At 52.6% G+C, this 64,131-nt stretch overlaps 3 protein-coding genes across 10 annotated transcripts; all 3 read left to right on the top strand.

Moving 5' to 3' along the window:
• Positions 1 to 13,162: 13,162 nt before the first annotated feature.
• Positions 13,163 to 33,365, top strand: FBXL19 (F-box and leucine rich repeat protein 19). 6 transcript variants are annotated; one of them, XM_057748049.1, is made up of 11 exons: positions 13,163 to 14,077; positions 15,352 to 15,552; positions 16,942 to 17,085; positions 17,208 to 17,294; positions 17,388 to 17,606; positions 18,098 to 18,130; positions 19,392 to 19,903; positions 27,300 to 27,463; positions 27,553 to 27,714; positions 32,480 to 32,698; positions 32,807 to 33,364. In XM_057748049.1, exons 2-11 carry the CDS (start codon positions 15,376 to 15,378, stop codon positions 32,983 to 32,985), a joined length of 1,896 nt encoding a protein of 631 aa, XP_057604032.1. In that variant the 5' UTR covers positions 13,163 to 14,077; positions 15,352 to 15,375; the 3' UTR covers positions 32,986 to 33,364. The 6 variants fall into 6 exon arrangements, with proteins under 6 accessions (XP_057604032.1, XP_057604031.1, XP_057604033.1 ...); XM_057748048.1 differs by having other exon boundaries at positions 18,098 to 18,259; XM_057748050.1 differs by lacking the exon at positions 16,942 to 17,085 and having other exon boundaries at positions 18,098 to 18,259; positions 32,807 to 33,365.
• A 1,071-nt stretch (positions 33,366 to 34,436) lies between these two features.
• ORAI3 (ORAI calcium release-activated calcium modulator 3) lies at positions 34,437 to 39,853 on the top strand. The gene is made up of 2 exons (XM_057748056.1): positions 34,437 to 35,493; positions 38,373 to 39,853. Exons 1-2 carry the CDS (start codon positions 34,750 to 34,752, stop codon positions 39,030 to 39,032), a joined length of 1,404 nt encoding a protein of 467 aa, XP_057604039.1. The 5' UTR covers positions 34,437 to 34,749; the 3' UTR covers positions 39,033 to 39,853.
• A 1,828-nt stretch (positions 39,854 to 41,681) lies between these two features.
• On the top strand, positions 41,682 to 63,360 carry SETD1A (SET domain containing 1A, histone lysine methyltransferase). Of its 3 annotated transcripts, none has more exons than XM_057748043.1 (19): positions 41,682 to 42,358; positions 43,104 to 43,268; positions 43,487 to 43,582; positions 45,339 to 45,609; positions 46,609 to 46,730; positions 46,960 to 47,189; positions 47,474 to 48,317; positions 48,481 to 49,266; positions 49,789 to 49,965; positions 50,100 to 50,187; positions 50,920 to 51,077; positions 51,211 to 51,298; positions 53,099 to 53,428; positions 59,263 to 60,303; positions 60,720 to 60,892; positions 60,985 to 61,095; positions 61,273 to 61,392; positions 62,958 to 63,095; positions 63,179 to 63,360. In XM_057748043.1, the coding sequence occupies exons 2-19, from the start codon at positions 43,119 to 43,121 to the stop codon at positions 63,350 to 63,352; spliced, it is 5,097 nt and encodes a 1,698-aa protein (XP_057604026.1). In that variant the 5' UTR covers positions 41,682 to 42,358; positions 43,104 to 43,118; the 3' UTR covers positions 63,353 to 63,360. The 3 variants fall into 3 exon arrangements, with proteins under 3 accessions (XP_057604026.1, XP_057604024.1, XP_057604025.1); XM_057748041.1 differs by lacking the exon at positions 41,682 to 42,358 and adding an exon at positions 42,369 to 42,524; XM_057748042.1 differs by lacking the exon at positions 41,682 to 42,358 and adding an exon at positions 42,566 to 42,687.
• The last annotated feature ends 771 nt before the right edge of the window (positions 63,361 to 64,131 follow it).

Below are 64,131 nucleotides of genomic sequence, written 5' to 3'. Positions count from 1 at the left end.
AAATTAGATCCTGTAGCAGCTGGTGTCCCACCCAGATCCCCTTTACTGGCAGTGCACCCATCCCGCAGCTGGTGTGAGTGTTGGCTGCTAGTGCCTCAAGCTGCCTCCTTCTCCCTCGGATGGAGGCACCCACTTGACACCAATGAAAGTGTGGTGGTGGACACACTACCATTCAGAAGCTGATGGCCTCAGGACGATGGAACCATTCCTGGAAAGCACAGCTGAGATGCCAGCATGGAGAGGATATAGCACCACATTTCAGGATGAGGTGTACGCTGTGACCCAGAACATAGGTACATGAACCTGCAAATCCAGGAGTAGAGGCAAGAGTGGCCCCACTTAGCATCACTCCCAGTCATCTCCTTGGGGACTTTGTGCTTGCAACCCCCCAACTTTAGGCCCTGTGAGTCTAGAGAGCCTAATTCCCAGACCGGGGAGGGACATTTCTACCAGGGGACATGGAAAGAGTCCCGTTAAATTTTTTTTAAATTTATTTATTTTCGGCTGTGTTGGGTCTTCGTTGCTGTGCGTGGGCTTTCTCTAGTTGTGGTAAGCAGGCGCTACTCTTTGTTGCGGTGTGTGGGCTTTTCACTGTGGTGGCTTTTCTTGTTGCGGAGCATGGGCTCTAGGTGCGTGGGCTCAGTAGTTGCAGCTTGCGGGCTCTGGAGCACAGGCTCAGTAGTTGTAGTACAGGGGCTTAGTTGCTCCGTGGCATGTGGGATCTCCCCAGAGCAGGGATTGAACCTGTGTCCTCTGCACTGGCGGGTGGATTCTTAACCAGTGCACCACCAGGGAAGTCCCGAGTCCCATGAAATTTTGAGCTACACCCAACCCCTTGTCACTCTGGTCTCCTCCTGCCAATAGACCAGCAGGCAAAGAAAGCATGTGCCATGCAGGCAGGGGGTAAGAGACCATGGTCATCACCAAGAGGCAGGACCACTGCTGTGTGATGCGGGCAGTGGGAATATGTTTAACATTCAGGTGATCCCCTGGGACATCTCCAGATACCCCTGTGGAGTTTTATTTGTAAGTGGGCAAGTACCATCACCATGGGCTGATAGGGCGTACCAGCTAGAGACTCAGACCCTTCAGGGACGAGGGCCAGGGTGAACCCACCAGACAAACTGTAGAGACCAGCAGAAATACTAGCTGAAGCCAGGAGCAGAAGGCAAGGGGAAGGCTAGAATGAGTGGAGGACAGAGGAAAGAGGTGATAAATATCAGTTAAGTCTCTAGACCGAATCTGCCTTTTCTAAGTTTACCCAGAAATTACGATCAATCAGAATCCTGGGGAAGCTATACCTGGATGGAGAGAACCGAACGGGAGAAGCAAGGAGATCTGAACAGTGCCAAGGTGAACTGTAGCGCACACTGCTGGTGCCCCACCCAGATTCCTTTACCAACTGTACACGCACCCCCACCTGCCCCACCGCTGGAGAGCTGCCCAGCACCCCTCCTCCTGGAAGAGCTTGGCCAGTGACAGACTAGCACCAGACTGATAAAAAGGTAGATCCCTTGCCTCCAGGTGAGACTCGCTTAGTGATACAATTTTGGCTCCAGAACTTTCCCTGACCAAAGCTAGTCACCAGCTGAGACCAGATTATTGCTCAGCTTTTTGTAACTGCCCTGATGACCTCATTCTCCTTCTAAGAACACTTCCCCAGTCACTTGGTCAAGAATTTCCATCTTGGACTACATGAAACTCAAAAGCTTCTGCACAGCAAAAGAAACAATTAACAAAATGAAAAGATAACCTATAGAATTGGAGAAAAATTTTGCAAACCATATATCAATAAGAGGTTAATATCCAAATAGATAAAGAAATGTCAACTTAATAACAAACAAACTAAAAGACAAGAAACAAACAAACAACAATGAAAAGAAAGAAAAAAAAGGAAAAAATAACAAAAAAACAGACAATCTGATTAAAAAGTGGGCAGAAGAATTAGACAGACTTTATTCCAGAGAGGCCATCAGGACATCAAAATGGCTAACAGACACATGAAAAGATGCTTAACGTCACTAATTATCAGGGAAATGCAAGTCAAAACCACAGAAATCTATCATCTCACACCTGTTAGAAGTGTATCATGAAGAAGACAAGAGACAACAGGTTCTGGCAAGAATATGCTGAAAAGTAAACCCTCATACATTGTTGGTGGGAGTGTAAATAAGTCCAACTACTATGGAAAACAGTACGGAGTTCCTCAAAAAATTAAAAATAGATCTACCTTACCATCCAGCAATTCCACTTCTGGGTATATACCCAAAGGAAATACATATAGAATTTCAACGAGCTCTATGTACTTTGGTGTTTATCACAGTATTATTTACAATAGTCAAGATATGGAAACAGCCCAAGTGCCCATCAATAGATGAATGGATACAATAGATGTAATACATATACAGAATGAAATATTATTCAGTTGTGGGAAAGGAGGACATGGATGGACCTTGAGCACATTATGCTGAGATAAGTCAGACAGAGAAAGACAAGTACTGTATGCTATCTCTTATATGTGTAACCTAAGAAAGTTAAACCTGTAAAAAAACCAGAGAATAAAATGGTGGTTACCAGAGGGTGGGGTGACCATTGTTTAAAGGTACAAACTTGTAATGAGTAAATAAGTCATAGAGATCTAATGCACAGTGTAATGAATATAGACAATAATATTGTACTATAATTATATAATACACATTGCTTCATTGACAAGCATATTACAATACACAAATGTATCAAAGTAACTGTACCTTAAACTTATGCAATGATACACATCAAATTTATTGAGCTAAAAAAACAAAAAGATTCTCTATCTTGGGCTCTGTTTCTCGGGAACCTGACCCAAGGTAGATCCCTTTCTAACAACATTAAAAAAAATAGATTATAATTGTATAGCACAGGGAACTGTATTCAATATCTTATAACACCTATAATGGAAATGATATACCATCACTTTTACTGATTCTGTTCATTATAGAAGCAAGTCACTAAGGTCCAGCCTACACCAAGGGGAGGGGACTACAAGGAGGAGGGATTATTTGGAGCCATGTCAGAAGCTCCCTGCTTCAACAACCAAATGCACTGTGTGGGCCTGGTTTGGGTTGTTTGTTTTTTTTTAATAAATTTATTTTTTATTGGCTGTGTTGGGTCTTCGTTGCTGTGCGCAGGCTTTCCCTAGTTGTGGTGAGCAGGGGCTACTCTCTTCATTGCAGTTCACAGGCTTCTCATTGCGGTGGCTTCTCTTGTTTCAGAGCATGGGCTCCGGCTTCAGAAGTTGCAGCACGAAGTCTCAGTAGTTGTGGCTCGTGGCCTCAGTAGTTGTGGCTCATGGGCTTAGTTGTACTGCCGCATGTGGGATCTTCCCGAACCAGGACTCAAACCTGTGTCCCCTGCATTGGCAGCATTGGCAGGCGGATTCTTTTTTGTTTTCTTTAGATACGTTTATTTATTCATTCATTCATTCATTCATTTATTGGCTGCTTTGGGTCTTCATTGCTGCACACAGGCTTTCTCTAGTTGACGCAAGCAGGGGCTACTCTCCATTGTGGTGCGCGGACTCTTCATTGCCATGGCTTCTCTTGTTGCAGAGCACGGGCTCTAGGTGCGCGGGCTTCAGTAGTTGTGACATGAGGGCTCAATAGTTGTGGCTCACGGGCTCTAGAACACAGGCTCAGTCATTGTGGCGCACGGGCTTAGTTGCTCCCAGGCATGTGGGATCTTCCTGGCCTAGGGATCAAACTGGTGTCCCCTGCATTGGCAGGTAGTTTCTTAACCACTGCGCCACCTGCTGGTGTTGGAGGGTTGCCTGCAGAGGCACGGGTCGGGGGGCCAGGTTCTGTGCGGCAGGGGAATTCTTAACTACTGCACCCCCAGGGAAGTCCCCTGGTTTGGGTCCCGATTTCAATAAACCAACTGTACAGACATTTATGAGATAATCCAGGAAATTTGAACATGGACTATGTATTAGATGATACTAAGGAATTATCATTAATTATTTAGATGTGACAAATATCTGTGGTTATGTTTTAAAAAAGATTCCATATATGTTAGATACATCTTAAAGAATATTATAAATGACCAAAATGATTTTTTTTCAAAATGATGTTTTCCTAAGTTACCTGTATTCCTTGTACAAAACAAAATATATAGAAAACAAAAAACAAACAAAAAAAGAATATTATAAATGAAATGTTGTGATGTCTGGGATTTGTTTTAAAATAATATAACAAGGTCCTACTGTATAGCACAAAGAACTATATCCAATGTCCTGGGATAAACTATCATGGAAAAGAATAGTAAAAAAAAAAGAATGGGGGACTTCCCTGGTGGCGCAGTGGTTAAGAATCCGCCTGCCAATGCAGGGGAAACAGGTTCAATCCCTGGTCCCAGAAGAGCCCACAAGCTGAGGAGCAGCCAAGCCCATGTGCCACAACTACTGAAGCCTACGAGCCTAGAGCCCAGGCTCCGCAACAAGAGAAGCCACCACAATGAGAAGCCCGTGCACCACAAGAAAAGTAGTCCCCACTCGCTGCAACTAGAGAAAACCCGTGTGCACCAAAAAAAAAAAAAAAGTCTATATGTGTATAACTGAGTCACTTTGCTGTATAGCAGAGATTGGCACGAGTATAAACCAACCATACTTTAATTGAAGTATATAGTTGGTTTATGATTGTAAACCAACTATACTTCAATTAAAGAAAGAAAAGTATACAATGGGGGGAGGGGAAGATGGGAGGAATGGAGGTATAGGTGAAACTGAATTTGTCACATGACAAATATTGAAGTGGGTTATGTTCACAAGGATATGAGGGCTCAGTATACTTTTCTACTTTTATGTGTTTGAAATTTTCCATAATAGGTAAAAAAGTGAATTGAAGCTAAAAACTCATACATTGAAAGTTGAAAGAATATACAAATTCTAAGGCTATTGCATATTGATGGTCTGTTTTTTTTTAATTAATTAATTTACTTTATTGGCTGTGTTGGGTCTTTTTTGCTGTGAGTGGGCTTTCTTTTTAGTTGCGATGAGTGGGGGCTACTCTTTGTTGTGGTGCACAGGCTCCTCATTGCCATGGCTTCTCTTGTTGCGGAGCATGGGCTCTAGGCGCGTGGGCTTCAGTATTTGCAGCACATGGGCTCAATAGTTGTGGCTCATGGACTTTAAAGCGCAGGCTCAATAGTTGTGGTGCACGGGCTTAGTTGCTCCGCAGCATGTGGGATCTTCCTAGATCAGGGATTGAACCTGTGTCCCCTGCATTGGCAGGTGGATTCTTAACCACTGCACCACCTAGGAAGCCGTTGACGATATTTTAATTGTTGGAAAAGACAATAACGAGAGAAAAAAAAATTTCAGATGGGGAAAGAGCACCATAAATATGAAGAAGAAAGACAAGGAAGGAAGGAGGGAGGGAAGGAGGGAAGGAGGGAGGGAGGTAGGATAGAATCAAACATGGGAGGCAGCTGATCTCTGACTCTTGCTTAACCAAAGCAAGTGGAATTCAGGTCATTCTAGTGGAAGAGAGAGCTTTGGGCAGCAGAAATCTAAGCCCTCATGGGTTCCTAATATCTGTGTAGGACTGGTTGGAGTTCAGGGACTGCCCTGGGCCTAGAAGAGTGGTGAAGCTGGGCCCATTTCAGAAAGCGAATGAAGGCAGGAGGCCTAGTAGCAGCTGGTGGAAGCATTACGTGAGGATTCAGGGCTCTCCATGGAGCTTTGGAAGGATGCAGTATTGTGCAGGAGGCCAGTCTTACAGATCCTAGATTATGGGAGACTAAATCTCAAACCCTCATCTCTAAATGGACAAAGGCCTGAGGCTCCCTCCTCGTTTCGGATTAGGTCAGGAATTTTGCCTCATAGCTGCCTAGCATGGGGCTTGGAACAGAAGAGGTGCTTAATGCCCATTTATTCCATCTAGTAGTAGTGGTCCTCAACCAACCATATGTGCATATCAAAATTTTCCAGAAAGCCCAGAACTGTGAGAAATAAATTTCTGCATTTAAGCCAAAACAAACAAACAAAATTTTCCAGAAAGATTTAACATCATTTCTTTATAGTTGTGTGTGATTTTTTGCAAAGGTAGTGCAGTCATTTGTCTGGTTCAGTATTCAAAAGGGCCAAAAAGGCATCTGTTCAGTGAAAGGCTTTCCTTCCACTTCTATTTTCCAGCTTCCCAGTTCCCCTCCCTGGAGGGAACCATGGATACTTGCTTCTTCTGAATACTTTCAGAACATTTTATGTATATGCCATGAAATACGTATGTTTGGGTTTTGCCTTTTTAAAACAAACAGTAGCAGGACTTCCCTGGTGGCGCAGTAGATAGGACTCCGAGCTCCAAATGCAGGGGGCCCAGGTTTGATCCCTGGTCAGGGAACTAGATCCCACATGCCACAACTAAAGAGCCCGCTTGCCACAACTGAAGAGGCTGCCTGCCACAATTAGCACCCAGCACAACTAAATAAATAATTTAAAACAAATAAAAAAAAAACCAGTAGCAAACCACACACACTATTCTGCATTTTGCTTTTTTAATTTCACAATGTTGCTCTTAATCATTCCATACTTGCTGTTTGTTTTGAAACCACAATTGTAGCTATGTATTCTACTTTTATAAGACAGTGGAAAGTGACTGGAATATAAATTTTAAAAATTTCTAGGTAATATTTTGAGTTCATTGCATAATTAAACCCCATATCTTCTATATACATTCTAAACTAGAAAGCTTGTTACAACTGCATTCTCCTCCCCCCCTTCTTACAGTATAGTGATTTGTTGTGGTAAATATGCATAACATAAAATTTACCATTTTAATCATTTTTAAGTGTAGAATTCCGTGGCATTAAGTACATTCACACTGTTATGCAGTCATCACCACTATCTATCTCCAAAATTTTTTCAACTTCCCAGATTGAAACTCTGTACCAATTCAATACTAACTCTCCATTTCCCCTCCCCAGGCCCTGGTAAACATCATTTCACTTTCTATCTCTAAGAATTTGGCTATTTTGGGGACCTCATCAGAGGAATCATACCGTATTTGTCCTTTTGTGTCTGGTTTGTTTCACTTAGCATACTGTGTTCAAGATTCATCCACATTGTAGCATGTATCAGAATTTCATTCCTTTTTAAAAAATAAAATATTTATTTACTTGGCTGGGCCGGGTCTTAGTTGCAGCCCACAAAATCTTTGTTGCTGTGGACGAGATCTTCATTGTGGTATGCAGGATCTAATTCCCTGACCAAAGATTGAACTTGGGCCTCCTGCATTGGGAGCTCGGAGTCTTAGCTGCTGGACCACCAGGGAAGTCCCTTCATTCCTTTCTAAGGTTGAATGATATCCCATTATGATAGTCATTTATGCCACATTTTATTTCTCCATTCATTCATCAGTGGACACTCAGTTTGCTTCTACCTTTTGGCTACTGTGAATATGCTGCTATGAACGTGGTATATAAATATCTGAGTCTCTGCTTTCAATTCTACCCAGGGGTAGAATTGCTAGACCATATAGTAATTCGATGTTTGATTAATTAATGTTACACATTAATTACACATTAAATTAACATTTAATTTTTTGAGGGCCCACCATACTGCTGTCCACAGTGGCTGCACTATCTATCAGCAATGCGCAGGATTCTAATTTCTCCCCATCCTCATCAACACTTGTTATTTTCTGTTTATTTCTTAATATTTTATCATTTTTAAAAAATATATATTTATTTGGCTGCACTAGGTCTTAGTTGCAACACATAGGATCTTTGCTGCCACGTTGCGGCATGCGGGAGTTTTAGTTGCGCGTGCAAGATCTAGTTCCCAGACCAGGGATCAAACCCAGGCCTCCTGCACTGGGAGGGCGGAGTCTCAACCACTGGACCACCAGGGAAGTCCCTGTTTGTTTTTAAATAATAGCCACCCTAAGGGGTGTGAAGTGGTATCTCACTGTAGTTTTGATTTGCACTTCCCTAATGACCAAAGTTGTTAAACATCTTATCATGTGCTTATTGGCCATTGGTGTATCTTCTTTGGAGAAATACCAAGTCTGCGATCACATTCTTTAAAATATACACTTAAAAGAGTAATGACTTTATCATATTCATTAAAATGATACCTGTTCATTATAAAAATTCAAGCAAACCAGAAAAAAAAAGAAGAAACTAACAAACTACCCTAGTTCACCACCCAGAAACAGTCATTACTGCATCAACATTTGGGGAACCTCAATCTAGACATTTCATAGGCAAAGAAAGAGAAAACATTTATAACAGTTCATACTATATGTCCTATTTCAAAACAAAAACATGTTTAACTTTATTTGAATTTAACAGAAAAAAAGGAAAGGAAATGTAACTGAAAGAATGATGGAACTTCAGAGAAATGTTTCTTCACTACAAGTGACATTTATTTCTTAAAATTTTTAATTTTTTATTAAAAATGTTTAAAACGGAAGTACAGTTGGTTTACAATACTGTTAGATTTTGTTGTACAACACAAATAACATGTTTTCATATAATATTCCTCTAAGGTTGAGAAAATATTTTGAAAAACATGAAGGATGGACTCATTATCTATTAATCACTTATTTTAAAAGTAGATGCTGCTAGTTGACTAATGGCATTGGCCGCTTCCAATTAACTTCTAATATTTCTCTCACTTTCTTCCCCTACATCATTTTTGTTGGTTATATTATTATTTTTAGTTTACTAATGTTTATAACCTTTATAGTATATTCTGCAGCCCTGATTTCCTTTATTGTTTAGTCTTAGATCAATATTTAAATATTTTCAATGTTTTTCAACATATCCTTTCATTTTGACTCATCTCTTAGTTGGCTAGGTTTTATCTCCAAATAGCTTTTTCAAGAAAGGATCATGGCCTTTCCATTCTACCTGGAGAGGAATCCTCTGTGTTGTCCCTCGTTTCTATAGTAACTTAAGGGGAAACTTACAAAAAAATTTTTTTTAAAGTTTCAATTGTGGTAACAACAACAACAACAACAAAACATACTATTCACCATCTTAAAAAGGGAAGCTTTTACAGTATCCAAAGCCCTTGCTGCAGGAATCCACTTAGAGCATTCATCTCAGCTCCCAGTTAGAAGGGTACATCTCCAAAAAGAAATGTGATATTATCTACATGATAAATCTGGAGAGGTCTGGGAAGAAGTTTCTATCGGCAACACAGACGAACAGTAGAAGCTCAGCAACTGTTGATATCAGATCCACCTGGGACACTGGCCAATGATCTCTACTGAAGTGTCCTGTGACTACCTGAAGTCACACCCATTGCTGGATGTTTTACTTCTGGAGTCTTTTAAATTAATTACTTAATGCCTGCATTTGGGTCTTCATTGCTGGGCTCGGGCTTCCTCTAGTTGTGGCGAGTGGGGGCTACTCTTCGTTGCAGTGCTTGTGCTTCTGCAGTGCGTGGGCTTCTCGGTGCAATGGCTTTTTCTGTTGCCGAGCACAGGCTCTAGGTGCGCAGGCTTCAGTAGTTGTGGTACACCGGCTTGGTTCCTCTGAGGCATGTAGGATCTTCCTGGACCAAGGATCGAACCCACGTCCCCTGCATTGCCATGTGGATTCTTAGCCATTGCACCACCAGGGAAGTCCCCCCAGGGTTCTTAAACGAAATGTGTAAATAAAGTGCACAGAAGACAAACATTTTTGCACAAACAAAAAGGGTCTCATGGGTGCTGTATACCCTGAGTTTGCTTATGTCTGAGAAGGTCTGACCATTGTCTTTATATTTTAATATCAACATGGCTGGATTATAGTATTTTCAACTCATGTTTTAAGTATATACAAATAATATCTGCTCGTGGTAAAAATGTCAAACTGCAGAGTAGGTTATAAAGTGAAAAGTAAAAGTTTTCCTCTATCTCTATATGTAGTCTCACTCAGCCATCTCCCTACCCAGCCAGCTGGGGTTTCAGGCCCAGCACCTGGCACTGAGGTGCTCTACACAGTGTAAGAAGTGGTCTTGACCTTCAGTAGGCTTTTGTTCATGTCTCAGTTAATGAAGTGGTGCCAATAGTGCTTATGTTAGGACTGAAGCAAGATGGGTAGGAACTGTGCTGATCTAGTGAGTACATGCCTTATCCAAAAGGGGCAGCCAAGGACTTCCCTGGTGGCGCAGTGGTTAAGAATCCACCTGCCAATGCAGGGGACATGGGTTTGATCCCTGGTTTGGGAAGATCCCACACGCCACACAGCAACGAAGCCCGTGCGCCACAACTACTGAGCCTGTACTCTAGAGCCTGCCCACCACAACTACTGAAGACTGTGTGCCTAGAGCCCATACTCTCCAACAAGAGAAGTCACCCAAATGAGAAGGCAGCACACTGCAATGAACAGTAGCCCCCACTCACCGCAACCAGCAAAAGCCCACCCACAACAATGAAGACCCAGTGCAACCAAAAATAAGATAAATTTTTAAAAAAGGGAGGTGGGCAGCCAGCTCTTCAGCTCCAGCTGTTTCTTGTTCAAGGAATGCAGACTCAGTGTTGCTGGATTTCAAGTAAAAGGAGAAATCTGTGGTTGCTCTGCCAAACTTAACACACACAGGGCTGGACCTGATCAGTTGGCGGATGCTGCAGTTGCTCTGAGGATGGGCTCTGGAGTCTTGGGTTTGAATCCTAGCTCTATCCCTCATCCATTTCCAGTTTCCTCATCTATAGAATGGGATTCTACCTCATAGGATTCTTGTAAGGATCAAATGAGATACTGAAAGCACAGAACATATGAGACAGACTCTTCATAAAGCTTATAATGTAGGGGAAGAGTCAAACGAACCTCATCTGGGAATTACACACATGAAGGCTTCACTGGAACAGAGAAGGATGAATACTTAATTGGGCGCAGCAGTGGGAAGGGTAGAAAGGGCCTAACAGGCAGAGGGACCAGTTCCAGAGAAAGCCCTGAGGCAATCATGCAGACCAAAATGAAAGCAGTGAGGACATAGAGGACATAATCTTCTGGGAGCCAAGGATTTCCTAACTGATAAGTGTGAGCTCGAAGGAGTCTCAATTCAGCCTGAGACCAGTCCCTACAAATTTAGGACTTCACATCACACTGGCCTGCGTTAACTTCCCTGACAGAAAAACCACACCCACCAAGTCTTCCGCAGGGCCCTCTAACCCTCTCCTCTCAAACGCAGAACAGAGGGGTAAGTACAGGGGTGTAAAGTGAGTAGTTTTCCAGGCAGAGGAGGAAGATCAAGAGGGCAGGTAAGAAGGCACAGAGGTAGGAAGCAGTCCCATTTGCTTTGGCGGCTGAGGTGTTGGCGGGGCGGGGGGCGGTGTGTGTTGGGCGGGGGTGCCGCCTCCAAGACTGGCTGGGCAACTTGCAGCGCCCACAGGTTGAGGTTGAGGAATCTGGTCAGTCTGTCGGACCTCAGTCAAATGGAGAATGGGCGCCCCCTGGGAGCAGTACTTGGTAGTGGACACAGGAGGACCCAGATGAGGAGCGGTGGAGCAGCAGGGGGTGCGGCTCAAGATGGGGTAGACTGCCTGCCACAGTTTTCTTCTCACAGGAGCTAACTCCTTCCGGGATGATGGATGCCTGGGATCCCAGAACAACTGGACTGGAAGAGACCTCGAAAAAGGACCTACCAACGCGTGCCCCGTGTCAGGCCCTGAGCTGGGCATTTGCGTGAACATTGTCTTAAACACTCCTAACTCTGCTTCGAGGTAGGTATCGTTATCCCCATTTTTCAGATGAGAAAAATCGAGGTTTGGTGACTTCCCGAGAAGGGGCGGGGATTTTGTATGACTCCATAACCTTTTTCCTGGAGCTGTCACGACTTGGAAGCTACCGATTCTCTGAGGTTTGGGGGAACAAGCATCGGGTGTGAGGCGCCGAAGCTTTCAAGGGACAACAGCGTAAAGGCAAGAATCACGCCTCCCTTGTCGCCACAATACTGATTACTGTTGCTTTCCTTTAAGAGCCTTCCCCTGAAAGATGAAGTCCTCGCCACACGGGGAGGCGGATATTATATATTCCTGGATCGCCCGGACGTCTTTCTCCCTCACTCGCATTGATCCCCACTGGTGACATAAATTCTCACCCTCCGCTAGCCAATGAAGGCATGAAACTACATTTCCCAGCAGGTCGTTCAGAAGCGGGTGGCGGGGAGAAAAGGAAAGACTCTCCGTTTCCGTCCGCTCTCAATCGGCCGTGTGGGCCGTGATGCACATTTCAACAGCCCACGTCTTTTCTCTGTAGAGCTAAGGCAGGGACTACGTCCCCCAGCAAGCACAGGCGCAGAGGGCGAGTGCTGGGCCGCCATTTTTGTTGTAGTCCTTTCCCCCGTTTCCGAAAGGAGTAGCCTTGGCGCATGGACTACAAATCCCAGGCCGTCGTCTCCCCTTTCCTTCGGCCGCCATCTTTGTTGGTAGTCCCGGCCCCTTTCCCCTTCCATTGTCTCCACCAAAGATAACACAGGGGAGCCGGGAAAACTGCAACTCCCGTCAGGCTCTGCGCCAACGCGAGGGGGGATTTCGGTATTACAGGCGGGCGAGGTGCCCAAGGTGGTAGAATGAGGCGATGCGAAGAGGGTAGGGAGCCTGCCATCTTTATGGTAGTCTCCTTATCCTCCTGGTTCCGCCATTCTTAAGGAATGCTAGAAGGCTAGAAAACTACTATTCCCATCGCACCTCATAAGATCGACAATTAGTCAGGTGTCCGCCCCTCTTCCGCCATCTTGCTTGTAGTCTTCGTTCCTTTTCACCTTTCCATTGTTCCTGACGAATAGAAATGGCAGCGGGAAGGCAGCAGATGGACTGCGACTCCCGTCAGGTACCACACACGCGGAGGGTTGTGGACAGGAGGGCGTGTGACTGCCTGGGAAGGAGGTCGGGCCGGGGGAGAAGGCCATCTTGTTTGTAGTCATCGGTCCGGCTCCTCTATGCTCTGCAACGGGGAGACTCGAGGCAACCGGACTGTAACTCCCGGCCTCCTCAGCTCCCGGTTTGGCACGTCCTCCGCCATCTTGTTTGTAGTCCTCGCTGGCGCCAGCATCCCATTGTTCTCACAGTAGCACGAGCGTCCGCAGGACTACTACATCCGTCGTGCCCTGCGCGTGTTAGTCCTGGAAAGTGGAGGTGTGGGGGAAGGAGGGGGCAGGGGGCGGGGTTCCTCTGGGAGAAGGAGGGAGTAAAGAGGAGGAGGAGGAGGGAAGGAGGAGGGAGGGGAGGGGGAAGAGAGGAGGAAGGAGGAAGGAGCTCAGGAGGGATGAGAGAGGCGGCCAGGGCCCCGGGCCGAAGCTGCGTGGGGCCGGGGGACCAAGGGGGCTGAGGCACCCCAATTGCCCCCTCCCCCTTTTCCTTCCCTCTTCCATCCTTTCCTTCCACCCTCCTGCTTGAGGAAGGGGATTTATTCAAATTTTATTTAAATCGCTATCTCCGGAGGGTCGCGCGCTGGGGGGAGGGGGGAGGGAGGGGGCGCGCGCAGGCTGGGGGGGCGGGGCCGAGCAGCTTCCTTCACCCCCCTCTGCTCGCCCCGTGGCAGTGAGGGCAGGGGGCCGCAGACCAGGGACGGGCCCAGGGGAGGGGGGCAGGTTACAGGGACCCCCCCCTCCCCGGGAACCGGCGGTGGGCGGGGCTTGAACCCCGGAAACGGTGGGGGGCCCAGGCCTGGCCCTGAACCCCTGGGCAGTGGGGGCCGGGAAGGGGCCAGTTAAAGGGCCGGGGGCGCTGGGGAGAGGCGGGGCGGGGTGGGGGGAGGGGAGCTGGGACTCGGACCCCCGAACTGAGTGGGACCCGGGCAGAAGCTGTGCACCCTGCGCCCGAGGAGCCCCCGTTGGCCTGGGGGGGCTGAGGGACTAAGCCCCCCAGAGCAGGACCTCCCCCTGGAAGGGCCGCGCCGCAGCCCGTGGGAGGGCCTAGCCCCCGGCGCCCCCCATCTCCACTCGCCGCCGTCCCGGCCTCCGCCGGAGGGAGGGGCCGAGCGCCCTCGGGGGGCCGTGGACCCCGGCGTTCTGAGCGTTTCGCGCCCCGCGCCGCCCGGCCCCCCCGCCGCCGATGGCCGCCGACCCGCCGGGAGCTGCCGAGAAGGGAGAGATGGCTCCCGGGACACGTGTGAGGTGGGTTCATGCGGCTCCTCCTCACCCCCAGACCTGGGCAGCTCCTAGTCCCATTCATCCTCAGCCCGGCCTCTCTACCTTACCCGCCCCCAGCCTCACCCTCTCTTTGCTCCAACGTCCTCACCTCCAGCCCTCCTTCCTGTTACCTCTCAACCCTGGGGAACTGGCCTTGCTTCCTAGACCCTGCTTCCCCTTGCAGACCCCCATCCCCGCCTGCAGTCGCCGCCCTCCAAGGCCCCTCCCCCCATGGATGGGTCTGGAAGTCCCTGGAAAGGGGGAAGCTGGGGTAAGACTCTGGCCATGAAGAGATCCTCCAGGCCTGTTGAGTCTGTATGGGATCTTGGAGGATCTGGTTTCCATGAGAAGAGGAGCCCAAAGGGATTCTAGACAACTAGGGATGGAAAGCAGCTGGGGGGGGGTGGAGAGTGTTGGGGGGAGTGGGCGCACATGTAGGACTGAACCCATCTTGAGTTCTGTGGACGTGTCAGGCTGGATTCTAGGATCCCAGGGAATCTGGGAAATTGCCCAGGTTGACCTGAGAGACCCAAGAGGAGGCTGTCTTAGAGCAGACGGAGCTCTGTGGGGAGCAGAGGAGTTGAGATTTGGGGCTGAGGAGGGTCTCTGAACGCTGGGAAGTTGGGCAGCACAGTGAATCTTTAGGGATTGGGCTGGGGGAGAAGGATCCCACTGAATCCGGTGAGGAAATCTAGGTTTTTAGGGGAGGAGAGATTGGGTGTTAGTAGCTTATGAGAGAGAGAAGAGAGGGAGTAAGAAAAGTCTGGAGCTTCCACCCAGGAATCTGTGGGTATTTGGAGGTAAATCTGGGGCATTTTAGGTTGGAGAGAGCATGAGATGGAGCACCTTTGGGTAACGGGAAGAGCTGGGACATATCTAAGGTAACTCCGCAGACAAGGAGCCCCTAGCTTTCCAAGGAGCTTTGCCGTGGGGGATGTCAGTGGAGAGGGCCCATGTCGCTCTCAGTGTCCTTCGTCCTCCCTGGGTTAGGCAAGGGGGCACTGAAGTAGTGTCAGAGCAGGAGTGAGGTCAGGAAGCCAGTTCTCAGGGCTGCCAGAGGAGCCAGGTGAGCTGCTTCATGGGGAGAGCGGCCTAGCCTAGAGGGAGCGGTTCCCCTCACCCCTGCAGGAGAGGCACCTCCTTGTTCCTTGTCTCCCCGGGTAGGAAGCCAAGCTGCCTAGGAGTGGGGGGAGCTGCCAGGAGTCTCCCCGGCCAGGGCCCCAGCGGGCCCCCCTGACCTTGCCACCCTCCACCCACAGCCCTCGGCGTTGCTGACGCCCCCAATGTCGTCGAGCAGCCGGGGGCCGGGGGCCGGAGCGCGCCGACGCCGAACCCGCTGCCGCCGCTGCCGGGCCTGTGTGCGAACTGAGTGCGGGGACTGCCACTTCTGCCGAGACATGAAGAAGTTCGGGGGGCCCGGGCGCATGAAGCAGTCGTGCCTGCTCCGGCAGTGCACTGCTGTGAGTTCTGCCCCCACCGCTGTGGGCACACCTGGGCTCCGGGCACCCTTCCCCAGCCAGCCCCAGCGCCTTTCTGGGTGGCTGGTGGTGACTCCCTAGGGTGTAATGTAAAGTTGCTGTTTGTTCACTCATTCATCCACTGGCTTGTTCAGATCCTCGCCAGGCCCATTTTTGTCCTCAGTTTCAAGCCCAGGCCAGTGTTAGGGTGCACAGAAGAATGCATCCTGCTGCATACCTTCACGCTTTTCCCACCTTTCAGGGGCATAGACCCACAGGATGCTCGGGCCCTCTTGTGCCACTTCTCAGAGCTGGCGCTGTGAATAGGTCTTTGCCTTCTTTTGGCCTCCTTTTCACCTGTCGGGGTGATCTTGGATTTGAGGCCAGTCTTACCCACTGTGTGACCTTGAGCAAATCACTTTGAACCTCAAGGTATCTACTCTGTGAAATGTTTCCTTTGCTGCGTTGTAAAGGTTAAACAGCATGGGTACGAAGGTACCCGCTACCAGGCCCAGCATACAGTAGGTATCCAAGAAACGTGGCTTTCTTCCCACCTTCCTCATCCTTTGAGCTTCCTGGGGCTCCCGAGAGTGGTCCTTCCCCAGGAGCCATGAGGAGCCAGCTACATCCTGTGTCCCCCCTCATGCCACCACCTCCCTTTTTTCCTGCAGCCACTCTTTCCTGGTTGGTCTTGTTACCCCACAGCTCCTCCCGTTTCTTCCTTTGTCCCCCAACCTTTGCCTCACTTTCCTTCCTTCTTTCCCACCTGCTGCTTCCTTGAGCCTGCCTCACAACCGTCTCGATTTTCCTCACTTATTTTCCCAAAGTCATATTATCTGAAGGCTGCTCTCCTTTCCCTAGGACCAGCCAGCTTGCCTTTAGTGTTCCCAGGGGTCTTGTCAAAACGGGGTTCATGGTGGGATCCAGGGCAACCCTTGCACTGCCTATCGAGCAAACTCAGAATCACCCCCAAGCCGCTTCTGTGTTCCCTCCAGTCCTCTCTGAGTATTGTCACGTTTGCCTGTAGTCTCCCTCCTTTCCCAAAGCTAGCTACAATTTCAGGGTCACACAGGCCCTGGATCCAAATGCAACAATCACAATGGTGATAACAACTGTGTGTCAGCTGTCTCTTCTGCATTATCTCATTTTCTTATGACAGTCCCACAAGGAAAATATTCCTAGCCTCATTTTACAGATGGAGAAACAGAGACATAAGGAGGTTAAATCAGTTGCTCAAGGTCATACTGCCAGAAAGGAGCTAATTCAGGAACTGACTTAGCTTGGCCCATGGGTTCTGAACCTCATCCAGCAGCTAGCTGGGATCCCCAGAAAGAAGGGTCTTTCTCCTGTTGCTTACTTTTGGGGTTCCTGACGCCCCTTCTCCCCCGACAGCCTGTGCTCCCACACACAGCTGTATGCCTCTTGTGTGGGGAGGCTGGGAAGGAGGACACAGTGGAGGGAGAGGAAGAGAAATTTGGTTTGAGCCTCATGGAGTGTACAATCTGCAACGAGATCGTCCACCCTGGCTGCCTGAAGGTGATGGCCCCGGGGACCCTGGAGGCTGGGTTGGGGCAGATTGTCGGGGAGCAAGGAGGTGGAGTAGGCTGCCTCTTGAGTTTGCTGGCACCTGACATCCACTCCTTGCCCTCTGCCTACAGATGGGGAAGGCTGAGGGTGTTATCAATGCAGAGATCCCCAACTGCTGGGAGTGCCCTCGCTGCACCCAGGAAGGCCGGACCAGCAAGGTAGGGGCTGAGGCTTGGGTGGGTGCCATGCTCGGGGTAGGTGGGAGGTTGGAGATCTGTGCAGAACCTAACCCCCAGCTTCCATCTCCCCAGGATTCAGGTGAGGGACCAGGCCGCCGCAGGGCTGACAACGGCGAGGAGGGCGCCAGCCTGGGGAGTGGATGGAAGCTGACGGAGGAGCCGCCGCTTCCACCACCCCCACCCAGGCGCAAGGGTCCCCTACCTGCTGGGCCCCCCCCAGAAGACGTGCCTGGGCCCCCTAAAAGAAAGGAGAGGGAGGCAGGGAATGAGCCCCCTACCCCAAGGAAAAAGGTGAGCCAGGGAGCATGCTCACTAGGCCCAGCCTAAGGGATTCTGGGAGCTGTAGTCCTGTTCCTTTTGTGGGGGTGGGTGGGTGTGTTGCTTCATGGGTTTCCCCCAGGGGTTTTTGGGAGATGTAGTTAGGGAGTTGGTGGGAGGATGGCGCGTGCTCAGTGTGGTGGAGAGGTACAGGTGAGAGGCACATGGCACTGGACAGGGAAGCTTTGGGTGCTTTAGGGAGGAGGGAGAGAGCATGCTCAAATTAGCTGCTGCAGAGAAGGAAGGAGGGGCTGGAAAGGGCCTGAGGGGGAAGAAAGAGGAGAGGAGAGCATGCCCAGTGAGCCAAGACATTGGTTACAAGGTGAGCATGCTCAGAGTTCTCCCTGAGATGGGGGCTTCTGGGATTTGTAGTCTAAGAGGAGAGCCTAGCTCTTAGTTTTCTGGACAATGAGGGGCTAATGGCATCTCTCCTTTTCCCTCTTATCTCCCTCTTGCTCTGGTAGGTGAAAGGAGGCCGAGAGAGGCACCTGAAGAAGGTGGGTGGAGACGCCTGCCTCCTCCAAGGATCGGACCCAGGCGGCCCCGGCCTTCTGCCCCCCAGGGTTCTGAATCCGAGCCAGGCTTTCTCGTCCTGCCACCCTGGGCTCCCTCCCGAGAACTGGGAGGTGTGCCGGGGACCTCCTCCCTCCCCTTCCCACCTTTCCTTGCCCCACCCTCCACCCTGAAGACAGAAATCTGTTCCTTCTTGCCTACCTTGTCCTGCCTCAGCCTCACTTAGCCACGATGGGCATTTGGGCCCTTGGGAAGAGTAGAGGGGGAGAGTGGGTTGGGACCAGGCCACAGAGCCCTGGATTTCCCAAGAGCCCTTGGGGTATCGTCTGACCCATTTGCCTTGTTTTTCCAAACTTTAAAGTGGAAAGAACTGGGTTCAGGTCTCTGTTCAACCACTGACTCCCTGATTGGTCTTGGCAGATTGTCAGCTGCTCTGAGCCTCAGTTTCCTCATGAGTAAAGTGGAGATACTACCTCCCTTACCCCATCTGTGCCACAGACTTTTTAAATGACATTAAATGAGCTTTGTAAACTGAAAATGTATTAGATTCAAGGGAAATAAGGCCCAGAGAGGTCTAAAGACTTCTCCAAGGTCACACAGCAAAGCTAGAATTCAGATGTCACTTCGCATGGACACACTGAACAACAGGGCCTGCCTGATTGCATTCAAATTCTGCCCCTGCCATTTGTCAGTTGTAACCTTGGGCAAGTCCCATAATCTTTCTGAGCCCAAGTTTCCTCATGTCTAAAGAGTGGCCCAAGTTGCCACTCCATCCATGGACTGTGAGGATGTCATGAGTCAGCCAGGATGGGAGGCTCTGCCCAGGGCCAGACGATCACTGTTACTCTCACATCGTTGATGAGATGCTTGAAATTGTCTGGTCCAGCGTTGTAGACGATGAGAAAGGGGCTTCCCAAGGTCACACAGAGAATTGATAGTCAAGCCACTACTCAAAACTGGATCTGTAACTGTCCTCCACTCCTCACTGCTTTCGGAAACTCATGAGCTATTGAGACCTATAAGACTTTTAATTCTTTGGATCAGCGCCTTCACGTGACAGATAAGGAAAGTGAGAAGTCCAAAGAGGGGCATGGCTTGACTGAGGCCTCATGGCCCTCAGGAGCAGAGCCAGTGCTGAAACTTGGGACTGTCCCTCGGGCCTTTCATCCCTTGGTGACTCCTCAAGGGTAGGGGGGTGGGGAGGCTTGTGCCAGGCCCTAGAACAGCCTCCCTCTCTCCCTGCAGAAACCAAAGCCACCTTTGGCCTCTGCTGAGGGCCCAGCGGTCCCGTCCCCATCACCCCAGAGGGAGAAGCTAGAGCGTTTCAAGCGGATGTGCCAGCTGCTGGAGCGGGTGCCTGACACCTCCTCGTCCTCGTCAGACTCCGACTCGGACTCCGACTCGTCAGGCACATCCTTGAGTGAGGACGAGGCTCCTGGGGAGGCCCGGAATGGGCGACGGCCAGCCCGGGGCAGCTCAGGCGAGAAGGAGAACCGCGGGGGGCGGCGGGCTGTGCGCCCTGGCGGTGGGGGGCCCCTCCTCAGCTGGCCCCTGGGCCCCGCCCCCCCGCCCCGGCCCCCACAGCTGGAGCGGCACGTGGTGCGGCCCCCACCTCGGAGCCCCGAGCCCGACACGCTGCCTTTGGCTGCTGGATCCGACCACCCCCTGCCCCGCGCCGCCTGGCTTCGTGTCTTCCAGCACCTCGGGCCCCGAGAGCTATGCGTTTGCATGCGAGTCTGCCGGACTTGGAGCCGCTGGTGAGTGGCCTGGACAGGCCTGGGTTCGGTTGCCCACGTGCTCCTCACTTGCTGTGTGACCTGCAGCAGATCCGTGAGCCTCTCTGGGCTTTGTCTTGTACTGATAATGCTTCTGTAGGATGTACGTACTGTAGTGTGGTACGAGGGTGAGTCAAAAAGTATCCACACTCTGGCAGTAGAATTTATTTTAATTAACTTTTAGAAAAGACAGATACGTCGTTTTTCGACAGCCTCCTTGCTTTTCAATACACTTTGTCTGTCTGTCAACAAGCTTTCGTATTCCCTCATTAAAAAGTGTTTTAGGCTGAGCTGTGAGCCACGAACGCACTGCTGGCTTCACTTCTTTATCAGAAGTGAATCTGGCTCCTTCTTGATGGCTAACTCTTGTGCGACTTTCCTTGAACTCTGTCTGTTCATACACACTTCTTCATGACAAAACACCTCCATACTGCGCGCAGTCTTCGATAAATAATGGTACCAGGTACACCCGCAGACCACAAAAAACAAATCACGGCCCGCTGCTCTTCTTTCGTGCAAATCACAAGCGGGCATCCATTTTTGCTCGCATTGCAGTTACAAGTGAACGGATGTAACACGTTCACGCCTGCACAGCAGTGACTGAGGAGACAGTAGCCTTGAACAGAATGCGCTGGTAAGACAGTGAGGCCAACAGAAGTTTTCATGTAACCGGAGTGCGATTAATTTTTGACTCACCCTCGTACTTCCATATTGACTGTGCACAGGCTGTTTTTTACTTATGAGTGCACCGACCCCTCACAACAACTTTGTCAGGGTTATCCCCTTTTTCAAGTGAAGCTGAGGTCAAGGTCACATGGAGAGGAAGCAGTAGAACCATGGAGTTGAACCCAGTTCTTCTGGTTCCAGAACCTTTGGTCTTAATGACTGTCATGACGTGTTTAATATGTGCTGACGGCTGTTCCTACATCATCTCACTTGCTTTCCACAACTACTGTCCTCTGCTGAGGGCAGTCTCATTATTGATCCCACTTACACATAAGTAAGCCCTTTGCTGGACTTCCCTGGCGGGCCAGTGGTTAAGACTCCGTGCTTCCACTGCAGGGAGATCAGGTTCGATCCCTGGTCAGGAAACTAAGATCCCGCAAGTTGCGCAGTGTGGCCAGGGGTAAAAAACAGAAATCCCTTTGCTGAGCGGCCCCTGCCCTTCCAGAGGCAGCCATATTTGGGCCTCCTGATTCTGCTTGGAACTTTGCGGCCCGGGGCCGCCACCAACACCCTCTGCCTATCCTCCTTCCATCTCCCCATTGCTTCCTGAGTCTTGTTTTTACAGAAATGTTGGTCATCTTCCCAAACCCCTGGTCTTCCTCTTTGCTCTTGTCCCCCCAAACCCCCCCACCTCTCCATCAGACTCCTACAACACTCCCCCCTCTCCCCACCCCCACCCCCCCACCACTAGCACTGAAAGACATAGAGAGGCTTTCTGCATGTTGACAAGCCTTCATTCATTTTCATGTTCCCATGAAATGTTCGGGGCAGATACTGTATCCATTTTATCTTCATGTTCTCAGCACAAGACAAAGGGTAGTGTAGGTGCTCAAAAAAACCATTTTATTAAATGACTAAATCCAGGCTCTTTCCCAGGCCCTTACTTACGGGCCAGGCATCCTGTTGGCCACTTTGCAAACATTAGCTGATGTGTTCCTCATAATAACAGCCCTGTGAGGGGAGGGCATGAGGGATACCCGAAGTCACAGTGCAGTTAGTGACTGACCTCAACCCCCAGCCCTTTTCCTAAGGATTTGGGTGTGTTGTTCATACTTCCTGGTCTCTGTGGAAGCTGTAGCGCTAAGAAGAGGGGAAGGTAGGCTCTGGAGGTAAATTTCCCATAGTTGAATCTTTCTCTTCCTCTGATGAGTTGTATGCTATCAGGTGAGTTCCTTAACTTTCTATGCCTCAGTTTCTTCTTCTGTTAAAACAGGGGAATCAAGGCACTTACTGTGTGGTGTTCTTGTGAGCTAATATATGTAAAGAATTGAGGACAGTACTTAGGAAATAGAAACTTCTCAGTGCCTTAACAGCAATCATTATTACTCACTCAGCTATAGATATTTACTGAAAGCACAGACTTTTACATCCTCAGAACACAGATCTGTGCCCTGGAAGAGCTCCCAGTCAGCCTGTAACATAGAAACAAATAGTTACAGCAGTTGCTGGGGACCACCACTCCTGCCAGCCCTGTGCTTGGCACGTGGGGTCCAGAACCTGAAGAGGACCTGATTTCTGCCTCAAGTGGAGACTTGTGACTGGAGGTGGACGAAGCAGAGAAGCTAGACTGGACGGTGGTTTCCAGCTTGGGCCCTGGAGTCTAGCACCCGTGGGTTTCATCACCTGTGACTCCTGCACTTCATGGATGAACGGCCATGGGTGGATAGCTCTACCTATCAAGCCCTCAGTTTTCTTGTCTATAGTATGGGTTCATATCAGTACCTCGTAGGGATGAAATGAGGTAGCTCTTGCCATACACTTAGCACAGTACCTGAAGGGTGCAAGACACTCAATAAAGCGGTGGCTTTGGATGGAAAGGAGGAGGATGGGGCAGAGCAGGGGCCTACGGGGGGCACAGTGACACCCATCAGGCGGTTCTGCCAGCCTAAGCCCAGAAGCCGGGGCAGTGGGGATGCACAGCAGGGACTGGAGTTGAGAAATTTTTAAGAGGCAGAGTGGCTCGGATTTGGTGACTAAATGTCTGTGGGGGCAGCAGGGTGACTCTCAGTTGAGTTTCTGGGCCATGAGCCTGGGTGGACAGCAGTGCCATGGCCCAGGCTTGGGAATACTGAGGAGGGGCAGGTTCCAGGGGAAAGCCAAGAGCTCAGATTTGCCATGTTTGGTCTGAAAGGCCTTCGGGCCAGTCAGGAACAAACAGGAGAGCACCTGGATGTACAGGTCTGATGCTTCAAAGAAAGATTCAAGTTCAGGAGTTTTTAACCTATTGGTAGCGACTTCAAGGAAGACGGCAGAAATCAGAATGTCAGCATTTGTGAGTTAGAGAAAGAACAGCCAGAGAGATATCAAGGGCATGAGTGTGTCCTGAAGGAGAGAGATTGAGGAAGGAGTGAGTGATGAACAGGGCCGGGTGTTGATGAGAGGTCAAGGACCAGAAGTGGCAGTTGGATTTCACTACATGGCGGCCTTGGTATCTTTGGCTATGCTACATGGGGGTGAGGATACTGGAGCGAGGTTGCCTGAAGTTGAGGTTGGACTTGATCTATTCGCTCTCTGCTGTGTCCCTAGTTTCTAAGACACCAGGCATACAGTAGGTACTGAAAAAACACTAGTCAAGTGAGAGAATGAATGAAAGTGAGGAAATCAGGATGGAATGTGGAAAGAGGTAGTGAGGGTGGAGCGGGATAGAAATTTCTAGGTGGGAGAGCAGGAAGTTGCAGGCTTTCCTGTCTGGTGGCTTCCATTTTCTCTTGGAAACGGGAGGCTAGGTGATGTGCCCAGGCGAGGGAAGGGCAGGCGGGCAGGTGAGGCCTGGGGGAGTTGCTGAGTCCCGGGGAAGAGGGTTGGGACTTTGGAGGAAATGAGCAGGGGAGGGACTAGACCCCAGGGTCAAGGCAGGTGGGGTTGGGAGTAAAGACTTAAAGGTGGACCGATTGGAGGACGGCGGTGGCAGCAGGGAGCCCAGAGAGCTGAGAAGGAAGAACTGGCTTCGATTAGAGCCCAGGAGGCTGTGAATTCCTTATAGGGGGCAGTTTGGGCTGGTCCAGCTCTGTGGCCCCAGAGGGCCTCTGCAAGAGGGAGGTTTCAGACTCGAATATGGGAATTTGGAGGGGGCTTAGTAGGGTGCGGACCTGGTCAGGGGTGTCTGGAGTCTAGGGGAAAGTGAATGGGGTAAGGCAGCTGGACATCAAGCTCTGCCTCCTGTGGGTTGACAGATGCCTTGGCCTCAGACTTTTTCTAACCTCTTGCCTAAGTGTCATTCTCTAATCTAGAAAGAACCTGCCTATGGCTCCCTATCACCCTCACAGCAAACTTCCACGGTCCTGTTGGACATTTGGACACGAACAGTGGCTGCACTGTCTCCCTTTCTTTTTTTTTTTAAACATCTTTAATTTTTTTAAGTCATTCATTTAAAAAATGGAAGTATAGTTAATTTACCCTGCCTTCATTTTTGCAGCAAACCTTTGAAATAAGTGCTGCCTTTACCCCATTTGGAAAACGGAGGCCCAGAGAGAGCAAGTGATTTGTCGAAGGTCACTGAAAGCACAGAGGTGGCAGAGCTGGGATTTAGATCCCCACAGCTCACCTCTGAGCTCTGTGGCCACAACCCTCCAGCCTGGCATTCCAGCCTTCCTTGCCATGGCATCCCTACCCTGGGCCTCCTCTGCAGCCTTACCGCTGCTTCTTCTCCACTTCAGAGTTCAGGCCCTCGATCCAGACCAGCTTGGTTTACGACCTGGCTCTGCTACCACATAATAGCTGGGGGACCTTAAAGAAGTCTCTTAGCCTCCCTGGGCCTCAGTTTCCTTACCTCTAAAAGGAGATCATAGTATTTACCTCCTAGGGCTGTTGTGAGGTTAAGTGCTTAATGATGAACACTAGGTGTTAGTGCTAGAGTCACTGTCATTGTCATTCTCGTTGTTAAGATGAGATGATGAATTGCCTTTGTTCCTGTTGCCTCAGGTTCTCAGAGCTCTCCGTTTTCTCTCTGTGCACTGGGCCTGGATACTGGTTCTTCCTTAAAGTCCCAGATGAAGCATCATCGTCCTGGGAAGCTCCCTTCCCAGTTTATCCTTGACTCTTTTTATGTCCCTTGTTGCCTCAGTTACTGTGGACTTGGCTGTCTCCCCCTTGTTTTCTCACTGTTCCATGCCTGGACACTTAGTATCAGTAGGGCCCTCAGTGACATGTTGGCTGCCTCTCTGAGGTTTAAACCCATTGTTCTGGTCATCCAAGGGCAAAGGGACAAATTAGCTAGATCCAGGAAAAGTCAGGAGAGACTTCCCGGAAGAAGAAGCACTGGAGCTGAGTCCTGAGGGATCTGGGATTGGTTGGCATTTCCATCAGAGGCACACATGTGCCAAAATGTGTGGGCACCAAACAGCATGTGTCTATAGGCAGGCAGGTGGTTTGGCCTGGCTCTTGTGGCAGACGATACAGAAATAGTTGGTGACCTGTGTGTTCCCCCAGGGGCAAGGGTTCACTTCTAGCCATGGAAGATCCAGGAGGGCTTCAAGGTGGTGGTGGCAGTTGAGCTAGAACTCAAGACTGGGTCAGAGTGCGCAGAGAGGTTTTGCATGGAGCAGGATTTCACTGAGTGGTTGGAGAAAAGGGGCAGGAACTAGGGGTAGAAGTTGGGTTGACGGTGGCTTGTTTTGGGTTTTGCTTTTTTCCTTTTCCTTTTTATTTTTTTATTATTTTTAATATTTATTCATTCATTCATTCATTTTAAAGCTGCGTTGGGTCTTTGTTGCCGCACACGGGCATTCTCTAGTTGCAGTGAACAGGGGCTACTCTTTGTTGAGGTGCACAGGCTTCTCATTGTGCAGGCTTCAGTAGTTGCGGCACGTGGGCTCAGTAGTTGTGGCACACAGGCTTAGTTGCTCCGAGGCATGTGGGATCTTCCTGGCCCAGAGATCAAACTCATGTCCCGTGCATCGCCGGGCAAATTCTTAACCACTGTGCCACCAGGGAAGTCTCCCTTTCCTGTTTTAGAATTGGAGAGATTTGCAAATGTTTATTGGTTGAGTGGATGGAACCAGGAGAAGGAGGGGCTAGAATGCCAGAAGAGAGAGGAAATGGTAGGAGGCGGTGGGTATGACAGAGGGGAGGAGGTGTCCGGATTGAAGCCTTAGTATCTGTGCTTCCAGCTTTCCCTAAAATGTCACCAAGGGGCTCCGGACTGTGTCTGGCAGTTGTAAGTGGCGCAAAAACATCATGGCTTCATTCTTCTTTTAGTTTTGAAAAGGAAATCTCTCTATTGGGTGTTAGTATATCTTCAACACCTTTCTAATACTTATCTCCCTGTTTAACAAGAATTCTTATCTGGTAGCGGAAAGCCACAGCAACACCTAGCTAGAACTTAATAACCCTGGTCTGTTTTTATGGTGTTTATTTCCAAGCTTAAGGTATTTATGTGAAACAATACAGGTTTTAAGTGCAAAGAGGGGAATCAATTTAAAGATAAATTCATGTTCTGCAGATAAGACGATAGCGAATGATTGGAGCTTGGGCACCACTGCCCCAGCCCAGGGCTTCTTGAAAGGAAAGCCTCCAGAATGGGGGCTGGTAGGGAGGGATGAGACAACTTCCTGGGTCCCCCCTTCCGCTGCTGCTTCTGACGCCGGTCTTCTAGCCCAGTGGGAATTTCCTGACATGGCTTTGAACTACTGTACTAGAAGAAACTTTTCAAACTGAGTCTCGAGGAGCTTTAGTGTCACTACAGAGTATTAGTAGATTACCTTGGGAGAGATGGGGAAGGGTTCCCTGGTAAAAGAAGTTTGGGAAGCCCCTCTTCAGGTCACTGCATGTTGAACTACTCAAGGCTCTCAGAAATACTGGGATCAGGATCAGACAAACGTGTTTCACTTTGTTCAGGCCTCATTCATCTTTGTAGTTTCAATACCTGGGACCCACTAGACCTTCCATAAATGCTGATTGAGTGAATAAATGGGAAGCCATAAATGAGGTGTGTGGTAGGGGGTGCTCTGTGGGAGCTTGGAGTGCATCACCCTGGTTGGCATCATCCGTTCCTGCAGCAGATGTGCAGCAGGTAACCTTGCACCTGGCCTGGAGCTGGCTGCTGAGGGGAAGAAGCCAGGGCTGCCCTTGTGGAGCCTCCATTCTAGTTGGAAGGATACAGTATCAAGAGAGAAACTAGGGCTGAAAGTCAGGCCTTGGGCAGCTGGTCCTCAGGGTGGGCAGACACCGTGGATTGAGGGCAGAAATTAGTAGAGGATGAGGAGTGCCCACAGCCACCGTGACCTAGTGAGAAGCCCAGGTAGGGGATGGGGGCGCTGCTGATAGACCTCTTTGGGCCTCCATCAGCTACAGTGTGTAGGGGGTGTGTGTGTCTTTGCCCAGATGCTTTAGGAGCTGTAAGGCCCACCGCCTATAGTAACTACATTTGATCTTACAACCACCTGTGGGCAGGCCGTGTTGTGTTATAAACAAGCCCTGTGAGGCTCAGCGAGAGGAATGGACTTGCCCAAGGTCTCACATCCAATTAGTGATGGAATTGAGCCCTAAACCCAGTGCTCTTGGCCTGGGTCCTGGGGCTTTCTGCCCCGCCTGCTGTTTTGTATGGATGGGAGAGAGCTGGGGTGAACCGGTTATTAATACGGGGTGGGGGGAGGAGTGTGGGCTCCCGGAGAGCTGAGGACTCAGGTCTCTGTCTCCCCCTTGTGGCTGACAGGTGCTACGACAAGCGTCTGTGGCCTCGAATGGACCTGAGCCGGCGGAAGTCACTGACCCCGCCCATGCTTAGTGGTGTGGTTCGTCGCCAGCCTCGAGCCCTGGACCTCAGCTGGACAGGTGTCTCCAAGAAGCAGCTCATGTGGCTTCTGAACCGACTGCAAGGTAGTGGCGGGTGGTGAGGCGGGACAGGGTGAGGAGGAGGACAGACCTGGGATGGAGCCCTCCTAGCACCAGTTTCCCAATGCCTCCAGGCCTGCAGGAGCTGGTGCTCTCTGGCTGCTCCTGGCTCTCCGTCTCTGCCCTGGGTTCAGCCCCACTGCCGGCCCTGCGGCTCCTCGACCTCCGCTGGATCGAGGATGTTAAAGACTCCCAGCTCCGAGAGCTGCTGCTGCCTCCGCCAGACACCAAACCAGGTGCAGCCTCTGTTGGCTCCTCTGTAGAAGGGGTCGGACAAGGTGGGGCTGTGAGGCCTCCAAGGTCCCTTCTGACTCCTGCTGGCTATTAAAGGATTGGAAGAAAGCACAGGACACAGGAGTCTGAGTAGACAGGCCCTGCTTGGCCGTGGTTCATTCATTTGCTCTCCTGCTGTGTGATGGGTCCTGTGATCTGAGCCGAGGGAACAGGATGAGAAGGATGTAGCCCCTGCCTTCCAGCGGGGTGATAATGGTGTGATGAAACACAGTAGACGACAGGAGGATGACACGGAATTCTGGGAGAAGCCAGGGGATTGGGAGTGAAGTCTCTAGGTGTGGCGGGCACTACTGGAGAGAGCCTGCTCCAAAGGGAGCAGGGTGACCGCTGTGGAAAAATGCAGGCCCGACGTAGCTGCGCAGTCCATTTGTCAAGAGGAGCCAGAAATAAGGATTTTCTGTGAAATATCCTGCTTTTTAAATGATGGCAATTAATTCAGATTCTATTAAAATTCACGTGTGGACCCAGCAAAAATATGACTAAGCAGCAGATTTGACCTCTAGATCCTCTTGCCCTACAGTAAAAGGATAAGGATTTTCCTGAGGGAGCAGAGCAGAAAGAGGGAGCCAGTTGACTTGAGAGGTTGTGTGGAGGTGGTAGCTTCATTTCCCAAGGGAGACTAGCCACCTCTTTACCTGGTCAGACCCAGGTCCCCCCCTGTCAGGTAAAGTCAGCTTTAGGGCACACATACTCTGGGCCCAGCCCTGTGTAGGGCCCTGGAGACCTCAAACTGAGTCAGACCCATTCCCCACCCTGGTGGAACCCCAGTCACGCAGAAGAGAAGAGACTGAGAAGTAGAAGGTTATGGCGTGATGTGGTGAGGGCTGTAGTCGTGGGGGTGGGGGTTGGGGTGGGCAGGAGGGCAGTGAGAGAAGCCCTCCTTGTGGGGCTGCTATGTGAACTGAGTCCTGAAAGGGACAGGGTTTTCCCAGGGAGTGTGAGGCAGGAATAGCAGTTTTGTGGGATGTGAGAACCATATTGGCAAAGGGGGATGCTGGGACCTGAGGCTGGTCAGGTGAGCACAGGTCTGGTCACTTTGGGGGTCACACAGAGGTGTAAGGTGGGGGCATTGAGGCCTGGAGCTCTTTGTGTAGCTCTAGCCAGGAGATGGGCTACTCAAAGCATCTTCTCTGGCCCCCACCAGTCCGTTCTCCATAGTGAAGCCAGGAGAACTATCCAGACGGTCAGATCTGTCCATGTCACCCCATGCTCTACACTTGTTCTTGTTGCTCCCTGGTGCTCTTTGGATGAAGATTGGTATTTTACCACAGTCGATAAGGCCTGGGCTGGCTCCCACTGACCTATGCTGTCCTTACACTTCAGCCACCTCGGCCTCCTTGCCCTTTACTCCAGCCCCAGGGCCTTTGCCCGTTCCTCTTTGCCTAGAATGCTCTATCCTCCTTTGCCTGATGAAACCTAATCATCTTTTAGGCCTCAGCATAAATGTCACTTCCTCCTAGAAGCCCTCCATGATCTTATTCCCCCTTGAGATTAGAGTCCCTCTTCCAGAGAACAGTCCCCTCCCAGCATATCACTGTACAGTTGTGAAATGATTTGATTAAAATCTGTTTGTTCCCACAAGATTCTTAAGCTCCATGAGGGCAGGGACTGTCTGCTCACCCCAGCACCTTGCTTTCACAGCTCTCTCTTTCACGGCTCCCTTCTTCCCACCCCATTCCCCTCCACAGCAGCCTTGGAAGGGGAGTAGAGGAGGAATTAGGATTCTTCCCATTTTCTGGATGAGGCCCCAGAGGCCCAGAGGGGTTGAGTGATGCTGTAAGTCACACAGGCAGAGCCAGACCTGAGCACCCACCCACCGCCCACTCTTACTGGAGTTGGACCAAGCATTGCAAACAGTGCGTTCCATGAGGTGAGAAAGTGCCAGTCATCTGGCAGACTGACTCCATCTCCTCCTGCTTCACCTCACTTCAGTCTAAGCCCTTTTATCAGGAGCTTGCAAAGGTGAGCCACCCAGGCCTCTAAGGCCTAAATGCTCACTGGGACTCTACCTTTATCATCTTGGCTCCCTGGCTTCTTGCAGCATTCCTGGAGCAAAACGGAAAGTTTTCCTACTTCCTTGCTTTTGCCCCTGCTGTTCTCTGCCTGGCTCTTCTTCCCTCCCCCCTCCCCTCTCCGCATGTTCAAATCCTTGAAGGCCGGCCTCAGTGAAATCCTCCCCGATGCCCACTTCCCCCATCCCAGCCACACGCAATGTCTCTTCCCTCTACGGGCTTTTAGCTGTGGCCCAAGGTTGAGGGCATCTGCAGATGTATCCCCTCTGCAGGCTCTCAGCTCCTCAAAGGAGAAAAAGAGGTAGAATTCAGAGCTTGCCAAGTCAGGTGCCCACAGACTGGGTGGCCTGGCAGATTGCGGAAGTGGTGGGCTTGGCGCAGGACGTCAGGGAGGACACCACCCAGCGTCAGCATCATTGTCAGGTGAAAGGGGAGCCCAGTGATGACAGATCTTACAATCTTTTGAGGAAAAGCTCCATATCAAGATTCCTTTGTAAAAATGTCCTTTTGGGAATTCCATGGCAGTCCAGTGGTTAGGACTGCACACTTTCATTGCTGGGGGCCCAGGGTCAATCTCTGGTCGGGGAACTGAGATCCTGCAAGGTGCATGGAGCGGCCAAAGAAAAGAAAAGAAAAAAAAAGTCCTTTTATGTAGCGTCAGTGATTAAGAAAATTTTTAGCACTATGCAGACACCGTAGAACACTTGTGTAGGCTAGTTTCCTGACTTTGTGACATCCGATCTAGTTTATTTAGGGACTAGGCTGGTGCCTGGGAAGCAGATAGCACTGTGGTAAGAGTTTGGACTTGAGTCACAAGCCCTGGTGTCCTGGCTGTGTTAATTCGTAGTCATGTGATCTTGGATAGGTTGCTTAATGATTTTTTTTAATGAATTTATTTATTTATTTATTGGCTGCATTGGGTCTTTGTTGCTGTGCTCGGGCTTCCTCTAGTTGCCAGTAACGGGGCTACTCTTCGTTGTGGTGTGTGGGCTTCTTATTGCGGTGACTTCTCTTGTTGCAGAGCATGGGCTCTAGGTGTGTAGGCCTCAGTAGTTGCAGCATGTGGGCTCAGTAGTTGTGATTCGTGGGCTGTAGAGCACAGGCTCATTAGTTGTGGCACACAGGCTTAGTTGCTCTGCGGCATGTGGGATCTTCCCGGACCAGGGCTCAAACCTGTGTCCCCTGCATTGGCAGGTGGATTCTTAACCACTGCACCATGAGGGAACTCCTGATTGCGTAATGATTTAAGCCTCAGTCTTCTCATCTGTAAACAGGAGTGATGATCAGAGAACTTGTCTCCCAAGGCTGTGGTTCTTAAAGTGTGGTCTCTGGACCAGCAGTTCAACATCACTAGAAGACTTGGGCAGTTTTTTTTTTTCTGGTGTTGTTTTTTCCTTCGGCCACACTGTGCAGCATGCAGGATCTTAATTCCCCAACCAAGGATCGAGCCCGTGCCCCCTGCAGTGGTAGCACGCAGTCGTAACCACTGGACCACCAGGGAATTCCCTGGAGAACTTGTTAAGAAAATGAACTCTGAGGCCCCACCTTACACTATCTAAACTCTGGGGCAGGGCCACAATCCCAGCTGCCCAGGGAGATGCAGAAGCCTATCTAATCGGAGAGCCACTGGCCTAGGGGCAGGCAGCCACTTAGCCGGTGTCTGGTGCTGGCCCACTGGCCCATGGTGCGTGCTCAAGCAACAGCTGCTGGCGCACCAAAGGCATTTAGTTAAAAAAAACCAAAAATGGAAATGTGGGATTCTGGTAGATACAATAAATGGAAAGCTTTGGGTGCAGAGATGAGGGTTGGGAGCTTTTCTACCCCAGAGATGGAGGAAGAGGAGGCCTCCAAGCTCAGACTGGAAAGCCAGGGACCTTAGCCAGACAAGGGATTGAGCACAGGTGGCCCCAGGCAGAGTTTCTCAGAGAAGGGTCCCCTGTGGAGTTTGGCCCAAGTGTTTGGTGGGGAGGAGAGGAGTTTGTAGCTGAGACAGGGGTGAGACCTTGTAGGAACTGGAATGTTCTACCAAGGAGATTGGACTTCTCTGAGATGCCCTTGGAGAGTTTTTAGCAGAGGAGGGATGCGGCCCCATTTGTGTTTGAGAACGGCTTTCTTTGGATGAGTGAGTGAGGAGTCTGGGTCAGGAGTTCAGGCAGGAGTGGTGTTGCCCCGTGGTGACAAAGGAGGATGGAGAGAAGGGGATCCAGGTGGGGGCTGCACTGATCGTGGAAGGACAGGGATGTGCCAGAGGAGCTGCGGGGGATGTCATATATTGAATGAGTGACTGTATATTGAGCACCTGTGTTCCAGTTCCTGGGCATAGAGCAAGAACAAGACAGACAAGAGTTTCTGCCTTCATGGAAATGACATTCTGTTGGGACAAGAGAAAAAATATGTCAGATGGTGAGAAAAAGAGGGGGAAAGTGCAGCAAAGGGGTTTGAGTATGAAGAATGTTACAGTTTCAAATGGAGTAATCATGGAAGGCCTCCCTGAGGAGGCATTGTGAGCAATGGACAGATGAAATGATGTCAGATTGTGTGGGTTTGAGGGAGAAGAACAAGCCGCGAGCCACGCAGAGAACACAAGTCGAGGTTCCCTTACAGTGGAAGCAGGTGGGGAGGGATGAGTGTGGAGACGCAGCTGGTGCGGCGATGGGAGCAGCTAGGAGTGCTGACCTCTTCTCTGCCTGCCCAGGGCAAACGGAGAGCCGTGGGCGGCTGCAGGGGGTAGCAGAGCTGCGCCTGGCTGGCCTGGAGCTGACGGATGCCTCCTTGCGGCTCCTGCTGCGCCACGCACCCCAGCTGAGCGCTCTGGACCTGAGCCACTGCGCCCACGTTGGGGATCCCAGCGTCCACCTCCTCACGGCCCCCACCTCCCCGCTCCGAGAGACCCTGGTACACCTCAATCTCGCCGGTAAGCGTGGTCCGTTGTCTGTCCATCCTGCTGGCGTCTTGGTACCTGTGGTCTGTGCCTGCCCCCTACTCACCTTCCTGGTCTCGGCTGTCATTGCCCCGTCCCCAGGTTGCCACCGCCTCACGGACCACTGCCTCCCGCTGTTCCGCCGCTGCCCGCGCCTACGTCGCCTAGACCTGCGCTCCTGCCGCCAGCTCTCACCTGAAGCTTGTGCCCGGCTGGCAGCCGCCGGGCCCCCTGGCCCCTTCCGCTGCCCAGAGGAGAAGCTGCTTCTCAAGGACAGCTAGTTGGGTGCCCCCCACCCTCCCCCAGGACTCATCAGGAGCCTGGACCTCAGGCCTTCATTTCACCCCTGCCAGGAGGCCAGGTTACCCACCTCATGACTTGGGATACCTGAGTTTTATGACTTGGGATTCCTGCCCAGGGACTTGAGCCAGCCTCCCCCCTCTCTACCCCCTGCACTGATATCTCTGGGGGTCTCTCCTTCCCATCCCCTCCCCCTTCCACCTGCTTCATTGTCCATCCCCTGGGGGGAGTGGGTCAGAGGTACTGGGGGTGCTGAGCCAAAGGGATGGTGGGAGGGGGGTCGAGGTGCAGGTTTGAGGGAGGGAGAATGGGGAAAGTGTATCTGCACACAGGATACTGGGAGCCAAGGGGCTGGGGGAGGTGGAGGATGGGCTGGGGGGTGGGGGGTGGGGCAGAAAGCAGACCACCAAGGGTTCAGGGAACAAAGACCAGATACTTGGAGTTGGGGGGTGGGGTGGGCGGGGCCAAAAAGGGAAACCAGAGGAGCAGTTGGGGATCCAGGTGTCAGAGATGAGGGGATTTGGGGAGCCAGGGGAAAGCCAGGGCTGAGTGAGGGGTGGGGGGCAAGAGCAGGTGTGGGGGCAGTAGTACCCCCTTGGGGTCACCCCTCTCCTTCCTCCCTCCCCAGATTTCAGTTCCTTCCCCCCAACCCTGAGTCCTTTGAACGTCACTGACAACGGCAGCTATTGTGAGGAGTGGGGGCTGCGGGCCTACCCGCTGTTCAGCGCGGCCCTGGGGAGTGGTGAGGGGTACCCCAGCCCCCTACCTGCCTCCCCGCACTATACTTGAACATTCATCTGTACTGAAGTGTTACTTGAACCGGGGGAACCTCGGACCTGGGGGAGCCGGAGCTTGAGGGGACAGGACCAGCTTGGACTGAGACTGGGCCGGTGGGCACCCAGTTTGGACTGGACCACCCCCAGGCGCTCTCTTGCTTTACTGTATTGAGCAGCTCCACCCTTCCTGACCTGAGGTAGGGGTGGGGGTGGGGTGCCAGCCCAGTGATGGGGAAGATGGGACTCCTCCAGCTTGGCTCTTCCCACTCTTTCATCATCATGGAAACTTGTATCCCATTTGCCCAGGGAACTGCCACTCCTGGTTGCCATGGAATTAGCAGCCAATGGACACCTCCCAAAGCCAGTGCTAAGGCTGGAAATGGCCCCTCTTAGTTGCCATGGGAACTTAGTAACAGACTCTTGGCCCTTTCCTGCCTCTTCCTCCAGCGCGGGGGCGGGGTTTTGGAGCCTGGGGGAGGGGTCGGGGCCAGGTCCCGCCCCTCAGCCCAGCCCTCCCTGAGGAGCCAGGTTGTACCATGTAGGGGAGGGGGGAAATTATCCACATACCTCAGGTAACAGGGAGGTGCGCGGGTGGGGGGAGGGACTGGGCGGACCAAAGGCCGGAAGGGAGGGGGTCCTGGGGATCGCGAAAGGCTTGAGGATGGGGCCGCTTGGGGGAGGGAGAGGAGGCAGCCCGGTGGGGGACAAGTGGGGGACCCAGCCGGGCTGGGCCCCTGGGCCCCGGGTCTGTACAATATGGTTTGCTATAAAACTCAAAATCTTTCAGCCGGGGCCGCCGAGTTCGTGTGTGTGTGTGTGTGTGTGTATGTGTGTGTGTGTGCGCGCGCGCGGCGTTGGGGATGTGGGGGTAGGGCGGGGATGACCCGGGTGTTCTTTGAGGTTCTGGGGAGAGGGGGCTGTTTGGATGAATCTGGGAGATAGGTCTTACTGGGCTTCCAGAAGTTGAGAATGCAGCGTCTCCTGCGGTCCCTACAGTTAGATGGGCTCACTTTCCGAGTTCACTATGTAGGTAGGGGTTTGGAGTCTGGACATTGGAGGTGTCCAGGTGTGCCTGGAGTGGTCCAGGGCCCGGAACTCCCAGTCACTGGCTGGGGCTGGGCGTTCATCTCAGCTGGGCCCAGGCACCTAGAGGATAGTCTAGGCGGACTGGGGTCTAGGGGTCCCTTGGGATCTCTGCAGACGGTCCCCCGGCTCCACCCCATCATGTGGCAGCTCCGGCTCCGCCTCCGCCCCAGTTCCTGTTTCGGCCTCGGCTGTCCTGCTTCAGCCCCTAGGGCTCCCCGCAGACGCCTGCTCTTCCTGCTCCGCCCGGGCCACGTCTTCCTGGGCGCCTGCCGCCCGCATCCCCGCTCGTCCCGCCGGGGGAATGGGGCCTTCCTCCGGCTTGTGCCGGCCCTGCTGGGGTCCCCGAGGCGACTCGGCCCCGCCTTGACGGACCAGCCCGCCTGGTGCTGCGGCCCCAGAATGAAGGGCGGCGAGGGGGACCCGGGCGAACAGGCCCCGCTGAACCCGGAGGCCGAGAGCCCCGCGGGCTCGGCCACGTACCGAGAGTTCGTGCACCGCGGCTACCTGGACCTCATGGGGGCCAGTCAGCACTCGCTGCGGGCGCTCAGCTGGCGCCGCCTCTACCTCAGCCGGGCCAAGCTCAAAGCCTCCAGTCGCACGTCTGCCCTGCTCTCGGGCTTCGCCATGGTGAGGGGAGGGAAGGGGCGCACAGGGTGGGGGTGAGGTACTTGGGGGGCACCGGGTCGGGGGCAAAGTGAACGGGTACTCAAGAGAGACAGGGCAGGGGAAAGGGAAAGACCAGTTTTTAAAAGATGAAAGAGGGGGAGCAAACAACGTCCCAAGGGACTACCCGAGTCACTTTTCATGGGTGTGTGTGTGTGTGTGTGTGTGTGTGTGTGTAAGCAGACCCCCAGCATAAACTGGGCCATAGAAAAGAGAAGCAAATCCTAAAGTTGTCATGGAGGCCATAAGTCATATAACGGTGGTGGGCAAATCACCAAGGCGGGGTACATGGGCGAGGTAGAGCGAAGGACTATAGTCCAGCAGAAGTGGTTACTAGGTTCCCACCAGAGATTCAACAGGAAATCGGGGGTGGGGGGGGATAAATCGGATGGAGTGGTCACCCAAAAAAAGGAGGGCAGCCAGGCCCCAGAAGGCACAAAGGGTGCTTAATGTAGCCCAGGAAAGCTCTGAGAGGAGAGGATGCCTGTGAGGGAGCCCCTAGGGGACAAAGCTGCTTAGGAAGCTGATACATGATTCTGGAGATGATAAACTCCAAGTGTGGGCAGATGATATCAGCTAACTGTCCTGGCAGCGGCCTCACAGGAAGTGGGACCGAGGGAGGTCCCAGGATGAGGAGCAGTTAGCAGGCACAAGTCCTGGCTCCTTCCTGCTTGTGGCCAGCTATGTGACCCTGGACAGGCCTCCACCCCCTCTCAGGCCAGTGGGAAATTGTGAGATCATGGAGGGTGCGCCCTGTGTAGCCTACCAAGTAGCTGTCCCAAGGTGAGCTGATTCTTGTCATCAGATCTTACTTAGATCCAAGCATGTCAGAGCAAGACACGCATCAGAATGGCTCAGACTACCTGTTAATGGAAACCAAGGCCCAGAGTGGGGTGGTGGCTCTGCCAAGAGCACTCAGCAGCTGAAGGATATAGGATGAACTAGGACCCGGGGTTGCTGGACTGTTAGTCCAGGGCTTCCCACCAGCATGACGGGAAGAAGGAGAAAATGGGCTGGAGGGGGTCCTCATAGGAACACAAGTGGGATATTAAGATGGGGAAAAAGGGGTCACAGCACTAGGTGATTTGCATTAGTCCCTGCTCTTCTCTGTGCCACAGCCTCTGTATTTGAGTGATGAGAGGGAAAGTTTCTATCCCTAAGGGTCATCCTAGGTCTATGGTTTTCTATGTGGGGGTCCAGAATTCACAGGTCAGCTCACCCTTCCTGATGTGGGGTCATCTCGGAACAGGGAGCTGGCTCCCCTTCACCTATACAGACTGCAGAGGGAAGGGAGCAGCCCTGTGGACCTAGCTGAGGGAGCTGCCCCACCCACATGCCCCCCTTGGTCCAGCCTGTTCCCAAGGGGACAATCCGGCCTGCTGCTGGACTCGCACGTTGCTGGGGTGACAGCTTAAGGGCCAAGACCTTCTCTGCAGGATCAAGAGGCCAGATGAGTAGGTTCTGGGGGCCAGACTGGCCCCGGTCCTGCCAGGGGAGATCAAGGCTGGGTCAGCCTCTGGGAGAAACCAGGACCAGGCCTGGCCCAGATCCCTGTCTGTGGAAAACACCTGCTAACACCCTCCATGGCCCAATTTCCCAAAATATTCAGCCTTGCCGTCCTACCACCACCCTCCTGGCTCTGCACTTTCCTCCTTCCCCCAGCCCCAGAGCAATCCAATGGATCTTGCAAGAACCAGGCACGGGGAAAGATCCCGATTCTGGAATTCAGTTGGCCTGGGTTAGAATAACATTATATAAATTGTACTGAACAGTCACTAAGTACCAGGCACTATGTGTAAGGCTTTTATGTGTATCATCTTCCTATTATCCTGTGAAGTAGGTACCACTACTGTGATCATTTTACAGATGAGAAAACTGAGGATCAGAGATGTTAAGACACCTACCCAGGGTTCCACAGCAATGAAGTGGCAGGATTTTGAATTTAGGCAGTCTACCTCTAAGAGTCCAAATTTATACAAGCCTAGAACAAGATCATAAACTCAAACGTTTGCAAAGTCCATGCAGGCAGCATGGATGCCAGCTTGGCTGTGTGGGGCCTGTGGCTACCAAGAGACCCTCATCACCTATCCCAAGGGAGCAGCCATGACTCAACCCTAGCTGATAGCTGCCATACAGGAATGTGGGCCTGGTAACCAGATCTTCCAAATTTCCAAGAGGATCTGGAAATAGGGATATTTACATGAAATCTCCTGAGTTTTAGAAGTTGGCAACTTAATTCTTTAAAAAACGCACTGTCTGAGCCAAGCAAAACATGTTTGCAAGCTGGCTTGGGTTTGTAGTGTGCCAATTTGCAAACTCTGTCCGTGGACTTCAGCGTTAACTCTCATAATAACAGCAAACACCTGAGCATAATAGCTCACCCTATTCTTACCTCTTCATGTATATTATCTCATTAAAATTTCAAAACAACCCCATAAGACAGGTAGGTGCTGTTATCAATCCCTATTTTGAGGAAATTGAGGCACAGAGAGAACCGAACCACTTGCTCAAGGTTGCAAAGCTTGTAGAGCTGAAAATGAACCTAGGCAGCCCCACTACAGAATCTGTGCTTTTTACCCCTGTGTTATAACAAGATAAGATTGTCAGAAACATGCCACCCAGCCCTCTAGATAGCCAGGTGGGGAAACTGAGGTCTGGAACAGGACAGAGCGTTGCCAAGACTGCCCATTCATTCACTCAACAAAGACTGGGTGCCTTCTTTCTGCCAAGCACTGTTCTAGGTCTTAGGGATAAATCAGTGATGTACACCAACAAGCAAAAAAACCTCTCTACTGTTGAGGTTTTTTTATGAACACTCAACCCATCCCCTCTTGTTCCCACAGGTGGCCATGGTAGAGGTACAGCTTGAGAGCAACCACGAATACCCGCCAGGCCTGCTGGTGGCCTTCAGTGCCTGCACCACCGTGCTGGTGGCCGTGCATCTCTTTGCACTCATGGTCTCCACCTGTCTGCTGCCTCACATTGAAGCCGTTAGCAACATCCACAACCTCAACTCTGTCCACCAGTCTCCACACCAGCGACTCCACCGCTACGTGGAGCTGGCCTGGGGCTTCTCCACTGCCTTGGGCACCTTCCTCTTCCTCGCTGAAGTTGTCCTGGTTGGCTGGGTCAAGTTTGTGCCCATTGGGGCCCCCTTGGGCACACCAGGCTCCGTGGTACCTGCCTCTCAGGTGCCTGAGACTCTGCCACCAGTGGCCACCTCCCTTAGTCCAGCTTCCAAGCCATCCTCTGCTTCTGTAGCCCCACCACAGGCTGAGCCACCTGAAGCCTGCTCACCTCGGCAAGCCTGTGGCAATGGGGGGATCCATGGACCAGGCTGGCAAGCAGCCATGGCCTCCACGGCAATCATGGTACCTGTAGGGCTTGTGTTCGTGGCCTTTGCCCTGCATTTCTACCGCTCCTTGGTGGCCCACAAGACCGACCGCCACAAGCAAGAGCTAGAGGAGCTGAGTCGCCTGCAGGGGGAGCTGCAGGCCGTGTGAGGCTGGTGTCAGCCACAGCTGCAAGCACTGCCTCCCTCAGGGGTCAGCGGCCCCAGGTCTTTGGACCCCATTCCCCACCCCTGCCTGGAGCCACTTCCTGTGGCCACTTTCAGGTAGAGAACAGATTCCTGCCCTCAGGGTCCTTTGGGCTGGGACTTGGGACAGCTCCCACATTCCCAGGGATTCTCCCTGTCCGTCTGTCCCATGGGTTTTGGAAATTCTACTCTACACCTGGGCTGGGAAGAGCAAGGGAGGAAGCGGAAGGTCCTCAGTCGAAGGCTCATGTGGTAGGTAGAGGGGAGACAGGGAGACCCTGGTCAGAGCTTTGGTGCTGACACTCGGCCCATACAGAATGTGGAGGTCAGAAGGTTCCATGCCCACACAGCTGCCCCAGAAGTCAGCCAATCCTTGCTTTACTTTTGTAGAATCTATTTTATGGTTGGCATTTTTTTTTTTGGAAGCTTTTCCCCATCCTCAGATTTTTATGGGTTCCACAGTCTTGCTTTGGTGTTTGGGTAGAGAGGGATTTGGGGGATTCTACCCCAGGAATAGGTCCAGCCTTTCCAAGGAGGAGCCTCCCTATTTGGAGGAGGTTCAAATGCCTGCCCCACTGCCCTAGACCCACACTTAATGCTTCTATATCTGGTTCCTACTCTCCCAGTCCAGAGCTGGGGGTCGGTGTGCCCAGGCTGACTTCCTAGCAAGGGTTGGGGTGAGGTTTTAAGGGAGAAGGTCCAGTCCATAGCCCTTGGAATACAGAGCTATTCTGACACTGAGTTTTTGATGCACCTAGTTTTGTATAATAAATTGTGTTTCACACATGTCCCTGTGGCTGTGAATGGGGTGAAGGGGAGGCCTCATTGGGAACAGCTGACTTTTTCTTAAGAGTCAAGTGGAGGCAAGTGTCTGCGGGCAGGACAGGAGTGGAGGAGAGGAGGTTCCAGGTATGACCCCCTACTGGTGCTGACAGGGGCCAGTAGCTTCTGAATGTGGAGACTGTGTTATTCTAAGGCTAAAGGCTTTTGCATTCTCGTTACTGAGCCCACGGTCTCTATCTCTTCCATTGAGGATTTAGTATAATTTTCCTTTAGTGTAAGTTTCTTTCTAGAGTGACTACTACATACTAGAGGCTTCTCATAGGTAATCTTATTTAGCCTACTTATTTAACAATCACCTCAAGACAAGTCTTTATCATTACCATTTCAGAGATAAGCTTCAGCCTAAGAAGGCTGAGGAGTCTTGCCTAAAGCCACCCAGCTAGTCAGTGAAAACTTGGATTACCTTTACCATCACATGGGAATCTCTGAGAAAAGGAACCAATATCTTTCAACTAGGACAAGACAAAGGAATCTGATCTCATCACCCATGTTTCCATTATAAATTTATTTTTTCAGCCTCATTTTCCTCAAATTTGTAAAGGGTCCTAATCCTCTCCCTGAAGAATTCTTTTGGTATAAGACGACAAATCTCTTTCCCTATTCCTTAAAATTGTGAATTTGGGACTTCCCTGGTGGCACAGTGGTTAAGAATCCACCTGCCAATGTAGGGGACGTGGATTCGAGCCCTGGTCTGGGAAGATCCCACATGTCGAGGAGCAACTAAGCCCATTCGCCACAACTACTGAGCCTGCACTCTAGCACCTGCAAGTCATGGCAACTGAGTCCAAGTGCCGCAACTACTGAAGCCCTCGCGCCTAGAGCCTGTGCTCTGCAACAAGAAGCCCCTGCTTGCCACAACTAGAGAAAGCCAGCACAGCAGCAAAGACCCAACACAGCCCCCCCCCCCCAAAAAAAGTGAATTTGCATGAGCCAGGCCTCAAGGGCCTTTCCTGCACTGTTTTAATGCCTACAATAGTCCCCATGGTGGTAATTAACATCCATTTTCAGAGAAAGACTCTGAAACTTTAAGAGGTCAATGACTTGCCCAAGGTCGTAATTCTAGGGGCCGGATATACTTAGAGAAGTCTGGAACCTAGGGCATCCTGAGCTCAGGCAGTGCCTGGAAGTGCCGTTACCCTGGGACCAAGATGCCTGCATCCAAGCCTAAGAAAAAGAGTGCCCAGCATCAGGGCGACCTCAGCCCCAGGGTCCGAGGTTTAAGCCTGGGCTGGTGCTGCCCTCGAGCGGCGGGACTGCGTAAGCGAGGGGATGAGGGGGTACAGAGGGTTGCACAGCTGAAAACGGCGGGCATGGGACCATGATGCCTGGGGAATCGACCAACCCACCCTATGTCAAGTACGACCTAGTTTAATTTACCGTTATTTACAGGACCGGTTCAAGGTCCTTTAGGACACACCACCCTTATCACATAACTTTGAGACAGACTAAGATTTAATCACTAATGGCGGGCCAGTACAGGCAAAATGCGTAACCCTCAGAAGGCCTCAGTGTCCCCATCTGTCAAATGGGCATCTTAAACAGCTAGAGGCCCAAGGAGGATAACGGGAGGAAAACACTCCTTGCATTACGTGCGGTGCCAGACAAACAGCCTGAGTCACCGTTGTTGATAGGGTTTTTCCACCTCCCAGGCGCCCCTCCCAGCCCGCCCGGGTTTCGGAGGGTCCTACAGGAAGCACCCCCTCGGCGCCCGGCTCCACGCGCTGACCACGCCCTCTGCGTGCGGCGCCCTGACCCCGCCCACCAAAGAAATCGCAGATTCGTTAGGCCGGCTCCTCCTCAGAATTATTCGGGACGCTCTATACTCGGCTGAAAATCCTCATCGGACTCCGTAGCCATTTCCCCCAGGTCGGAACTGAGCAGTACTCTGAGTTGTGCTAGTAAGAAAGATCCAAGAAAAGTGGTCGACTCTGCCAACAGGGCTTGGCTAACCAGGCATTATTTTCTTGGCTCCACCAAGGCGGGTGAAGGGAGGCAACAGCTGAGGCCAGGACCTGTGGCGAATCTGCAGCCTCTCAGACCTTTGGCCGCCTGAGGAAGGGGCAGGAAAGGGGAGCAAAGGAGTGCGCATCCTGTCTACTGATTCGCCCCGCCCGCCTGACGAATCTGCGCCTGTTCAACGCGCCACTCAAATCTCCCCAGCTCTGGCTGGCCTCCTCCCCTCCGCCCCGCCTCCTTTTCCTCAGGGATTAGTCGCTGCTTTCGTCGCCGCCGATTCGTCAAGGACCCCAGGCCGGAGCAGCTGGATAGCCGTGGTGAAGCCCACTCTCCGGGGGATGCGGCCAATCTCCAGGCTCCCTGAGCCGCAACTTTTGAGCTTTATAGGGCGCTGGCCGAGGCGAAGCCGCCATCCTCGGCCCCGTGGGTCTCCTGGCGGCGCCCGTGGCGAAAGTGCGAATGTAGAAGCTGTGCCCGCTGAGCCTCGCGCAGGTGGCGGTGGTGTTTGGTGCGCGCGCCGGGGAGGTGGTGGTGGGGGGGCGCCGCCGCCGCCACCGCTGCGGGGCCGGGTCTCGCGCTGTCGCCGCCGCCGCCGCCGCCTCGCGCAGCTGAGGTGCCGCGCGGGGTGGGGGGAGGGGGAGCCGCTCGCCACGAGCGGGTGAGTGGGGGCCGCGCCGCGCGTGCGCGGAGATGGGGGGGGCAGAACGCGCCGGGGCGGGAGGAGAGGGCAGCGGCGCGCGTTCCCCCCACCCCCTGCCCGGATTCGGGGCCGAAGCCGGGGCTCGGGCTCGGTCTCGCGGTGTTTCCAACGCCCCGAAGAGGTGCCACCTCTTGGCCAGAGGATCGGGGCGCGGGGACGGGGACGGGTGTGTGGGAGCGGGAGCCGGGCTTGGCCTGGGCCGCTGGCCGGTGAGGAGGCGGGAGGGGGCGGGGCCTGCTGGGGGCGGGGGAGGGGTCTTGCGCCGAGGCCAAGTGGGGCGCGCGCTGGGGAGAGCGGGAAGGTAAGGGGGCGCGAGATGGGCCTGGGGGCTGAGGGGAGAGTTGGGACGTGGAGAGAGAATGGAGTGTTGTGGTGAAAGAAGACACTTGAGAGAAAATCTAGGGGAGCTTCAGGTCACGGTGTGGTGGGGATACTGGGGTGATGAGAGTACCTGGAGTCGGGGCTAGTCAGTGAGGGGTCAGCAAGGGAGCTAGGCCTAAGTCCTGAACCCCCTTGCGTGTTCCTCTTTCCTAACAGTGTAAATGAGCAAAGATGGATCAAGAAGGTGGGGGAGATGGGCAGAAGGCCCCGAGCTTCCAGTGGCGGAACTACAAGCTCATCGTGGATCCTGCCTTGGATCCTGCCCTGCGCAGGCCTTCTCAGAAGGTGTACCGATACGATGGCATCCACTTCAGTGTCAACGTGAGTGCCCCAGGCCTTTCCTTGCCATGTAGGGAACGCCAGCCCAGCTCTACTGTTATCTCTGTTCAGGACCTACAGCTCCCGTACCCATAGCTTGCCTTCTTTAAAGTAGGCAACCAGAACCCAGCTCTTTTGCGTATGGGTCTCCAAATGGGCTCTAGAGCTCAACACCGTGGTTTCACCTTGAGCTGTCTTTCTGTTTCTGCTTCTCTTCCTAGGACTCAAAGTATATACCAGTGGAAGACCTCCAAGACCCCCGTTGCCACGTCAGGTCCAAAAACAGAGATTTTTCCCTCCCAGTCCCTAAGTTTAAGGTATGTGTCTGCTAGTCCCATGGTGTGGGGGCCCTTGGAGGGTGTGGAGGATCCATCCTGGTAGTCTAGTCTTAGTGTACTTAATAAAAGGGGGTTTTCCAATGAAAGGATCGCCACCAGATCTAATAATCTCTGGGGCTGTGAGGCTGACATGCTGGACAGGAGGTGTGTTTATTTTCTAGAAAGGTATAGGTGAGGTGTCTCAAGCAGGGGTGTTGACTTTTTGAAGGATAAAGTCAGGTGTAGCCGCTACACCTATCATTGTGTGCTTTAAAACGGTACATAGCAAAACAGTGCTGTGTGTGTTTCTCCAGTTTCTCAGTCAAGGGGAGTAACAATACCAGGGACTCCATCCCTGGAGTCCTCTGTTCTTCATCCCTTCTCCGTCTCGTTTCCTCAGAGGATTCCCATGTCCCTGTCCAGCCAGGAGACTCAATGAGGCCTTGGAGGACTGGGCCTAGGAAATTAGAGGTTCTTAGTCTCCTTTGCTAATTGTTTATTGTTTTTCCTTTTTAAATAAGTCACTTGTGGGGTTCGCTCATCCCTCTTTTTTCACTTTGTATGCTTTTCCTGGACAATCTCCTTCCCACCTACAACTTTGACTATTACTGAAATGTTGGTGACTTCCAAATCTCTGTTCCCAGCCAAGATCAGTCTCTTGAACTCCAGACTTACATGCCTGGTGGAGGGACAGCTCCATCTGGAGGCCTCACAGAAACCTCAAGCTCAAGAGATACAAAACAATTACCTTCACCCCCTTAATCCTGCTTTGTTTTCCTGGTGAATGGCAACACCATCTAGCTGCACAAGCTAGAAACCCGGGAGTCATCCTATGATTCTTCTGTCCTTAATCTGTTACCAAGTCGTGCTGACTCTTTTTTTCTAAACACGTGTTGTTTTTTTTTAACCTTAGTTTTTCTATTTCTGTTGCCATGCCTTTAACATAGACTCTCATATTCATTTCCCCTGGTTTCCTTGCCTCCGTTCTCTTCTCCATTTTATTGCTGTCATTTGTCTCTTTGGTTTTACTGTCCTCTTACTTTACTTTTGTTGCCAGGTCCACGTTTTCTGTGCATTGGTATGTATGGTTATTTATCTGGCCAGGCCTCATCTCCTGCCTGGATACTGCACACCTGTGTTCCGTCCTACAGGGCACTTTGCAGTTTCTAGGCAATGCCACGTTATTTTATAGTTCTGTGCCCTACAGGTCTTGTCATTTTGGTGAATTCCTGCTTATTCGAAAAGCCCAGTATGACTGACACCATCTTTATGAATTCTTTCCTGCCTCCACTCTGAACAAAGTTTTCCTTCTCTGGGCTCCCAAATACCCTGTTTATACCTTTGCTGACACTTATGTCATATAGTGATTGTATGTGTCTGTCTTGTTTATTTTCCTGAATAGGAATCCCTTTTTTTTCCTTCTTTGTATTCCTAGCGCCCAGTCCTTGGTAATCACTTAGTAAAAGCTGAGCTGGTGAATTATTTCCATATAACTAGTTTCTTCTGTGTGTGTTTAGTTCTCAGTTTGTATGTTTCTTTTCCTGGTTCTTGCCATCATTCTGTGGTGAGAAGAATTCAGGGAAGGGAGGGGTCAGACTGATATATCCCTTGTTGGGACCCCCTTCCCCATTCCCTTGCCTCTGAGTTTCCCAGTTCTCTCTCTCTTGGCCTCATGGATCTCACTAAAGTTTCCCAAAGGGGAAAGGAGCAGTGGTCAGTATTGAAACCCCAGACTTAACTTGTGTCCTCTCCACAGCTGGATGAGTTCTATATCGGACAAATCCCACTGAAAGAAGTGACTTTCGCGAGGCTGAATGACAACGTGCGGGAGACCTTCCTGAAGGACATGTGCCGAAAGTATGGCGAGGTGGAAGAGGTAGAGATCCTTCTTCACCCCCGTACTCGCAAGCACCTGGGCCTGGCCCGCGTGCTCTTCACCAGCACTCGGGGAGCCAAGGAAACAGTCAAAAACCTCCACCTTACCTCCGTCATGGGCAACATCATCCATGCCCAGCTCGACATCAAAGGTGAGGGCTCCCTCGCCTCCTGCCCAAGGTTGGGCTCTGGCAGAGATGGTACACACAGATGCCTGTTGGGGCCAGACAAGTAATCAGGTTCATGATTTCTCATCTGCAACTCTTGGGCCAGATGTGTTTCTGACATCAGAATTTTACAGAGTGATCATGGTACAGATACAGTTCTTTGTGTGTTGTCTTTGACAGGATTGGGGCAGCACCCTTTGGTCTAGTGTGTGACTGTATTTGTAAGGAAACCTATGAAGAGTCACACTAGGTAGGATGAATAAAAACTATAGTAAGTAGCCTCAGGTCTGGTTTTGAATTCTTCTGGTTTTGAAATTTGGGATCGAGAATTAGGGACCTGTACAGGTGAATGAAGTAGTCTGGGCTTCTGTGGTGAGGAGCAGCAGGGAGGGGTGGGGACTGTGGCGTGCTGTTCAGTAGCATCTGGAGAAGGCAGTTGTTAGTTGGCATTAGCCAGTTTGTAAGTGGGAATGTGGACTAACAAAATTTTTTTAAAGCCAGAAATCTAGGGTCTTGTGTGAAAGCTCATGGGTTTTAAATGTTGCATTCCTCCCTCGGCCTTCCCAATGTTTTAAGTGATTGTGTAGGGCAAATGAAACACAATGGTGGGCTGGGTTTAGCCTTCAGGCTGCCATTTTGCAACTTCATAGGATGAAGAGGATGGTGGCATCTAGCATCAGATGACTGAGTTTTATCACTTTGTGCAGGTCAATAAAATAGGGGTAACTGTTGCTCCTCTCTCCTGGTGATCATCCAACACAGTAACCCATGTTACAGGTATTTTTGTAAACTGTGATGTGTCACCCGATACATTATTTGTAGCAGTTATTAGGTAGAGATAAGGTAGAAGAACTGAAAGCCTCAAACCCAAGACTCCAAGAAATCTTAGGAAACTTGAGGCCTGAAAAAGAAGTGGGGATACAAAATCAGAAAGGAGTTGTTTCCTGCATCTGACTCTGTTGGTTCGCGTTTTCCTCCCTCCAGGACAGCAACGAATGAAGTACTATGAATTGATAGTCAATGGCTCCTACACCCCTCAGACGGTGCCCACTGGAGGCAAGGCTCTGAGTGAGAAGTTCCAAGGCTCTGGTGCAGCCACTGAGACGGTGAGAAGCTTGTGGTTGCCGTATCCCTAGCCTCTTGGGCCGGGTGCTTAGATGCCAACAGCCTTTGGGAGGTTCTGGACTTCACTGTCAAGTATAGGAAGAGCCGAGGAAAAGATGCCTGGTTGCTTTCAGAAACCATGGAACTGAGATTCTTGGTTTGTTGAAGGGCACGTTGTCAAATGGTGCTTGATCTCTTTTCCTTTCTCTCTGCTCCACTCTCTCCCTTCAGACTGAATCCCGCCGCCGTTCCTCCTCTGACACAGCTGCCTTCCCAGCAGGCACAGCTGTGGTGGGCACTCCCGGCAATGGCACCCCCTGCTCCCAGGACACAAGCTTCGCCAGCAGCCGGCAAGACACCCCATCTTCCTTTGGCCAGTTCACCCCTCAGTCCTCCCAAGGAACCCCCTACACGTCTCGGGGCAGCACCCCTTACTCTCAGGACTCTGCCTACTCCAGCAGGTGCAGCAGAAACACCCTCTGGGACCCCCAGATTCTGGGAGCTGCCACTGGGAAGAAGAAACCCAAAGTCCCTCAGAGGGAGTTGGGAATAATTTGTCTTAGTTTTTCTCTGGATTCAGCCAACAAATCCCTGTCCTCAGGGAATTTAGTGTGTAGCTAGGAACCCAGCAGCATTTAGATCTTCCTTTGGGGATGGTGTAGAGGGGCTTTGGGTACTGACAGCCGGGGCAGTGGGTTTGGTCATACAGAGCTGAACCCAGCTAACCCCTGCACATTTTCTCCAGCACCACTTCAACCTCCTTCAAGCCCCGGCGGTCAGAGAACAGCTACCAGGATTCCTTCTCCCGCCGCCATTTCTCTGCATCTTCAGCCCCCACGACCACCTCTGCAGCCATCTCTGCCACCACTGCGGCCACCGCCGCACCCTCCCCTTCTTCCTCCTCGTTGTCCTCGTCCTCGTCCTCCTCTTCTTCATCCTCTCATTTTCGTGGTTCTGACTCAAACTACCCAGCATATTACGAAAGCTGGAATCGCTACCAACGCCATGCTTCCTACCCACCCCGCCGCGCGACTCGGGAGGAGCCCCCTGGGGCACCTTTTGCTGAAAATACAGCCGAGCGCTTCCCACCTTCCTACACCTCCTACTTGCCCCCTGAGCCCAACCGGCCTGCTGACCAGGACTACCGGCCTCCTGCCTCGGAAGCTCCACCCCCAGAGCCTCCAGAACCTGGTGGAGGCGGGGGTGGTGGGGGCTCCAGCCCTGAGAGGGAAGAAGCTCGGACGTCCCCCCGCCCAGCCTCACCGGCCCGTTCCGGCTCCCCAGCCCCAGAGACCACCAATGAGAGTGTGCCCTTCGCGCAGCACAGCAGCTTGGATTCCCGCATCGAGATGTTGTTGAAGGAGCAGCGTTCCAAGTTTTCTTTCCTGGCCTCTGACACCGAGGAAGAGGAAGAGAACAGCACCACAGGCCCTGGGGCGAGGGACACAGGGAGTGAGGTCCCTTCTGGGTCAGGTCACGGGCCCTGCACGCCGCCTCCAGCCCCAGCAAATTTTGAGGATGTGGCACCTGCAGGGAGTGGGGAGCCAGGAGCTACCCGGGAGTCACCCAAGGCCAACGGGCAGAACCAGGTGAGGCTGCGGTCGGCCGACAGGGGGATCCCCGCCTGGGATCCGGGAGGCAGGATCGGGCCCAGGGGGAGAAGGAAGGGAACTAGGCCAGAGAACAGAGGTTTGAGGAAAAGCCCAAGGAACAGGCAGTAGCTTCCTGTGACCGTCCTCTGTACCCCTACAGGCTTCTCCATGCTCTTCTGGAGAGGACATGGAAATCTCCGATGATGACAGGGGTGGCTCGCCCCCTCCGGCCCCAACACCCCCCCAGCAACCTCCCCCGCCTCCCCCCCCGCCTCCCCCTCCCCCTCCATACCTGGCTTCCCTTCCCCTTGGTTATCCTCCCCACCAGCCTGCCTACCTCCTCCCACCCCGACCTGATGGGCCACCGCCCCCTGAATACCCCCCACCTCCTCCGCCACCCCCCCACATCTATGACTTTGTGAACTCCTTAGAGCTCATGGATCGACTTGGGGCTCAGTGGGGAGGGATGCCCATGTCCTTCCAGATGCAGACCCAGATGTTAACTCGGCTCCACCAGCTGCGGCAGGGCAAAGGATTGACTGCTGCCTCTGCTGGTCCCCCTGGTGGGGCCTTTGGGGAGGCCTTCCTCCCGTTCCCGCCCCCGCAAGAGGCAGCCTATGGCCTCCCCTATGCTCTGTACACACAAGGGCAAGAAGGCCGAGGGGCGTACTCCCGGGAGGCCTACCACCTGCCTTTGCCCGTGGCAGCCGAGCCCCTGCCCTCCTCCTCAGTCTCAGGAGAAGAGGCCCGGCTGCCTCCCAGGGAGGAAGCGGAGCTGGCAGAGGGCAAGGCCCTGCCGTCAGCAGGCACCGTGGGCCGTGTGCTGGCCACGCTCGTCCAGGAGATGAAGAGCATCATGCAGCGGGACCTCAACCGCAAGATGGTGGAGAATGTGGCCTTCGGAGCCTTTGACCAGTGGTGGGAGAGCAAGGAAGAGAAGGCCAAGGTGAGGGCCAGTGCCTGGGACTGGGGAGACCTGGAGCTCCACTGGAGGAACTTGACCTCTGACTTCTTCAGGCTACACAGCTCAGAACAGAGAAGAGAGGTGATCAGGGCAAGTGGAGAGAGAGACTCTGGGCACTCAGTGGTACACACAGTTGGGCCCAGGGGAGTTGGGGGGCTCACAGAACAATAGAAGAAGCAGGAGTCTGAGAGTCAGAAGATCTTTGTTCTGGTTCTACTCCTTCCTCGTGGTGGACAGAGCCCTTAAATGTCTCTGGGCTTCAACTTGCATTTTCTCCGTTTGTATCGTGGGAATGATAGTAGTAGTGCCATAAGATTGATGGACCAAATGAGTGAACTTTTGAGAAGATGCCTGTACAGGGTCTGGTGCGAGGGAGGCGTGGTATACGTGTGTGTCAGGTGGGGAAGCGAGGAGATGCATTTCTGTATTCTTGGGGCCCAGGAGTAGTTCTCAGGCAGGAGGGAGTGCCTGGGTTCTGGGGCTCAGTCCCCATACTGCCTACAGCCGTTCCAGAATGCAGCTAAACAGCAAGCCAAGGAGGAGGATAAAGAGAAGACAAAGCTCAAAGAGCCGGGCCTGCTGTCCCTCGTAGACTGGGCCAAGAGTGGAGGTACCACCGGCATCGAAGCCTTCGCCTTTGGGTCGGGGCTGCGAGGAGCCCTGCGGCTGCCTTCTTTCAAGGTACCCAGAATCGTGATCTTACCTAGTTGGGTGGGGAGAGCGGTGAAGGGCGTGGTTCCTTTCCTTGGAGTAAGGGTGGTTGGGAACCGTGAGTGTTTGGGTTTTAAAGGGCTCCGCCTCATTGCATCTCACAGGTAAAGCGAAAAGAGCCTTCGGAAATTTCAGAGGCCAGTGAGGAAAAGAGGCCCCGGCCTTCTACTCCAGCTGAGGAAGATGAAGATGGTGAGTGGGAGGTCGGGTGAAGGAGAAAGGGGAAGAAAAAAAGCTGCTTAGATTCTGATAGGAAAGCAAGAGCCAGGGATGAAGGGGTGAAGGTGTCTTGAGGGGCAAGGAGCCAAGTGAAGACCTGGAACAGGGTTACAATAAAGCAGTTCTTTGAGATGTAAGATGCTTTAGGTAGGGTTATCCCTGGATTTTAGCTGTGGTTCTTGTTTCTGGATGCAAGTATGCCGATGCAAGTTTTCTGTATTTCACTTTTTCCCCAGAAGAGAGAAATAATCATGAGGTTAAACAGGTTTTCTACCCAAGGTTACCATCTAATGCATAAGCGTTCTTACACCCTTCCAACCAGTTTGTCTAAGTCCGAGCTATAGGTTGACAGCTTCTGTGACTGGGAAACTTCCTTATTGAGTCTGATCTGTTTCCCTGGAGACCTGTTGGTCTTAGTACTATTTTCTTGTGCCAGACATAATAAACTTATCTCCCTCTTCCACCCAACCCAGAAAAAGATGAATGATAAAATAGGGTGCAGTGTGTTGAAAATTGTATAAAATGTGAAGTAACTGCAGTTTTTGTATTTTTCCTTGGAGCTTCAGCTTCTTGTCTATGAAACGAGGTCTGTGTTGTGGGGCTGTGAGAGAGATCACACAGGTCGTGTGTGCAGAGCTCCTTGCTCAGGATAGGGCTGTTATTACTGATGGTGAATTGCACTACCTACTGCTCATCTGGGCCTAGACGCTGAGCGAGAGAAGGAGGTTGGAGAGCCAGGACGTCCGGGGACCAAGCCCCCAAAACGAGATGAAGAGCGAAGCAAGAGCCAGGGCAAGCACCGCAAGTCCTTTGCTCTGGACAGCGAGGGGGAGGAGGCATCCCAGGAGTCCTCCTCAGAGAAGGTGAGGAGCTGAGGCGCCTCCGTCCTGAGTTCCTGCCGCCATAGCCAGCTTCTCTGGGCTGGAGCCCCGGTAGCAGTGCCTCCTAGAGGACCGGTTGTCCTTCTATTAATTCCCATTTGTCCCTTTCCTAAAGGATGAGGAGGACGAAGAGGAAGATGAGGAAGATGAAGAGCGTGAGGAAGCCATGAATGCTGCAAAGAAGGAGACAGAGGCATCAGACGGTAAGCATGCACAGAGTACAGTTGAATTCTCGGGAAGGAGGGATTCAGCCACCTGTCCAGCTCTTTCCGAGCCCACACAACCTGCCTGCTGGATTGGCTGGCCACCTTTGCCTTCCCCCAAAACAACTGTCTTTTAGCCCCATCCTTTGGAACCCTTGGGCCACTGTAAACAGTACTTGGAACGCTCCTTCCTGCTTACCTCTGAAACACGCTCTCCCCTGAAAACAACCCCGCACAGTCCATTTATTTTCTCAAGATAAGGGGGCTGCACTCTCCAGCTGCCTGCTCATGCTGCCACACTGTGCCTTTTCCCCTTTGGGCACTGCTCTTTCTCTAAGGCCCAGCCACCGAGCTGTGCCACCTTCTTCCCCTCCCTGCAGCTGCTGTCCCCGGACACAGCTCTGTTCTTCAGTTGAACACCTGTCTGTTCCTGCACATTTATTGAGGCTTGAGTACATGGTTCAGTCTCTGTTTTATTCTTTTGCTCAGAAATAGATATTGAGCCCTTCCTCTGTGCCAGGCACTGTTCTGGGTATTAGGGGCACATCAGTGACCAGGGCAGATGCGGTTTCTGCTTTTTGGAGCTTACGATCCGTCGGGGGAGGCAGGACTTGACAGACAAGTGGACAAATAGCAGCACTTCACTTGCTTTGAAGATCATGAGCTAGGTTAACAGGGTAGGGAGTGACAGGGTCAGGGAGCAGGGGGAAAGTGGACTGTTGTACCTCTTATGGTGAAAGGGTGCCTCCGAGAGGTGCCATTTCAGCAGAGGCCAGAATCGTGAGAAGGGTGATCTGAGAGCCGCTCCCTCGGAAAAGCAGAGGGCAAGGTCATCTGCTAAGAGCGAGGGGTGCAGACCGCTACACGTCCACTTGGTCACCAGTTCCTGTCCAATTTACCACCTCAGTGTTTCTTGAATTTGTTGCCTCCCTTGTCCTGCTCTGCCTTTCTCACTCAGAGTCTGCAGCAGTTTTGGCTGATTTCCCTATTTCTCTTCCCATCCTTCCCTCTCCATTGCAACCCATTTTCCAGCCTTCTGATGGAGTTACCTTTCCTAAAATGCACACCTGACCCTGTTACTTCCCTCCACAGAGTCTTTTCGTGGCTCACTGTTTTCCACGAGGTGACTTCTCAGCCTGACACTTCAGGTCATTTGTGATCTAGCTCCTGCTTATCCGTTCAGCTTCATCCTGCCATTTTCCTAACCCTAACCCTCCCTGGTCACACCACCTTCTGTTCTATCTTACTCGATTATGTCCCTCAAAGACTCTGAAATTCTTAATTTCTTAGAGCCCTTCCAATGTATTACTGCTCCCAGAGGTATAGACCATATAACGTTTCCTAAGCCTATTTTACCCTGGAATCCTATTTTTAGAGTTTGTTGTCCAGGCAGTATCTGTAAGGCCCACTTTGGGAAGAGCTTCGGTGGTTAGGGCAGACTGTTTGCTAGTCTGCAAGGGCACCATCTTCTCTTACCTTCGACGTCCCCACTCAGTCCCTGCATCTGCTGGGCGGACTCCTTCTTGTCCTTCTTGACTGCAGCATCTTCACAGGGTTGCCTTCCCTGACTTGATCCACCAGGCAGAATCCAGGGCTTCCCTTTGCCTGCTCCCCTAGCCCTCCATACTGAAGTTTATCATACTGTGGGCAAATTGGGTGCTTCTCCAGCTCCTTGAGGGCGGGAATCCCCAGCACCACAGAGCCTAACGTATCCCTAGTAGTGGTTCAGTGAATGAACCCACGGCTTGACCAAGTGAGGGGTCTTCTCACCTCGCCTGATTCCCCCTTCTGAATTTCCAGGAGAGGACGAGGAAAGCGATTCGTCCTCCAAATGTTCTGTGTATGACTCAGATGGTGAGAACGATAGCACGTCGGACTCTGAGAGCAGCAGCTCATCCAGCTCCTCTTCTTCTTCATCTTCCTCCTCATCATCCTCGTCATCATCTGAGTCCTCCTCTGAGGAAGAAGAGGAAGAAGGGCAGCCAGCAACCACACCGTCAGCATTGTTATCCCCCAGAGATGTCCCCACGCCCTTGCCAGCACCTGCGGAGGAACCCGAGCCAGAAAGGGTTGCAGACTCTCCAGTCACACCTCTCCCCGAACAGGAGAAGTCTCCAGCAAGACCGGCAGGTAGGTGGTGTGGAGCTGCTGTTGTAGTCTTTGTGTATGTGTGTGTCTGTCTTCATGGGAACAATAGGATTGATGTTTATTAATTGTAAACAAGTGTGTGACTTCATTGGAAAACACACAAAGTCGAGAGGGAGTCACTGTCTCTCTTCCCTTGGAGACATTTATGGCCTAACATACTCAAACTGCACCGCTGTAAACAGTTTTCAGAGTTAGACCAGGGTGTTTGGCTACTAAAGTAAATCAGAACGGTCTCTTCCCAAATAAGTTAAGGAGAGAATTCCCAATTTAGTAAATTTCTCCTACTAATTTTTCTTAAGCCTCTACCTTTTTTTTTTTTTTTTTTAATTTATTTTTTTGGCTGCATCAGGTCTTAGTTGTGGCATGTGGGATCTTTTTGTTGTGGAGCGCGGGCTTCTCTAGTTGTGACATGCGGGTTTTCTCTTTCTAGTTGTGGCACACGGACTCCAGGGAGCGTGAGCTCTCTCGTTGAGGCATGTGGGCTCTCTTGTTGGGGCACGTGAGCTCAGTAGTTGTGGCATGCAGGCTTAGTTGCCCCACGGCATGTGGGATCTTAGTTCCCAGACCAGGGATCGAATCCTCATCTCCTGCATTGGAAGGCGGATTCTTTACCACTCCACCACCAGGGAAGTCCTTAAGCCTCTCCTTTAATGTGTAGTATATACCTGATTAAATTGACAAATTGGATAGATAACTATTAACAATGTAAACTCAGAACTTAATTCTGTCTTTGCTTTCCTTTGTGGATTTGTACGTTCATTTGTTTTATATCACACGTGTAATTTAATTTTGCTGAGTGAACTGTTCCTTCAGGCAGTAGATACTTACCTATTGAATCCTTAAGGAGGGTGCAAGGGATATGATGGTATGCATAATAGGCACTGTTTTCACCCTCATGAAGTTGAAAGTCTGTAGGGAGAGAGAGTTTAATCTCTGCTTAACATAATACTTGAGAAAATCTGTGACTATATGCTGTAAGAGCCGTGAAAGAAAAGTGCAGGGTAGTCTGAGAACCTGAGCATATCTGTGAGAAAGTCTTCCAGGCTGAAACACCACTGGGCTGAAATCAAGTCAAAGCAGGCAGGAGGGCGTGATTAGCATGTGCAAAGGCCCTAAGGTGGAGGAAATGGCCCGTTGAAAGACAAAAGAGAAAGCTAACCTTCTGGAGAGTTGAGTGTGGGGGAGCTGGGGTGGCCTAAACTGGAGAGATGAGCAAGGGCTGGATCATGCAAAATGAGTAAGCCACGCTAGAAATTTGGGCTTTTATCTTGAAGGCAGTGGAATGCCATCAGAGGACTGACGTGATTGTATTTGTGTTTCGAAAAGATGCAGCACAGGGAAAACTTGGAGAGGGGCCAGAGTTTATGCAGGGAGATTAAGAGGCTATTGCAGTAAGTAAAGGCAATGGTGGTAACTTGGAGTAGGTTGCTCTTACGATGGAATTAACTCAGATTTCAAGTTATGCTTCAAAGATGCATGTGGCCTTCCAGAGATCTCTCTCAAATATTATTGAGAATCTGTGGTCTAAGATAGGCAGTGAGCACAGGAAGACCCCGTAGCACTGACACGCTCTATTCTGGTCTGGAACTCATGAGAAAAGGAGTCAAGGTTCTGATTAATCTTAAAACATCTCTATTCTTAAGTCCATCGGTGGCAAAAGAATTGATGGGATCGCAGGTCCAGGGGCCTCAATCGCTGTACTCTTTCATTCTCTGTAGGATAGGAAGAAAAAGTGAGATGTGATCAGATTTGCCTTTCAAAAAGATCATTCTGGCAAGAGGGGGAGGGATATGTAAGAGGTGAGGAAAGAGGTGGGCAGCTCATGAGAAGGTTTGAAGGGATGTAGGTAAGAGAAGGGCCTGAACCAAAGCAGGGTGCTTACAGTGAGGTGCAGGGGGTGGAAGTGGGGATGGTGTTTGAGAGAAATTTAGGGCATAGAACCACTTGGTTAAACTACTTACCAGAAAAGGAAACTCAAGGAGAACCTGAACTAGGAAGAAGGGTGATGCATTTCATTGGGGTGAAGTTTCATGTCCCTCTGGGACCTCCAAGTCAACAGGCAGTTGGATCAATCGTTCTGAAGCTCTGGACCTGAACCTATCACAACATTGTTAATCAACTACACTCCAATATAAAATAAAATGTTTAAAAAAAAAGATCCGAAGCTCTAGAAACAGTAGGCAGGAAATGTGGTAGGTATTTTAAAGTATGGTTGTGAATACACTTGTGTACCTTGGAAGGATGTGTGGAATGAGAGAAGGGGGCTAGAGCCCTACTGTCTTACAAGAGATAGGGGGGCAGAGTAGAGCCAGAGGAGTCTGAAAAGAAGTGATCAGAGAGGTAGGAAGGAAACCTGGGAGCTCAGGTTTTCAAAAGGAGGGAGTGGCCTGTATTGGAAGGCCACAAAACGAAAAGCGTCTGTTGGACTTGTCAATTAGGAGGTCACTGGTGACCTTATCAGTTTTAGTGGCTCCAGTTAAGGGGTGTTGAGGAGTGAGGGCAGGTGACAGATAACCAGTCTTTTGGAAGGGTAAGCTACTCTTACAAGAGAAGAGACTTGAAGGGTGATACTTAGTAATATTAGTTAACATTTATTGAGTAGATCCCATGTGCCAGGCTCTAGGCCTAGCACATTGCAAATTTCACTTTATCGTTTACTCCTCACAGCAGCCCTGCTGCTCCCATTTTACAGATGAGGAATTTGAGGCTTAGTGAGATGTTCAGGGTTACCCAGCTGGGATTGAAGAGACGGCAATAAAATGCAGAGTTGGTGGAGGTTTAGCTTTTCAAAGTACATGAGACAGGAGCATGTTCACACACTGAAGGGACGAGGGAACAGGTGGATGGACCAGGAGAGAGAGGAACACTTGCTAGAGCGGCACACCTGGGGAGAGGGGGATGGACTCTAGGTCAGATGCAGGTCTCTCTGTAAATGGGGAGACAGGGAGTTGTGGGGTTTAGGCCCGAAGGCCTCCTTTTCCTCTCTTCAATAGGAAGGTAGGACATTTCTGAGCGTGAGGGAGCATGGGTGGAGTAGGAGCCTGGAGCGTGAAGAGGGTGGGGAGTGAGGATGAAAGCTGAGTAGGATTGCCAGCAACTCAGAAGCCCTGCTGAGTCCGGGGGTTGGGGTGAAGGAGGAAAGAAGCAGGTGGTTGGGTGGATTCCGGGTTAGGGGTCTACAGGGCGGAGGTGGTGGAAGGTTTCTTGAAAGGAGAGGACAGAGCGAGGGCCCCTGTGTTCTGGGCACAACAAAGAACGAAGTTAATTTAGGGAGAGGGTGATGGGCTGGAGGGCGATAGAGGATGGGAAACTGAACAGGTGCAGTGGGGTGAACTGAAAGGACCTAGGGAACTGTGGTCAGAGGCTAGGGGTCAGAGGGTCACCGTCCAGGGTTGGGGGGGGGGTGACAAGGTCAGGTGTGTGACTGGCAGAGGGTAGCTGAGGACGAGTGAATGTGAGAATCTGGCGAACAGTTGGGCTATCAGAGTCCCCTAGGTAGATGGCAGAGGTGGGAGAGGAGGGGAAGGTTAAGGCTGGCCCCTTGGCTCTTAGAGAATAGTTGAGAAATCCAAGCTACCAAGGACATAACTGGATAGAGGCCTGTGTGGCCCCATGGCAGGAGCCTAGGAGAGGGCTTGTCTGGTGGATCCCAAGGACAGGGGGCTGGACACCTTTAGGACTTGCTTTTCTTCTGTCTTCCTGTCTGATTCATTCCTTTCTCCTGCAAATGGTCTTCCTCTGCTTCTCCATTCCAGCAGAGGATGTCTGCCCCCACAGACAGACCCCCTCCTGTCTTAGAACCTTATCCGCAGGGAAGTTTCTGGTTGGACTGGTTTGGGTCACGTAGCTATGGGTTAATGGCCGGGGGCGGGGAGTGGGGTAGGTCATGCAGTAGAAACAGTGGCTTCTGGGAGTTGTATAGGCCGAGCAGGTACCCTGAAAGTTGTCTCCCTAAATGATGAAAGGCCCTGCCAGCTTTCCTTCTGGATGGGGGGAGCAAAAGGGAAATCTGTGGGAAGAAGCTGAGTCTGGCGGGCATTTGTTCTCCTCGAGAGCCAGGCTTCCAGAGGGCGCCGTGGGCTGGATCGGGAGAATGGGTCTGAGGAGAGGGCCACCCCAAAGCGCTGCAGAGAAGAGGACATGAGAGGACTCACAGGAACTGGGGGACCGGGGACTAGTACCTGGGGCCTCGCTAGCTTCAGCGCATGGGTTACTCCTGGCTGAGAGCCTGGGGGTATCCGGAAGGTGTCCAGAGCCTCGGGAGACAGCAGGCTGAGGGCGTGTCAGTTGAGGCAGTGGACACATGTGGGTCAGTGCCTGCTCAGGCCAGGCCTGGTGCTGGCTGTCCTTTAGCTCTGTGGGTGGTAGGGCCAGACGTGCAGCCGCCGAGTCCCAGGCCAGGAGGTCCAGAGCAGCGCAGGGCAGTAGATAAGACCCCAAACTCAACGCAGGCTGCCCCGGGCTGCAGGTCTTGTTCTGTCATTTACTAGCTGTGTGACTTCGGGCAGGTTATCAGCCTCTCTCTGCCTCAACTTATCTGTAAGATGGAGTTAATAATGGTACTCACCTCATAGGATTATTGTGAGAATTAAATGAGTACTTTATGTGAAAGGCTTGGATTGGTACATGGCACAAAATTCTAGCTATTAATCTGCTGCGGCCAATTTGAAAATGGCAGTTGAGAACCACTAGCCTTCTGGTTCTGAGAGGAAGATGTTACCAACGCCTGAGGAAACTGGGGAAGTCTTCACAAAGGTGGTGGCATTGAGCTGGGTCCAAAAGCTGCTTGTGGGCTTTCTGGATGGGCGACAGGAGAGAGGCATTCCGAACAAAGGGAACTGTGTGAGCAAAGGGCCAGGGACCTGAAAGGCCATGCCTGTGTGAGTGGCTAAAACCTAGGAGGAGAGGGCGAGGCCGTGGACTGGCCTCATGGGGATGGATCAGGTCTACAGGACAGGGTTGGGCCCCCAGGAAAGGGCTGCGCATGCCTGGAGCAGTGTTCAGACCCCCACCCTCAGCAGCAGACTTGGGGGTGTCCACAGAGGGAGGATGTGCTCCCTGCCCCTGTTAGCTGGGGAGAGATAGCACCCCCTGCTCCTCAACCCAGCCCTCATCCTTGGGACATCAGCTTCACCCTCAGCTTCTTGAGGGTAGACTTCCTGACCCCTTTTTCACTTGGGCAAGTTCCCAGTGCAACTTTATAAAATAGTTTAATACAAAGATTCAGTTTCTTACATTGTATCTTACGGAACAAAGAATATTGTTGTGGTCAAAATAATGGATACTGTAATTCAGATCCCACCAACTGCATCCTGGTTATAAAATGCAGCTGGTGAGAAGTTGTCTGATCTCCAAGAAGTTGTCTGATCTCTGTGTCTAGTTGTGGGATGTGGCTGCGTCACCACCAGTGTTGGTAAAAAGGCTAGAGTCCAAGTGTTTGTTTCCTTAGAGCTCCCACCCTGCCCTTCAGAGTTTGGGCTGCACGTGCGTTTCACGTGATTGTCTCCGTTGGACTAGAAGTTCTGTGAGGGCCTCAGAAGTGTCTACTCAATGCATTTTCCTCATCCCTGCTCAGTAAGCACTTGTGGAAGGGATGAGTGAGCAGATGCAAAATCCCATCCCATCAAGAGAGCCCCTCGCGCTGAGGACACGCGAGTAGGAGAGGCAGGAGTGTCTGTCGGCTGCTGGGGAGCGGAGGCTGGGGTGTGGACTCCTCAGGGAGGCTGGCCAGGTTCCTGCCGGTAGCCAGTCTCTGCCTGATGGCATTCAGCCAAGAAGCTGACCCTCTCCCTTTCCCTGTGTGCTTCCCTCCCCAGGTTCCACGGAGGAGCCGCCTCCCAGCGTGCCCCAGCCTCCCCCAGAGCCACCGGCTGGGCCTCCAGCCCCCGCCCCCCGCCCCGACGAGCGCCCCTCCTCTCCCATCCCCCTCCTGCCCCCACCCAAGAAACGCCGGAAAACCGTCTCCTTCTCTGCGATGGAGGAGGTGCCAACCCCAGAGCCTCCCCCCCCCACCCCGCCGCAGGTCAAGTCTGCCGGCCCCACCTCCCGCAAAGTCCCCCGGGCTGTGGAGCGGACCATTCGGAACCTGCCCCTGGACCATGCGTCTCTGGTCAAGAGTTGGCCCGAGGAGGTGTCCCGAGGAGGCCGGAGCCGGGCTGGAGGCCGAGGCCGCTCCACCGAGGAAGAAGAGGCTGAGCCAGGGACAGAAGTGGACCTGGCCGTGCTGGCTGACCTGGCTCTGACCCCAGCCCGGCGCGGGCTGCCTGCCCTGCCCACTGGTGACGACTCAGAGGCCACAGAGACGTTGGACGAGGCCGAGCGCCCGGGCCCCCTGCTCAGCCACATCCTCCTGGAGCACAACTACGCCCTGGCTGTCAAGCCGCCACCCTCCACGCCGGCCCCTCGGCCCCCGGAGCCGGTTCCTGCCCCCGCGGCCCTCTTCAGCTCCCCGGCAGACGAGGTCCTGGAGGCCCCTGAGGTGGTGGTGGCTGAGGCAGAGGAACCAAAGCAGCAGCAGCAGCAGCAGCAGCAGCAAGAGGATGGAGAGGAGGAGGAGGAGGAGGAGGCGTCGTCGGAGAGCAGCAGCAGCAGCAGCAGCGACGGCGAGGGGGCCGTCCGGAGGCGCAGCCTTCGCTCTCACACCCGGCGCCGGCGGCCACCCCCGCCGCCCCCACCCCCGCCACCCCCCACCTTCGAGTCCCGGAGCGAGTTTGAGCAGATGACCATCCTGTATGACATTTGGAACTCGGGCCTGGACTCGGAGGACATGGGCTACCTGCGGCTCACGTACGAGCGGCTGCTGCAGCAGACCAGCGGGGCCGACTGGCTTAACGACACCCACTGGGTCCAGCACACCAATATCCTGCGCCCGGAAGCTGGCCTCCTCGGCCAGGGACACAGGCCCCAGGGGTGGGTGGGCTTCCCTGGGGTCGCTCAGCCATGCGCCGTCCCCCTGAGGTCGCTCCTAAGGGCTGCACTTCCCTCCTTCCGTGTCCAGTTCTCTGCCACATTCAGCTTGGGTATTTATTTCTCCCCTGGCTACCAGGCCACCATTTCTCTTTGCTTCGTGCCTCTTTTCTGCCTCCCAGAGTTTTTGTGGCAGAAAAGGTAGGGTCTAAGACTTACTTCTCTCCGTCTTTCTGTCCTCACACTGAGTATGCTCAGGACCTCCAGCTAAGGTCAGTCACCCTTTCCTTGGGCCGGGTGCGGGAGGGGAGGGGAGCCCAGGGATCTGGCTGGTGAAGACCCTGTTCTCTTCCTTAACACCCTGCACTCACCAACCTGAGCACTCCGAAACGCAAGCGGCGGCCCCAGGACGGGCCCCGCGAGCACCAGACAGGCTCGGCCCGCAGTGAAGGCTACTACCCCATCAGCAAGAAGGAGAAGGACAGGTACCTGGACGTGTGCCCAGTCTCGGCCCGGCAGCTGGAAGGAGCGGACACTCAGGTGAGGCTCCGCCCTGGTACCTGCCCACTGGCGGCATCTTCTTGCCATCCGCTCTCCCATCACTTACCTCCTCCCTGGCCTGCACCTCACAGGGGACTAACCGTGTGCTTTCGGAGCGCCGCTCTGAGCAGCGGCGGCTGCTGAGCGCCATCGGCACCTCCGCCATCATGGACAGTGACCTGCTGAAGCTAAACCAGCTCAAGGTTAGGAGCGGGGACTGAGGAGGGAAGGGGAGCCGTGGGAAGGCAGCATGGTGGAGCCCCCTGGGGCGGGCCGGGGGCAAGTGGCCAGAGCACCCTCGTGCCCTCGAGGTCTGAGGAGCGGCAAACAGCTAGGTTGAGGGGGAGGTCCAGCGGCACAGTCTGCCTTCCGCCCTCTAGTTCCGGAAGAAGAAGCTCCGATTTGGCCGGAGCCGGATCCATGAGTGGGGGCTGTTTGCCATGGAACCCATCGCAGCTGACGAGATGGTCATCGAGTATGTGGGTCAGAACATCCGCCAGGTGAGGCCCCCCCGCCCCCCCCAGGGCAGCTGACATGAGAACCACCCGGCCCTCGGGGTAAAGCCCACCCTCCCTCCCGGCTCCAAGGCTTAGCCAGTGAAACCTGCCTTTTTTTTTCCCCTTCCTTCCTTCAGCAACTTAGTAATGGGTACTGGTAAACTAGATGTTAGCGACCCAGCAAGAAACAAGACTACTATTCACTCTCCCTTTAAGGATTTCAGGGTTTAGTGGGCAAGACAGGTACTGAACAAGTAACTGCAATCAAGAATAGTGTTTGGTTGGTGTGAAAGGGGATGTTCAGGGAGGCAGGGGTGGTGGGAGCACAGTTTAAACCAAGAGCTGAAGGGTGCTGAGGAGCTCCCAGGCCCGGGTGAGGGGAAGGGTGCTCCTCGCTGTAGGACGGCAGGTGCAAAGGCCTGGAGGCAGGATGGTCTTAGGAGGGCAAGGAGGTCAGTATGGCCAGTTGGAAAAACTAGGGCCAGTGGCAGCCAGACGCCACAGAGCTTGGGAGCCATGTGAACGAGTTTGGGCCGACGGTGAGAGGAGAAAAGTTGGTGCAAAACGTTAAGTGGAGAGGACTTTGGAGGTTAGTGAGCTCCATCTTACTGCAGTGTGAAGAGAGAACTGGAGGCTGAGGCGGCGGGGGTGCTGTTGCAGAGATCCTGGCTGAAGGAGGGGCTGGCCTGGACTAGGCAGTGGGTCCAAGGTAACAGGAGCCTGTGGGTCCAAGGTAGCTAGCAGGACCACGCAGCAAGTCGGTGCTGGAGAATGAGGGCAAGGGCCGAGGCAAGCTGGTTTCTCAGGGCACTGCCTTCAGCAGCTGGGAGAAGATAGGGCTGCCAGTGAGGTAGGGAGCGAGGAGGAGCGGATGGGTGGTCAAGATGAGCGCCAGTCAGGACACCGAAGTTGTCGTGCCTGGGGGACATCTAGCGGGTGACGCCCAGCAGCTCCACTGAGGTGGATTTTGGCTGGAAATGGTAGATGGGGAGGTGTTCCCCCCACTCAGCTGGCCGTCGAAGCCCTGGAAGAGAGTGAGCTCACCCGAAGGGAGAGTGCAGAAGGTTTGTCGTGCTGTTTTCTGGGAAATGAGTTACTCTGTCTCACACAAGATGTGGACAGCGGCAGCCGTGGGCGCTTGTTTTGGAGAGAGGGTCCTGGGAGAAGGGATGAGTAGGATTCAGTCCATGAAGTGGCCACTGTCATCTCAGGAACTGCCCCAGGGAGCTCCACCGTGGGCTAGGCAGACACTCTGGGAGGAGCCAGTGACTATTTCTCCTGCCCAGTACCCATTGCAGACTTCCTTGGGGTCTTCTGGGTGACTTGGTCACAGTAGCAGCCAAAGGTATTGGGGGGTGACCGTAAGAGGGGAGTCCTGGAAGCAGAGTCAGAAGTCAGCGCCTCAGGGTAGTGGGTGCCAGAGGGAGTGCTGTGGATCCAGGACAGGCCAGGGTGGCGGCTGGGAGACTGTCCAGAGCCCCCATCACAGGGGCGGTGGGGTGAGGCCCGGCCCGGCCCGGCAGGAAGCTGAGGGGCAGCCCCCTGACCATCGCACCCCGTCCTGTTAGATGGTGGCCGACATGCGGGAGAAGCGCTACGTGCAGGAGGGCATTGGCAGCAGCTACCTGTTCCGGGTGGACCACGACACCATCATCGATGCCACCAAGTGTGGCAACCTGGCAAGGTTCATCAACCACTGCTGCACGGTGCGCGGGGAGCCGGGCGCAGGGGAGGGGACGGGGCTGGAGCTGAGGGGGTGGCCGCGACTCACGCTGCCCTCGTCCTGCAGCCCAACTGCTATGCCAAGGTGATCACCATCGAGTCCCAGAAGAAGATCGTGATCTACTCCAAGCAGCCCATCGGCGTGGACGAGGAGATCACCTACGACTACAAGTTCCCGCTGGAGGACAACAAGATCCCGTGTCTGTGCGGCACCGAGAGCTGCCGCGGCTCCCTCAACTGAGGTGGGGCGGGACTGGTGCCCTCACCCCTATTTATTCCCCTTGGTGCCCTGAGCTCCCAGCCCGCCCAGCCTTAGTGGGCTCAGCAGGGCCCACGTGCCCCATCTCCGAATGTGGGGTTGGGGGGCCCCGAGCCCAGTGAGGGAGCCTCAGACCCTTGAGGCAACTTCTGCTTCCCCTCTCGCTCCTGCCCACCCACCCCCTGATTTTTTTTTCTTTGCGGAGAAGAAGCTGTAAATGTTTTGTAGCTGCCAGCAGCTGTTTCCTGTGGAAACCTGGGGTGCCGGCCTGTACAGATCCTGTTCTTGGGGGGCTGCACAGCCCCCTTGCTTTGTGTTAATGGGGACCCCCTCTGTGCCCCGAGTGCACCCCTCCCCAGTTTAGGGGTCTCTAGGGGCAGTGGCCATGTTCTCCCCCTGGAGGGGGCCCTGCGCCCCCCGTCTTGGGGACTCCGTGCCTGGAACCCTGCCTCATCTTCTGTTCCTGCCAGACCCTGTGGGTCACCCTCCCAGCCTGGTGTCTGGAAGCTCTGGCTTTGCCAGGCCGGGATGGTGGGGGGCGGGCCCTTCCTATTGGGCTGGACTGTACATATGTTAATAGCGCAAACCCAACGCCACATTTTTATAATTGTGATTAAACTTTATTGTACAAAAGTGCTTGGTCGGTATCTCTGGGGAAGAGCAGGGTGGGATGGGGGTTGAGGACAGACGGTGGGGCAAGTGAAGATGGGGAAATAGGTGGCTTGAAGTTTGGGGTGGGTAGAGGGGCTTTTGGGCAAGAG

The sequence above is a fragment of the Hippopotamus amphibius genome, chromosome 9, assembly GCF_030028045.1.
Source record: "Hippopotamus amphibius kiboko isolate mHipAmp2 chromosome 9, mHipAmp2.hap2, whole genome shotgun sequence".
NCBI classification, from domain to species: Eukaryota; Metazoa; Chordata; class Mammalia; order Artiodactyla; family Hippopotamidae; genus Hippopotamus; species Hippopotamus amphibius.
Note: the sequence above shows the minus strand (reverse complement) of the source record. Positions and strands in the feature narration are given on the sequence as shown.

What these genes read in the sequence shown, in the direction of transcription:
- FBXL19 (XM_057748048.1), top strand. Translation starts at nt 15,376, where the DNA reads ATGTCGTCGAGCAGCCGGGGGCCGGGGGCCGGAGCGCGCCGACGCCGA. An exon ending in TCCACCCTGGCTGCCTGAAG is followed by an intron (nt 17,086 to 17,207) that starts GTGATGGCCCCG and finishes CTCTGCCTACAG; the next exon opens with ATGGGGAAGGCTGAGGGTGT. An exon ending in TGCCGGACTTGGAGCCGCTG is followed by an intron (nt 19,904 to 27,299) that starts GTGAGTGGCCTG and finishes TGTGGCTGACAG; the next exon opens with GTGCTACGACAAGCGTCTGT.
- ORAI3 (XM_057748056.1), top strand. Translation starts at nt 34,750, where the DNA reads ATGCAGCGTCTCCTGCGGTCCCTACAGTTAGATGGGCTCACTTTCCGA. An exon ending in TGCTCTCGGGCTTCGCCATG is followed by an intron (nt 35,494 to 38,372) that starts GTGAGGGGAGGG and finishes TTGTTCCCACAG; the next exon opens with GTGGCCATGGTAGAGGTACA.
- SETD1A (XM_057748043.1), top strand. Translation starts at nt 43,119, where the DNA reads ATGGATCAAGAAGGTGGGGGAGATGGGCAGAAGGCCCCGAGCTTCCAG. An exon ending in AGCTGAGGAAGATGAAGATG is followed by an intron (nt 50,188 to 50,919) that starts GTGAGTGGGAGG and finishes ATCTGGGCCTAG; the next exon opens with ACGCTGAGCGAGAGAAGGAG. An exon ending in TGGGTCAGAACATCCGCCAG is followed by an intron (nt 61,393 to 62,957) that starts GTGAGGCCCCCC and finishes CCGTCCTGTTAG; the next exon opens with ATGGTGGCCGACATGCGGGA.